The sequence below is a fragment of the Semicossyphus pulcher genome, unplaced genomic scaffold, assembly GCF_022749685.1.
Source record: "Semicossyphus pulcher isolate SPU_LCO1_2020_fin unplaced genomic scaffold, fSemPul1.0.p SCAF_12, whole genome shotgun sequence".
Taxonomy (NCBI): Eukaryota; Metazoa; Chordata; class Actinopteri; order Labriformes; family Labridae; genus Semicossyphus; species Semicossyphus pulcher.
In genome coordinates, this window is record NW_027211626.1 from 16,241,357 (window position 1) to 16,313,445 (window position 72,089).

Here is a 72,089-nt window from a genome sequence, read left to right on the forward strand (position 1 = left end):
ATATCAGTATGGTTAAATAGTTCCAGTTGTTTCCGGTTAAAAAGTTAAATTCTAGGCTAATTCAATAAATTCTAGGCTACATTATCAGATCAGAAAAAAAATATGTTTGGAGGATTTTCTAAGTTAGTAAATGTTGTTGATAGCCAGCATTAAAAACAGGCGAGTTTGTTGCGAGGGCTCACATAGCGCATCTCTCTCTCTCTCTATCCTCCCTCTCTCCTCACGCCTCTCGCGCTGTCTCTCTGTGCAGAGCCGGCTGTCCGGTCCGCCCTTCTCCCTGCTGCCATGGCCGCGGAGGCTGCCGGTCAGGATGATGCGACGACCGGTCCTGCAGACTGCACTGAGATGGAGGACAAGGTAAGACGCTTCTTTTTGTTACCACTCAATGGGCTCCCATAGCGTAAAATTCAGGTTTAAAACCGTGTCTTGACAGCAGGCCTGCATGAGACGCTGCTGCAGCAAGATGGAGCGAAACTCTGCAGCAGGACGCGCGACCGCGGCAGCAATATGAAAGGTTTCCGTCGTGTGTCTTTTTGCAATAGTCAGTTTGACAATTGTGGTTTGAGGAAGGTAGGATGAGCTTTTTCTTTGACGCAACAGAGGGAGAAGGTGGAGAGAGGCTCGTGCAGAGCTCACATCCTGTGTGACGCGCTGATGTGAAGGGGAGAAGTGAGAGTACAGCGGCAGCAGCTGGTCTCTCGGTAGATGTAGGCTACCATGCTCAGCTTATAAATAGCCCGACAGTGGCCGTTCTTTAACAGTTTGTGTCTCAATCACTCGACTCGGTCGCCGCTGAGAAGTTTGAACGCGCCTGTCGAGTCCGTTTTCTTCCACTTGGCGGTGACGCAAGTTGGCAACGACTTGGCAGGGAAAGGTAGGAGCTTTTTTTCCTGATCAACAGAGCCGAACCGGGAGTATGTGAATGAATGAAAAGAAAAGAAAGGCTTTGTTGTGCTGATTGAGGTCATTATCAGAGGAGAGTGTCCAGCAGGAGAGCATGCAGAGGCACAGTGTGCTGATTTGTTTAATGATAGGCCTGCTCATCAATGGGACTGCAGCTGAAGACTGTTATTTTGCTTAGAAACTAACAGTTCTGCATTGGGATTGAATAATTCGACCTAAATTCTTAATACAGAAGTTTCCAGAGCTCAAAGTGAGCTGGGTTTTATTTATTTGAAAATAAAGACAAAGAATCCAAAGCTTTTAATTTTATGCCTTTATGCGTAAAACTCACAAAACTATCATTTTTTTGTTGTTTTGTGCAGAAAACAGATTTCTTGTTAGATCTAAAAAAATCTCGACATTTCCTTTATAGTCCTGAGTTATGCACCTTACAGGCATGTGGAGAAGGGTGTGTGTGTGTGTGTGTGTGCGTGCGTGCATGCGTATTCTCTACCTGCCGGCTACTAAACTGAACCTGTTCTTCCACTTTCCATTAAGTTGGCCGAGCTGTTTGTGTCAGCTGATGTTCACATGCTTTTTTATTTTTTTTTATTTTTTAAGATTATTTTTTTGGCCTTTGGCTTTATTTATAGGACAGCTTGAAGATAGACAGGAAATGTAGGGAGTAGAGAGTGGGGGGTAACATGCACCAAATGATCGGCAGACCGGGAGTCGAACCTGCAACCAGTGCGATGAGGACTGTAGCCTCTGTACATGGGGCGCCTGCTCTATCAACTGAGCTAAACAGCGCCCCTTCACATGCTTTTTAACCGTTGTCCTCGGTCTGCAGACTCACTCATCTTCCGCTCTTCAACCTTTCCTCTTTTAACCTTACCTTCTCTCAGGGTGAGTGTTTGCTTAAATTGCTGCTTTATCTTCCATCAAGTTTACTGCCAGCGAGTTTGTCTCTTAGTGTTATCTCAGATCGTCACTGATAGTTCTTAACTGATCTTGAAATAAAATGATCACAACGTGCATTAACAGGTGCGTGGTTAACACAAATTGCTGGTGAGATCTGCCTCTGTGTATATTTTGCAAATGTAGGCTGTGGTGCCAAAGGTGAGGCCGACCAAATGTGTCAGATTACGCAATGCAGTCGCCCTAATCTCCTCGCTGGAAAATGAGAGATGCTGGATTAAAAGAGGGAGTTAGTTGGTGACCACGGGAGGGAAACCCATGAAAGAAGGCTGTTATAAGAGATTACAGGGCAAAGGATTGTTTTACGACCCAAATACTTCGTCTGCTGCAGCCTGACAAGATGTTGGAGTAAAACCAGGAATATCAGAGCATGAGAGAGAGACTTTCGGTCTGTGGTTGTTGCCAGAAGTGAGAGTCATTTTGAACTTTTGGGTTAAATGGCTAACTAGTTTCTGTTCCCACTCTTGCATTCTTGAAAAAGATTAATCTGGTTCCTCTTTGGTTTGCAGTGAGGCTTTTTTTTAAACCACCACCACTCCTACTACTTCTGCACAGGGATTAAATGTAGTCAGGAGGCACATGTTGCTGAGTTATTGTTTGATTTAGTGCTTAGAAAGATTAAACTTTTGTTATTGCAGAGTTCTCAGAGTGACACTAAATAAATGCGCTCAACATTTGTTTTGCTTCATCACTTTTTCGTTCATTTCCAACCAAGAAAAAAATATCTAAAATGCCTGAGAATGTATATGTTGAACATGGCGATAAGGTAGGATATGATTCAAGACCTTTATGTGCTTTGGTTGTTATCACAGTAACGTATTATAAAAAGGCCCTCTCTGGTATGAGATGTTGCGTAACTAAGCATTTGTTCATACTGCATTGAACATATAGGGCGAAGAAATTGCGGAAAAATACTCAGCAAATAAACCTGACTCTGCCTTTGTGTCAAACGTAGGAAAAGCACGTGTACAATTTGTGGTATTCTTGAAAAACAAAGAGGCTGAACTAGACGACCTTTGCCCTTTAGTAGTGGCTTTGTTACAATGAAACAACCTCAGAGACGAAAGCAAACAGTGAAGTGCACTTTAGGGAAGCTTTCTGTACAGCACCATAAAACCACATTGTTTTTTAAATAGCTGGTGCAAATGTATCTGCGATCTCTTATCAGGGAGGAACAGGTGTAGAAAATAACTATGGCCCCCTTCTTCATATTTGAGTTCCACAATGAAGCGCTTCAGTGACTTTAACTAATGCATGTGAAAAGATGTTAGTTGGAATTTAAAGATATAATCCCGAAGGTGTCAATGTGGTTCTCTTGGTACCTAATGGCGATAAACGGCAATTGTGGGAGCACACTTCCCAATTTAACCAGACGTCCACGGTTGGCTCCCTTAGTCACAGTTGTAACTCTTGATTTTCCTGGCTGACGGTCGCTTTCCTTTTTAGAGTGTTTGCTTCATCTGAGCGTCAAATTTGTTTCTTTTTCTTTAGATTTTCACTTATTTTTGAAGTTGTATCTGTAGTCATCGATCTTTTCTTTGTCTGTTCAGCCATAGTAGATTACTGTTTACTCGCAACACTTGCAGAGACCGGAAAAGCAGCCGCTTAGCTCCGCCTACCCTCTCTGGCAGACCAACCACTGCTGGGTGATGGAAACGCGTCACTAACTGGGCGCCGCTTGTGATTTTTTCCACGAAAGTCGCCACAAACAGACACCTAGTCTGTAATACTGCAAATTCAAAGGCTTTCATCAGTGGGCCATAGACTCAATCACCATTGTGTTACCTAATTCGGCGATAGATAGTGAAGCAACAGACATTTATTTAAATGAAAATCTTCAAGATTATTACTTTAAGGAAGCTTTCTGTTCCGCGCTACAAAACCACATCAGAAAGCAGAAGATACGAAGATGCCTGGCAGTGTTATCTTAATGTCCCTCAGTTGTCTTTGGTTTAATTTTGAATAGCACAGCAGATCAGTTGAGTAAAAAATGTATTAGAATTTTTCATCTTTGCAAATGCTAATTGTATAGGCATAACCACCAGAAAATTGAAGACAGACAGGAAATATTAGGCGAATGACATGCGTCAAAGGGCCGAGGGCGGGAGTCGAACCTGCAGCCGCTGCATCGAGGACTGTGGCCTCTGTGCATGAGCCGCCGTCTCCACCGACTCAGCTAAACCAGCGCCCTGACCAGTGACTTTTTTGATGGAGCTGATATTAATTAACTGAAATCTCCTCATATGAGAGCTTACTCCTTGGAGGAAGAGAGTAAACACATCCTTTTGTTCCCTGCAAACACATTTATGTTTATTGGCAGAGAGCTTTTAGCATCATATCTCAACAGACAGGAGCTCCTGCTGCAGAAGAGCTCCTCCCAAAGTGAATAGTAATATGTGCAGGACAGAGATTTTAGGGTGATGCTACAAAGCTTATGTTTTATCACAGGCCTTCATTGTGTATGTAAATATTATCCTAATTATGCTAACAAGTGCATCATCTCATGAGTTGTCCTTGTAGTCCTGTGCTGTGACATGATAAAGCGGGAGGTCTTATGACACAGTGGCTCATTTAATTTGGTCATGAAGACTGTTGCTGATGTTTAACGGAGTAATTGTCTTCTCTCTTCCAGCTGAAGGAGGGGAACATGAAGGCTGATCTGGAGGCTTCTCTGCCTGCTGGACAGGAGGATTTCGCGATCCAGTGTCGAGATGTGTGCCGGTCGTACGGCAAACTGAAGGTCCTAAGCAACCTCAACCTGACTGTGCCGCAGGGACACATGTGAGTGGAATGGACAGACTTAAATCTGTCATCATGGCTGTGATTTTGGACGGATTTTCTTGAGTAATAAGACATTTAGCTGTTTATTTATGGTCTAAACTATGCACGGCTTCAGAGGAGACAATAGTCAGATCGAAAAGCTTTAAATGAGATAAACTTAAAGTTGTATTTAAAAGCCTTAAATCTCCTCTTGCTCTAAACATGCTCACACAATGGACTTGTACTTCTCTTCGGTTAGCAGACATGCTCTCAACATGCTTATGCAGCTAGCATTTGTGCGAAATTTCCCAGACCTGGTTTGAACCAGTCTAATCACCTTTGTCATCTATCTACTGACCTTCATTTCCTGTAAGAGAGTAAATTCAACTTTCAGAAAATTACTAAAAAAGTTAGAGGTTGAAGATTTCTTGTTTAAGAAATTAGCAATGATAGTGTTGTTTCCTTTGTAGTCCAGCTCTAAACTTTAATGCTCACGTTTGGTTTTCATCTGTCTTCCATCTCCGTCGTTCTCAGCACGCTAGCTTCAGAAGAGAGGTTTAATGTGGGTTAACACATTTAAACAATTACATTTCTCACACATACCTGCATTCTTGAAGTGGCACACTAGAGGAAGAAGATTTGGGATAAACAACAACCTTGATTCAGAAATAGTATAGGCTCGTTTGAGATTTTTTTCTTCCTTCACTGAGCAGAGAGAGCTATGGGGAAGTGATAAATATGAGCCAGTGTGTCAGAGACAACAAGGTTTCCCAACAGGTTGAAAATGAGCGGAATGACAAAGTTGGCATCGTGACACTGAGTCATGGAAAGTAACAAAATACAAGAACTGTACTTACTTTACTTGAGAATGTCCTGTTTGAGCTACTCGTGGTTCATTTTACTTGGGCTAGTAAAAATGTACTTCTTACTTCTCTATGAAAAAGACATTTCCCTTCATAACTCTCTCAAAAACTTAACATGTAGTCTCTAAAGTTTCTGTTAATGTGGCCCGACACATTAACTAACAACATGTCAATAAGTGAGCTGTAAAGGTGCAGGTAAAGGCATTTTATTTATCTTTGGACAGAGACAGGCTTAGAGTCTTCCCTCCCTTCATACATTATTCTAGGCTAGGCTAATAGCCTCCTGGCTGGCTCAGGATCAGCAGACAAGCTGTAAAATGGACTTTTATTGTTGCCTATTTACCGACCATTAAGATTAGAATTAATTTGGAGTCATGTCTCGGGTCACCAGATGAAGTCCAATACTTAATCTCTTTCTGATTTTGGTCCATACCAATCCCTGTCCCTTTAGCAGGTAAATGCTACACTTTGTCAAACAACAACACCCGAACTGGGTGTGTCTGATGTTTGGAGTTGAGCAGGTACTGTGCAGTTGATTTCAGCATACAAATTTATACAAATGTCACATTGCTTCTTAAAAGGAAAGTTAGTATCTGAAGTTGAAATAGATCAGGCAGGTTGAAACTCTGAAAGCGGAACAACAGACTGATGATGATTTTTTCCTTCAGCTTAAACTGTAACGAGTAAAAAGTAAGAAGAACATTTTTGTGTGCTGGTAGACTTTCATAATTTCATGAAACCGCGGGGCCTTTAAAAGCACCTGTATGTACTGTAGCTGTGTTATGCAGCCAGCATAAGGTGGGTTTTATCTAATATAGCCATCTTGTTATCATCAGGTGCATATAAACAAACAGACAGTATCTACTTCCTTTGTTGAGGAACTCTTCAGCTCATTTCATACGTGACTGAGTGTGTACAGAAGTTACAGTTTCTCTAATATGGTCCCTTAGTTTCAGTTATAATCACATCTTAATGTCTGAACATGTCATTTAGAGTACGACCCAATATCTGCTATCACACAGTTTAGTCAAAATAACACATGACACTCAAACTCTCACAGCTTCACTAGTTGTATTTTTGTTCTGGTTTTATAAAACGCTCTTGATTCTGTGTTGCAGTTACGGCCTTTTGGGGCCCAGTGGATGTGGGAAGACGACGCTGCTGAAATGCATCGTGGGAACTCTGAAAATCTCGCGGGGTCGCATCACTGTGTTGGGGAAGCCGCCTGCGTTTCCCGGTCATGACGTGCCGGGGAGGATGGTTGGGTACATGCCACAGGTAAACATCTTTAAATGCATCCTTCACTCATTTGAAGTTGTTTTGTTTAGTATACGTGTGAAGCATTTAATAAGGATTTCCTGCTTCTATACTTGATCCCATCTTAACATGCTTGTGTGCCCACAAAGTCTTGCAAATTCACAACCCTTCAGGGAGCTGCTCCTTACAGCTGTATGTGTCTCGCTGTTGGCCATCTTTAATTTACCTCCTGTACCTGAGTGTCTCTCATTACTGTCCCTGGATATCTGATGAAGCTGATAACACATCTTCCTGTCTGTGACCTGTAGCATCACGTTCGTCCCTGTAGGAAGTGATCTGTGACCCGGAGAAGAAGAAATGTGACACCTCATCTGCTCTCCAGGGTGTAACTGTTGTACCGCTGTGGCGAACTTGGCTTGTGCCGTCTGTCGCCACAATGCTGCGAAATCCATTCACGTGTGACTTTTGTCTCACACAAAGAAGCTGGATATACAAATCATCATTTGTTCATACAGAAAAATGTACATATGTAACATTATTTAAGCTGTTAATCCTACAAGATTAGAATTTTCTTCAGATATCCGGCCAGTAATCCTTTCAGTAGTGTAGTTCTGTAAGACAACGTTAAGTGAAAGGTCTCATAAGGCAGCAATGCACATACACGTGTCCTTTTTAGATTGACATTGCTGTGCCGTTACACTCAATCAATCAATCTATCTATCAATCAGGGTCATGATGAAGTCCATGTAGGGTTCTAAAAGCTGCAGAAACTTCTATCAAATATGAGTTTCAAGTTATACATTTCACCGATGAATCTGTGACACGTGGGGAAAAAAAGCCGCATACAAAACCTTTTCAATACTTTGTGTTGTGCAGGAGCTGGCGTTGTACCACGAGTTCACCATCGGTGACACTCTGACCTTCTTTGGCCGAATCCACGGCCTGACGTGGAAGGAAACCCGGGCACGCATGGATTTCCTGGTTGACTTCTTGGATCTACCTCAGAAGAACAGTCTGGTCCGAAATCTCAGGTCAGAACCAACAAAGCAGCTGACTCTACAGACTGTTTAAAATGTAGTGATTTATAACAGAGCTTTTCCAGAGAGGAGCATTTTGTGCATGTATTGGGGTATGATGTTAGATTCAGGTGTGGTTCACAGTCTGGTTCATGAAGAGAAGTAAAGAGGTGCCTTTTTACAGCTGTCTACTGATGCCAGTGGACTTTGACAGCCAAATTACCTGAACACGCAAAGGCAAACACTCTTTCCTCTGCAGGCTGTAAACACAGGACCTATAAAACAATATAACCATGTCTGGTATAAGGAGACAAAGTCATATAAAGACAGAGCATCCCATTTTTTGCAGTGTAATTGCTGTCAGTTATGTATTATATGGCACTTAGTATCGTCTCCATTTAGGTGAAAGTGTTTATGTCCATCCAGCAATCATATTCACAATAGCAATGCTATGATACTTGTTTGTTTGCAGTAGGTTCTGTTTGACAGTTTTCTTAAAATAACACACGCAGTAAACATTAAAGCAGGAAATATACTTGTAACTTACACGTGTGTGCGCATGATGGCTGCCACGTGTTTCCTGCGTCTTTTTGGAGTGCCAGCTGTGCGCGTCCTCAAACATTAACGTTATGCGTACCCGAGATGCAGTATGCACAGGAACAGTAGGGGCAGTGAGGCAGAGGGGATGTGACAGGGTCAGCACAGCAGGAGGGACAACAATGGCAGAAAGTTGACAAGATGATAAACTAAGTCCACAATATCAACATCTGTACGATGTGTCATAACTAGTCACAGTAACAAACATGCCTGTCAAAAGAGCTGGAGACAGATAAGTTCGATTTTAGAAGTGTCTCCATGTCTGTTGTTTACATCCGGCACATACATAGGTAGTTGCATAGCTCTCCGGTGTGCCCTCTAGAGGTTTCCTCCATTAACACGCGTAGCACAAGTTTGTGAACAATTACATTCATGAAGCAGCCGGTTGTGTGCGCAAACGCAAGGTTGAAAGCAAGTAGCCTTGGACAGTCCGGTCTGTTAACACTGGTTTGCATGCTTAAGTTGATATTCTGTATACATGTACACAAGATATTAACTTGTACACCAAAGGAAAGCACTTAATTTTGTTTCCTAGTTTCCTTAAAGGCTTTGAGTGTCACTCTACAGTCATCCTCATCCTACTTGCATCAAAAAAGTCTGAGCTTTAACCTTTGACCTGAATGTCTGCTCAGTTTGCCATATTCATCATGTTTATTATCCTACTAAACAACTGATCATGTCTGCAGCCTTCTGCAGCTCTTCCAACATCCTGCTGATAAGATATACAACTTGTAGCTTTGTACTCTGTTTTAGGAAAGAAACTTTCCAGATAATTCTATTTGTATCCTGTTCACAGAGGAGGATCCGGCACACAGACTTCTCTTTTAACCATAAAAGGAAAAGGTCAAATTAGACATAGAGAGTTTGGCATTTTTCTGTTGGACTTCAACTCAAGACACCACCAATAAAAGTGGTCGAATACTCTACGGCTCTTTTATATTCTGCAGTTATTGAAAGATGAACCATCAGCATCTCTCGTTTCAGCTCTTGATTCACTACAAATATTTATGTCATCTTGGGTGTAACAGCCTGTCATGTTACTGAACAGGAAACTCCAGCTTAAATAGGAGATTCTCTTTAAATGTGTTTATTTTGTTACAGACAAAACACGTGTCTCACTTGTCGCCGTTGAAGCCGTACGTGACAACAAAGGTTGTTGAAACAGTTCCTGGTACATGAACACAATGTGGCGTGTAATTAATGCTCTGTTTCCTCTTCTTATCATCATTTTTGTCTTTAATACAAAGTAGTATCAGTCAGCTCATTTATGAAACATTACAAAATACAATTTTAATACAATTTTAACATATTATTTAATATATGTAAATGCCTCCCTTCCTCCCAACACAAGCTCCTGTTGTTTCCCTCTGTGTCGTCTGGCAGGTTTGTCTTGCCGGTTTTGTCGCTGCTACTTTCGAGGAGAGCTGCTTCAGTGACTAAACCACAATAATGAATGTCGGAGAAGATTCACCTTTGACCTGTTTCTGTAACCTCACATGTTTCTTTTCTCTGTGTGTTGTTACAGCGGCGGTCAGAGGCGCAGGGTGTCTCTCGGAGCGGCTCTGCTGCAGAATCCAGAGCTGCTCATCCTGGACGAACCCACAGTTGGAGTCGACCCTGTGCTCAGGGCCAAGTATGTAACACACACACAAGCACACACATATGTCACAAAGTACGACCCTGTTGTTAAACAGCTTCCCTAATAAAAACAGCAGAAGCTCATGAATACACTCAAGAGATTGTGACAATATCCAACATATTAGTAATGGCCTTTCTTTTTCCATGGCTTTTTTGGCACATATTTTAACTTTGCCAAAGGTTGACACCAGAAAGACAAGGACGGCATGTTAATAAGTTAATGAGCAGGATTTGTATGGTAATTATTTATGTTTCCTGGCTGGAGTAGCCGAGGAACTACCCTTTTCTGGTTGGCTGTTTGCTCTTAAATAGATTATCTTCTTTGTTTTGCTGCTGTTTTGGGTCCAATTTAAAAGTAGCTTTTATGAACAAAGGTCATTAATATCACACAAATAAAAATAACAGATCACCTGTTACCTTTCCTCCACCTTTCCAACATTATTGACAATGTTGCAATAACTTCAAAGGGTTAAGATAAGGTACCGTCCAATTTGGGACATTTTAAACTGACCTATGAGCTCTTCATCCTGGCAGAATGACCATTTATATACATGTTTTTTTTCTTTTATTCAACCTTTATTAAACCAGAAGTTTAATTGAGATTAAAACATTGTTAGAAACAGTTTTCAAAGAATAAAGACCCTTTTTACATTCTTTTACATCCATCCATTATCTATACCGCTTATCCTGTTCAGTGGAACAGGAGCCTATCTCAGCAGTCATTGGGCGAGAGACGGGTCGCACTCTGGACTGATCACCAGTCAATCACAGGGCTGACACAAAAGCCCCTTTTACACTGCCAGTTCAAGGCGGGATTATTACGCCTCTGTTATGTGTCGTCCTCTGTGTAAAATGCACGGAGGCGGAATGGTGGGGCGACAGCGCCATGTGTGTGTATTTGAAGCATGCGCTGTTTGTTTACACCTCGCGCACGTTTTGCCTTCACAACGCAAGACACACAAAAAAGACACACACAGAGGCAGCTTAATGCCAGCGTTGCTTGATCAAATGTGAAATGGCAACGGCTGCATGGCGGCGCAGCTTCGTCACGGCGCTGAGACGGAACCGCAGTGTAAAAAGGGGCTATCGAGACACACAACCTTTCAGCCTCACACTCACACCTACGGGCGATTTAAGAGTCACCAATTAACCTAACCAGTATGTCTTTGGACTGTGGGAGGAAGTCGGAGAACCCAGGCATGCAAGGGTAGAACATGCAAACTCCACACAGAAAGGCCGTACCGGGGTTCGAACTAGGAACCTTCTACTGGGAGGCAACAGTGCTAACCAGTGCACCACCGTGCAGCCCCTTTTTACATTAATTTCAAATTAAATGTACGTATATCTTGAACCTTTTATCTTGTAAAAGATTAATCACCCTGCAAATTCACGTTACAGCAAGAGAGCACAACTTCTCTATCCATCTACCAGTGCCCCCATGCACAGGGTGTTGACACTTGTTACAAACTCTACACAAACTTTTGTGCATATGTTTTCGAAAAGTCAGAAACCTTTTGAAAGCATGCTGCTCTCCCTCCGTCTGTTGTTGTAAAAGCACCACAAATCCTCGTCAGGTTAGACTGTTGGCAGGAAAACTGCTGCTAGCAAATCTGTGAACTTTTCTTTTTAACAAGCGGATGAACTTATTTTAATTTATTTTCTTTGGTCTCTTTCTAGAATCTGGCAGCATCTTGTGGAGATTGTGAAGACTGAGAAGGTTTCTGTCATTATCACCACACACTACATCGAGGAGGCCAGGCAAGCCAATGTGGTGAGATAATTCATGCATGCATGAGCACAAACACACACAGAAAAAATGTGCATGTACATTAACTCACAGGGACAAATTAAGCAGAAAAACACACAAACAAAAAGGCAGCTTCACAATCAATAGAACAAAGCTCAACATATGTTTCGCCCCTTCCTAGAAAAACAACGAGTCCATTGATATGTGCGCTGTGTCAACATGTGAGATGAAGTCTATTCTTGATTAGCTTTGACAGGACAGACAAAAGCTCACACTGAATGAGAGTTAATGGGGAAAAATCCTTTAGAAATGGCATAGAAGCTCACTTGTGTCTTTTTTACTGACAAAACATAAAGGTTGCTTATAGTCCACTTCTTGTGGCTCATAATTACTTCATTTGGTTCATGAAGCAGTTTGAAAGATAAGTCTGATGAGGAACAAAAACTAGACCCTTAAACAATTCCAGATACTTGTAACAAATATAAGCTGTGTCCCAATCCAGGGGCTGCAGCCTTCGAAGGTCGATTTGAAGACCGATTGCATCACAGTGGCGCGTCGAAGGCTGTGCCAATTCGAAGGCTCCTTAAGATGCGTCCGACATCTGCGTCCTCCTTTTCCCGGGCCACGAAGGATCCATCGGGTGCATCCTCTGCGGCCCAGCATATCCCGAGATTCATTGCGCGCCAATTCAAATGAGATGGCCGAAGAATAAACTTTGAGATGTAAAAGTTTTTGGTTTCATCTCAATCGAATAGCTAGCATTTCACATGTTTAAAAACAAAACAAATTATCTTTAAAATAATAGGTTAAGTTACATAACGTTAGTTATGCTAGCTAGTTAGCCCCCAACTACCTATTGCTAGGCGACAGGAGCGGCGTTTGGTGACGCAAGGGTAAGGGTGGGAACTACGAAATCCTTCGTAGACCAGACCGTCTCACTTCAGTTCGGCTTTAACGGTCTACGCAGGCTATGAATGGCACAGCCTTCAAAGACCACCTCCTTCGAAGGATGCAGCCCCTGAATTGAGACACAGCTTTTGGTCCCTGCTGGAAATACTTACTAGAGTTGCAAATGTTATAAATCCACAACAAATGCAGAATGTATTCCTGTTTAAGAAAAGTTTACAATCTACTGTGCCCGGCTGCTTAAGAAAATGATTATACTCTATATAATGTATTTGTGACTCATCTTCACAATTATCAAAGTGCCTCAAAGAGGGTAAAGATGTCAGAGTTAGAGTAAAGCAATGGTCTAATATGCTGTTGATTATGTATATAGTTACATCTGTGGATGAATTTGAGATGCAGAGGAAGGACCCAAACTTAGACAGTCTAGTTCCAGTCCACAAGATATAGGTTAACCGGCTTGAAAGCAGGACATGAGCAACATAGCAACTTAAATGAGCTAACAGAGGAACAAAGAATCTGGGCTGGTAAATGTAGTGGGTGACTGGGGAGGGAAGTGAAAGGACTAAGCAGGTGAAAAGGGAAGTCTTGAGGTCTGATCTCCACTCCTAGAAACAGTGTCAAAAAACAGAGAAAGAACAGGAAGTAATTCAGACAAAGTTAAAAACACAGTCTCCAAAGGGCCGGTAGAGACATTTTATCGCACATACAGTAACAAATTTCAGTCAAAATCATGTTAAAATATCACAGACAACTAGAAGTTAAATGGTTTATGGTCACACACAAGAACAACAGGGCTTCACTGAGTACAAAGAACATGGACTTACATGCAATAAGCCGGTAGCTCAACATTTTTACCGTACATTCAACACGTGTCACCTTCACTGCTGGTCAAACTAATGCTTGGCTCAGCATAAATCCAGTCACTCCATGAATGTAGTCAGTGTTTCACCAGTAATCTTCAGATGTAAAGTCCATGAAATCACGTGCTGTATGGGTGTAAATTTCTCATGTAGATTAAGCCGCTACAACAGGGAGTTGGAAAGCTTGACACCACTCAGCTCCCCCTCAGTTAGTCACCAAAAGAGGGGAAATGCAGCTAAAGTTGTCTAATTTGCTTCTTTGTATGTTTTGAGCTAGCTTGCTAACATTAGCCACTGACTAGCCTACAATAGTTTGATGATTTGCCTCAAATCTGTAGCACCTGGGCTATCGTTAGCTAACTGTTAGTCAGTAACATTGAGTGTTAGTTGGCTGCTTGTTGTAAATACAGAATGTGTGATGATGGATATCCAGGCTTATTAGAAGTAGGCCTACTGGAGTTGTGTTGAGCAAGTTAACAAAAGTATACAGGATGTTGACTTAATTCTATGTTCTTCATTTGGTTAATCCATATACAGACAGAAATGTAAAAATGACAATAAGTAGCTGAGAGTCAAGCTAGCTGTTTCAGACTGTAGGTATTGTAGTCTTTATGCTAAGCTAAGCTAAGCTAAGCTAACCAGCTCTTGGTTCTAGCTTCTTACTTAACGTAAAGACAACAGAGTGGTATCAATCTTCTCATCTAACTCTTGGCAAGAAGCAAACAAGAATATTTTTCTTAATTTAAATTTCACACATATCCACAACTATTGACTTGAGCTTCGGGGCTTTTATTTTTGTGCATTTGTGCATTGAAGGAAACATTAAGAAACTGAAGCTGATTAAACAAATACTTCTTTTCTCTTTCATTAGAGAAGTGATAAAGAGATTTGCATGTGAGCATATGTATCTAAGTGTGGTTTATCTGCAAATGATTTGGATAAAAGATTTGGGATATCAGCAGAACAAAATCTTACATGACAACATGAAAAAGTTAAAAAAAAAAAAATGGGATAGTGGTTCTGTTTTCACTTTAATTTTAATGTTTCAAATGTTTTGTGAATTAACAAATTTAAATGATAAAGCCCTATGCTCTGTTAACTTTATTTTTTAAACTTTTTTTTACTGGATTTGTGGTAGTGTTTAAAAGCTGTTTTAAGAAGATTTTCTAGCTCCCTAAAAGTCTTGAGAAAGGACTGAATACGTTTCCCTTTTTGTCACGTTGAGAGAAAATATAGGTGCTTGAGTGAAGATGTTGAGCCGTCAGAGCTGTTTCTAGATTTATGTACGACGTGAAACTCCCTCCTGTGAAACTGCATAACTCGACTTTTTTTCAATTTGCACAAACATGAGGTCCAAGGTCATTTTGGCTGCTCACTCATCATGCAGCTACATTCAAACTCCGAGTCAGAAATTCTCCCTAAAACCAGCCCGACCGCTCAGCCTGCTCAGTGATGTCTTTTCAAAGGGGTAAATTATGGGTGGGTGGGAGACGATCACACCGACTAAGGGAGAACAAAGTGGCTTTGCTGATGTATTTGTGTCTGTGTGTTCACAGAACTATGTCAGGATCAGTAGCACAATAATGCATCTCTCAACTGCCAAGAAATGAGCTTTTGCTAGGTCATGTCAACATGCTCTGTTGTTTCAGCACACTTTTACAACAGGTAGACTTTAATCACACAGCAAATGAGCATTTTGTTTGTGGCGAGTTTGAATCAACAGTTTGATTGGACTCTCACGCACAGCAGGAATAAGATAAGTCACAAGTTGTGAAGTGGCACTTTTTTTCCAAAGAGTTTAACACAAACAGGAAGTACTGAAATGAAATAAAAATTTCAACATTGTTTTGCAGATTGATGTTTGACCTTGACAAAAACTAAACTCTTGACAAAATAAATTGTATGTTTTTTACCTTCATGTTTTGGTTGTTATATAATTTCTCCAGGTCGGTCTCATGAGGAACGGCCGTTTGCTGGCTGAAGGTCCTCCAGAAGCAGTCATGAAGCAGCACAGTGCAACAGTGAGTTCTCGTTAAATCCCATATCCGTTAAATTCATAAACAATGGCAATTTAGGTCCTACATATTCGGTGTTACATTATAGGGTTTAAACAGAATTAGATACATTTTCATAGTAATTAAAAACATGAGAAACCACAGCGCAGACAATAAGCAAATACGTGACTGTATATTGATGGTCTGGTCCCTCGACTGCAGACGCTGGAGCGAGCTTTCCTGCAGCTGTGTGAGACGTTGGACCGAAATGGTTCTAAACGGGAATCCAGTCCGCAGGGGGGGGCTTTGGAAAACAGCCAATCATTCGAGAGCGGGCGGGACGAGAGTCGACCGATTCTCGGGCTCGGATCCGGAGCTGCAGAGGAAGTTCCCAAATATTCAGGTACTATTTTAACCAATACATCTCTTTAAAACATAACCAGTCCATATAAGTGCCATACTATTGCTGCTTCAGACTCCCCCAATTTTGAAATGGTTGCTTAGAGGGGTTTGTAAGGCCTTGACCTAATTGGTCAAAGATTCAAACCATAACTGCCATGTCCTCGCTTTAAATATGAGATTAAAGGAAAAAGATCCAACTCTGTCTCTGACCTTTTAGTTGTAGACTAGTTAGCTGTAGGCTTTGAAAACATGATTATGGAATCAACACACAGTTAATATTTTGGGACTTTTGCAGCTTTGATAAACTATTAGTAAAGTTAACAGTAAATGTAGTTTGTTTGGAGCATCTCCATCCATTGTGTGTTTGTTGTTTGTGTTCAGCGGACTGGAAGGTGCGAGCCCGACATGTGATGCCAAAGTGGAGAAACATTTCTGCCCTGATGATCAAAACAATGGTGCGGATGAAGAGAATGCCAGGGTACGTTATTATTAATAGTATTTAATAGTAAGATGTAGTAACTAACAGCAGAGGTGATGATGAGACACATGTTGGTGCAGATGTTGTAACTGTTCGACTTTCCCTCCTGTGCTCTGCAGCTCGCTGTGTTTCCAGTTCTTGCTGCCCGTCATCCAGGTCTCTCTGATCTGTTTGTGTGTCGGAGGAGACCCTAAAGGGATCCAGGTCGCTGTGGTGAACAATGAGACCTCCCCCTCTGGTTATAGCCACTCACTGCTCACCTTCCTGGACAACTCCAGCGTGCACCAGGTACTTTCATTCAGCTTCAGGAGATGTGTCACAAGCAAAAATGAACCATGTGGTCACTGATTGTGTGCACCAGTTGTTTTTCTCTGTAGCAGATACATTTAATTTAAAACTGTCAGTAGATTCTGATTTATTTTGTTTTTGATGTATTATGATGATTTAATGCTGCATTAGATTGTCACTCTTGATCAGCACAGAGGTGTGTTCTGACATCTGACATGGTACAGTCAAGAGTTTCACAGTTGGTATTTTTAATTTGACCTAAGCAAGCAACTTTCACTTCTGTTTTCTTCACAACAAACATGAAGACTTCCACTGTCTACTACATCAGTGAAAGTTGTTCATCTGTGAGACTGAACTTTATAAAAACAAACACAGATACTATTAAATTGGATTTCAGCAGCCTGCTGATATTAAAACAGATTATAACATAGCATCATTATATGTATTTTATGTCTGTATCCACAGGTGCCCTTGTCCCATACAGAAGCTTTTGAAGGCATCTATAACGGAGAGTACTGGGGTGTCATCGGCTTTGGCAAGAACTTCACCAGCTACTTGACAAAAAGGTAAGGTTAATCAGGTTGCGTTCGGGTGACGGTATAAATGAATCTGTTCATCAATTCTCTCCTCCACACTATTCATGTAGAGGGGTTCAGCCCGCTTTACTCTTTCTTCTGTAGATCACTGGTGGTATGGAAAAAAAGTGTTCCCTTTCAGACGCCACTATGGTTCATAAAACATGATCAACTGTTTCAACAGAAACGTGTTAAAGTGCTGATAATAGCTATAACCCATACTGCCCCATACGCATGTACTCTTTACATTGTTTGGCTCCCATGTGAAACAAAAATCAATGTTGACCTATTATTTCACAAAGTTAACCACATGTTAGAAATGTTTACAAACTGCAGTTTTATTCCGGGACCTGTAGTACTTTATTTGCTTCAGGTGGTTTGGCTTTAAATAAAACTTAAAAAGCATAAATTCAAAGCTAACTGTGTAACGTTAGCTAGCTAAAACCAATTTTAGCTAACCACAGTGCTAGCCAGGAATTGGTTGAATGTTACTTTATATAACAGCATAAGTTAGCATTCAACAGCTTCCCAGCTAACAATACCATTTGATATTTCTACACAATACAACAAGAAAGGCATACATTTCTGGCTAATGGTGATATAGGTCTGAAATGGTTGAATGCTAATGTTAGCTATTCTCTAACAGAAGCTAGTAGGCTATTGGATATGTTGTTTTAGCTTGTCATGTGACCCTGTGTCACCTGAAATTTGCCCTGTCAATTGTCTTTACAGTTACTTATCAATCAAGAAGCAGTAAAATGCTAACTGTCTGATTTAGCTATCTACTCTTTGCAAATCTGGAATGCAGCAGCACATTATAACAGCATTTGAGCTACCCGACCTAAGCATGATGTCAGAGCATGGCCAGTGTGTAAATTTGGTGAATGGCCTAAAATGCCTGATTTCGCGGCAGCTTTTAAAAAAAAGTTGCAATGCAAGTTGCAATGTTGTGAGGTTTTTATTTTTTCTATATAACACATGACACATCCACTGTGAGCGACTGGGACAAATGCTCCAATATAGCAATATATTGGCTGAGTGAGCCTCTTGTCTTTTGTCGATTTCAGTGTCAGGACTCCGAAAAAGATGTGTAAAAATTGAATGACACTAAAGTCAATAGCCATAAAATACTCATTTGATTGGTCAAATTTGTGGAAATTGTGTGGAAATTGTTGCGTTCCCGCAAATTCAACCAATTGCCACAAACTTTTCTCGATCTCACAATCTTGGCCAATTGCTGCAACTTTTCCGCAAACTTGACCAATCATCCTATTTCCCTGTGCTTGTGAAGAAACTCGTGTCACCAAACTCACTTCTTTGATATTCAAAATATTGATCCCCTGTGGCAATGTTGTATGAACATCAGAGGAACATCTCTGGAATGCTGCATGCCAGAGACCTACTTTTTTTTTTTTTTTTGCTGTGAGGCAGACAACTGTGCCGTTCTAACGAGGCTCCGATGTGACTCACTTTCATGAGCTTCCTTATTTGGACTCCAACTACAGTGTCCTTATGGAGACTTTATACAGTGAATCCATGATAATAAATCCAACATTCAACGTCTTCTTGTGATTATTTATCCATGTTTGTGTGCTTAAAACTGTGTATTCTCCTTTGTGCATATTGATAGCATTGTAAAGCGCACATGTAGTGCGGCTACTGACTTCAGTTCAGTTTTTACACATTTTATCTGGCATCTTGACACGGTAATCGAAAAGTGATGTCAGAAGACAAACAGCTTGCTCAGCCAATAGGTCCCAGTTGCTCACAGTGGATGTTTTAATGTGTTGAAGAGAAAAAAAAGACTCAAAACATCGCAACTTGCATTGCAACTTTTGAAAAAAAGAAGCTGCCAAGAAATCAGGCATTTTAGGCCTTGAAAGACTAGCTGTTAGATGGATAATCATGGATTTGGGGACAGATGTTCATGTTACCTTTAGGATGAAATGTATCAATTACCATATAGGTCAACCAATTTAAAATGTATCCAGTACTTTGGTATATGAACAAATACCTGCAAAATGTATGATATTGCCATCAGTCTCACCTGTAAGTTTTTTCACGCTAAACTAAGAAGGTGAATATGATCAACATTATACTCCATCAGTAGAAGCTAAAATCTTTTCTTACAAGCATAGAAAAACTAAAATTAGGTAAAAGGTGAAGAATTTTATTAGATTTCTTAAAACTGAAAGTAAAAAGTAAAGTAAGAAGTAAAAAGAACAAATGAACCCATTATTAATGTTTGAACTTATTGGTGACACTCAATCTCTGTTGCTCTCACTGCTTCCATCGCTCAGTCTTTGACGCACAATTACACACACACAAATCAAACCACACCAACACTCACTCATCATGTGAGGATGAGTCAATCCACGAGGCACGAGTTGTTTTTGACGTTTGAATAACAGTTGTTTATATGTGTGTGTGTGTGTGTGCGTGTGTGCGCCTGGGTAGACAGTCTGGTCGTTCCTGTCCCTTACACACCTGGGCAGGTCACAGCTTAGCGGACCAATCAAACGCTCACTCTTCCTGAATCATGTGCCGTTCATGTGACAGACCTGCCTGAGGGAGACAAAAGGTGTTTATGCTTCTACGCCTCCTCGTCGACTGAAAATAATTACTATTGTCATATTGAGTCCGATGCTTGGGTATGCTGATAGCCGCTGTGCTTGCATTCAGTTTTTTCGATGCTGTTATTTTTGGATCACAAGTTAATTTTCATATCCAAGAATGACAAAATTAGTTTCTTGAGACAACAAACAAAATTATTTCAAGCACGACTCATTGACATTCATAGTTGCTTTAGATTTCATAAAATGAAGGTTTGCCTCTGTTCTTTTTCTATTTAGAATTGTTGAACAAGGCATGATGACACAAAAACATAGAAGAGGACACTGTGTTATATTAAAATGTCATTTAATGGTGGTTTAACAAACTGGAGGCCTAGTTTTAACTCTGAAATATGTTTATATTTACTAAACTACAAGCTACAGAATATCCTCATTGTCTCAACAAGGCCACATGCATCGCTGTATTTGTCACCTCTAACATCTAAGTTTGATTTGAATTAGTGATACCAGCTTGTAGACACATGACGTTGCAGCAAAAAAAAAATCAATTTCTTCTCTAAGTCTGTGGATAACCCTAAATGCTGTTATTTCCTATCCCCATTCTTTAAATTACTATTGATTTATTCCAAACTAAATGTTCAATGTTCACAAAACTAAATGTTTAACAGACACTCCTTTTTTTCCTCATATTTTGGAGTTTAATTCCAAAAACAGCCAAAGTGTAAAGTTTAGTGTTTTGTACCTTTAAATATCACATTAATCTAATCTACCATATTTACAAAACCTGCATCTTCAGTATCTAATCCTTCTTGTTTTTGGCTGATTGCGGGGTCAGCCCTACACATGGGTCTGTATGTGACTGACTGACTGACTGAGTGATGTTACTTTCAGAGACATAGAGAGAGAGAACATTGCTATGACGGATCATAGAGCTCATTGGACCTCCATTGACGTGACACTCTGTCTATACCGCTCTGGATACTTTGTTTGGGGGAGTAGGCGGGGCTGCTCCTCCGCTGCTCCTCCGCTGTCCTCACCTACGTCCACAGCGTGCACCTGCTTTCAAACACATTGTAATCGGCCTCATAAGGACAGTCCTTGTGACACATTGCCCACAAAAGTGCACATTGACCTGATGCGGTCAGCCACATACTAGGTTTTGAGCTAGTCTTGTTTCTTGTTTAGCATCATTTGCATTCAAGTTTGACTGTTGCTGAATGTTAAGTAGATTTTCAAACTTTCAAAGGTGTTTTCTAGACTCTGATGATGTCTCTGGTTTTACAGGATGATGCAGCGGCAGGTTTCCAGAGAGGTGGTTGATGGAGGATCAGTACACGTCTGGCTGGACCTGACAAGTAAGCCGCAAATCCTTCTTGTAGTTTGTAGACATCTTGCTTAAATGGGTCTGTGTGATTAAAATAACATTAAATAATTGCCTTTACAATGCATGACAAAAAAAATCTTCTTCTTCACATCTGCTTTATATTTTATTAATTTGTGATGCTAACATAAACTGCACATCTACTCTTATATCCTCCAAAAAGTTTTGGACATATAAAGAGTCGCTGTGGAAACATAGTCACCTCAAACACATTACACACAGCTGTCATCTATTGTGAATCTGAGAAGAAGGATTTTCATTTTGCCGTTAATGTTTTATCTAGATCGACAAATAGCCATTATGCTGCAGAAGAAACTACACGAGGCCTTCCAGGTAAAAATTAATGTGTTTGTTTTCTGCTGTTTGTTTCTTCAGCTGGAGCCGTGCACATATATTCAGATGTTATCATATTTTAGGGAGAGATACAATCAGAAATCAATTAACACATCTAGAAACACAAAAGCATTTCAATGCTTTTTGTTTTTCTTTGTTACCATCATTTGTATTTTCTTCAATGTCTTTATCTTTTATCATGTATTTACTTTCTTATCTGGATTTGTTAAGTGTCCTCGGCTAATTTGAAAATCACATATTAATGTGTTTTTATATTATTTTTGTATTTCCATGCTGATTACACTGTGTACAGTAGACAGAAAACACTGAAACATACTGTAGCACAACACACTACAGAATATAGGCCTCATATGCATGAAATCTAACTTTATACTGAACATGTGACTTGTATAAACTTGTTGTGATTGTTGCTCTGTCTTCCATCCGCAGGCTTTTGTGGAGAATAAGTTGGGCAGCATGTCGTACCTGGTTGCTCTGCCAATAAAGGTAAAAAGAAAACCAAAATAATAATGAATGAGTTTAATAACGATATAGAAATGTATAAAACCTGTTTGCTTTGCATTCTTAAAAGAGATACTACTTTGAGAAGAAGTTGCAAAACAATACATTATATGTGTTGTTTTAATTATCACTGTGATGCTACATTTGAATCTCATTGTTGCTGTCATCTTGCAGTTCGAAGAGCCGATCTATGGCGACCTAAATACAGACTTCACCACGTTTGTGACACCTGGAGCTGTGCTCAGGTAAGGAGCATGTGGGTTGAACCAAACCTATAATTGACTTTTCATCCTCCTTTTGTTCATTCATGTACAGGTTGTTTTAAGACTGAATGTTTTAAAGTGAAACACATTTTGCTAAAGGTAAACGAACAAGTGTCTTTGCTCAGCAACCCTTCCCAGCAAGACACTGTTCTTTACCGACATGCCAAGTTGCAATTTGAATTCATGTTTGTTTCTCTCCTCCCCTCCTTCCTCTTCCCCTTCCTCCCCGACCCTCCAGTATCACCTTCTACCTGGCCGTGGGTCTGACAGCTCTTTCCTTTGTCCTGGAGAGGAAGGAGGGGCTTTTGGACAGATGCTGGGTCGCAGGTGAGAGGTCAAAGGTCACTCTGCTCCTGTAATCTGCCACACAAACATTAAAGCTGCTTCCCATTTTAATTACCTCTACTGTACAGCTGTTTACTTTGTAAATTAGGAAATGTTTGTTAAAAACACCCTTGATGGATTTAATTTTCCTACACTGAAATCTAAAAAGAACACAGGGCACAAAAAAAGCTTTAGTGTTTCAGCTCAAACACACAGACGAAAGTGTGTCTTTGAAAAAACTTTTAGGTTTCTCTTTGTTTTATTAGCAGAAGGAATTCAAGGTGGCAGTTTGATTGACGACTCTATGTGCATGTATTTCATTATTTCCTATTGATACAAAACAATGAAATACATAGAGGCCTTTAAAATGTAAACAAACAAACAGACAAAATGTGCACAATTAGTATGTAGTTTAGCATTGTTGTTATAAACTTGAGATACTGAAGTAAATGGTTTTGTAAGTGAATATAACCTTTGATCTTTTTGTCCTTAAAATGCTAATATTTTCCATGATTTTGGTGATGATTTATTACTGCTGCTGTCCACCTTCACGGGCAGAAATAAAAACTTGTCACTTATTCCTGATCAAATACATCTTCAAGAAGAAGATGCCAAATGACAGACTTTGACAATGACATCTTTGCTGAATAAATGCAGACATCTTTTTGAAGTGCATATTTTTTGTATTTACTATTGACAAGAATATAATTTGCATTTACGTGTAATGTGATATCTGACCAGTAGAGGGAGTAATATGATCAGAGCTGAATGTGAAGATGATGTGAACCAGCAAACAGACTCTCTGAGGGAGTTGTTTTGTTATTCGCTCAGTTTCTATTATTGATTTTATATTCTGTAATCACTAAGTATGTATTTAAATGTGGTTTGTATCCATTTAAATTCTGATGGGATAAAATGAACCTTGTTTAGTGGTGATTTACTTCTGATATCTTTTGGACAGAGAAAATAATAAAGCCTTATTTCTCTCTCTCTGTCTCTCACTGTGTTTCAGGTGTGAGCTCTCTGGAGACGATGCTGGCTCATCTCTTCTCTCAGCTGTTTGTCATCAGCGTTCAGATCATCCTGCTGCTCCTCTTCATACTGCTCGTCTTCAAGGTTCGTGCCCCCGATAGAGGAAATGAAACAGACACTGACAAACACAAGCACACACTCTTCAGATAAGATGACACTCTATTGATTGGGAAGCTGGGGGGGGGGGGTTTCAGCTGCAAAATGATAAGTAGACAAACAACTGATTAAAATAGTTTGATTACAAAACAAAAACAGAGTCATTTTTAATCATGGATTCATCCTGATAAACACAGTTAATTAATGTTAAAGTGAGTCTGAGGAAAAATATATTAGCTACCATTTAACTACCAGAGTTACTGTTAAAGGCCAGGCCAAAGAACCAGGCCAAAATGTGCAGTTCCTCGAATGGCCACAGGAGGCTCGCTCAAAAAGTGAGTCAATCCCTGTTAGGCCTCATGTTAAAATGAGCAGAAATCAAGATGTTTACTGCCTGCTCCCAAAGATCCTGCTACCTAGTTTTCTGCTCGTCCGACTGTTCCCGCCTCCAGACACCTCTCAGACATTACCTCTTTCAAACACAACTCACTGGTTTTAGTTTAATTAGGGTTTTAAGTTATGCATATAAGTGAGGTGTTGTGATGTCACTGAACTAGTTCGACGCACGCTATAGGCATCAGCTGTGTCACGTACTTCAGTCACACTCTTCAGACATTTCCGTTTGCTTCTTCAATTTATTGCTTACATATATTTGCTAGAGATAGACTGATGTGTTTTTTTCAGGGCAGATACCGATTATTAGTAGTCAAGGAGGCCGATAACCGATATTTGGAGCCGATATTCATTTGCAGTAAAAGTGAAAATATTGGCGTCAAAATTTTGAATAATACAAACTCCAACACTTAACTTTGTTTAAATGCCTTTAAGCATATGTTTATTAAACAAACAAACAAAAAGCGCAGGGAGTTCCCAGGATCAGCAGCATCTCTTATAAAGTTAACAGAACATTTAAATAAATAAATAAATAACTTCCTGAAGTTTTATAAAGTAAATAAAACAAAGTTAAATAACATTTGCAAAGAAATGAACTTTTTCTCCTCTCCGCCGTGTGTGTGAGCACTCTGCATGCACAGCTTTCACTGCTGATTGGCTGTTACCTGATCCATGGCTCTGCGTGTAACCAATCAGTGCTGTGGGTGGGACAATGCTGGAGACAGAGTAGTGACTGCAGACAGAGAGGCGCGGCTGCATCAGAGCCAAAATAACCCAGTTTTAAACTGATCTCTTATCGGCCGCCGGATTTTAAAAAAAGGCCGATGCCGATATGCGTCAAAATGCCGAATATCAGCGCTGATAATCGGCCCAGCTAGATATGGTCTTTTGTGGCTCCAAAAAACAAGATGGTGTCTGCAAAAATTTGAAACTCGAGGTTTTAAAACGTCTCAACAAACCCATGTGTGACCTCAGGGTAGCTACATCGATGTCTCATAAATAATCTGTGTTTATGCCACTTTTCTGACACTGAAAGGCAAATTAAAGCCCCCTAAAAGGTCACTGTATTTCTAATAGCAGGTCTATTAACCTGCTAATTACCATTTTTACCACATCGTCAAAAATCTAAATTCAACGACAGCACATTTAAGCCATAATTATGCTAATGTATGTCAAACAGAGTTTTATTTTTTGATGTCATGATGTTGTGTCGTTCAATTATTTTCTGTAAGGCGTGTGACACAGTGTGCGGGAGGGGAAATATGGTGTAAATATTCCTGTGTGGGTCGAGCACAGTCTGAAGGTCGGAGGGGTCAGGTTTACTGTGAGAACAACACACCTGCAGCAACATGGGAGATTCTGTTCATCATTGATTATCAATAAACATGTATATGAATCAATACAGGGAGAAGGCATCAGACATGAGAGGAGAGGTATCGTGTGAGTGTGTTTGTGTCTATACATGTGTGTGAATCCGTGCAGGCGCATGATTTCATGCGTGTGTGAGAGCATTCATGTGTGTGTTAATTAAGGCGCTGAAGTCCAAAGAGACCACCACTGCATAAATCACTTCCTGTATCCAGGGATCACTGTGGGATCGCCACCACAACAGCCCATGATTGCTGTGGCAACCAAGCAGTCATGTGGCCTCTCGGTGCAAGTCTATTTTTGCACGTTGTCAGGGGAGACGGATAGTGTCTTAGACACACACAGATACACACCAGTCTTACAAATGCCTGCAGATTCTCCTCAAGTTAAGAGAGTTATCGCCCTCGAATCCCCTGAGCCGAGACTTTTTTCATTACTTTTATTTGATTTTCAATAACTTGTCTGTGTCTGCTCTGTCTGTGTGATTTACAACCAAACTTAATCAGCTGGGACATTTCTTCTTATTCCTTGTTGTAGTTTTGGCTGAAGATCTGTGCAGAACATCACAAAGTGTTTCTGTTCCTGTACGTCTCTCTCTTTATCTCTTCCTCTGTTTGTCTCCATCTTATCTTCTCATCTGTTCTCATGTTCCTTAAAAGAGTTCTGCGCTGGTTTGGCATCGCACTCCTGATAACATTATCAGACTCATGATGGATAGTTTACAGGAAAAGCAACAGAACAAGAGATATTGTCTCCTATATTTCATGTGTTTTTCCTCCTTTTCAGTCACTGGGTAACCTCTCGTTCACAAGCAGCACCTTTAACGTCTAATGAAATACAATAGAGCACTTAATATTTGGGAAAGGGAGCCGATATGAACACATAAAGTCCATGTTGGTGATAAATTAAATATGCAAAGTTTTGATCATTTTAAACTTAAACTAACCATTTTTGACGGATCAGTGATGTAGTCATGAATGTTGTGTTTGTATGTTCTTGATGAGTTCTGATATCTATTTGTATTTAAAAGGCCCATCCGCAGAATTAGCTTACCCTATGTATGTTGTGGTGTGCAAATAAACGTCTGCCAAACATTACAGAAAATGCACTTCAACTGCCAACAGTTTGGTTGGACTTTTGGATGCATTATGCTAGTACCAGGTAAGGTAACATTGGCCATGTTAAGACTTAATACATCCATCCATCCATTATCTTTGCCGCTTATCCCGTTCAGGGTCGCGGAGGGACTGGAACCTATCCCAGCTCTCATTAGGCGAGAGGCGGGGTACACCCTGGACTGATAGCCAGTCAATCACACAGAGACAGACAACCTTTCACACTCACACCTATGGGCAATTTAGTCTTTGGACTTTAGGAGGAAGCTGGAGAACCTGGAGGGAACCCACACAGAACATGCAAACTCCACATAGAAAGGCCCCCTATGTCCGAACCAAGAACCTTCTAGCTTTAAGGCGACAGCGCTAACCACTGCACCACTGTACAGCCAGAAAAATATTCAGTTGCACTTCGTAACGTTACATTAAATTTGTGTAACTTGAGAACGCACAGAAAGTGAGGCGCAGACCAGTTTGAGCTACAATTCAAGTCCATGCAAATTTAAATAAGCTGTACACCTCTTCTTTGTGCAGAGGGCGTGCTGTATTACCAATAGTTTTGCTTTATTTTACGTTTGTCTGGGGGGTTTGAGGTTGAGGTTGTTTCTGGTTTACTTATACAACTTAAATGAATAATTTAAAATGTAAAATTGCATTTGCAAAGAATATTTGTTGTATAATTTTATGTTTTGGAATTATAGTCATTTATTATTTACTTTTTGTGCTTGTAAAATAAATGTATATGGACCTTGACTCTCCTTATCTCTCTCTTTTTTCTTCCCATTATTCCACTTTTCACTGCAGCTCTACGAGTGGTAACAGACTGGCTATGTTTTCTCACTCTTCTACCTCCGTCTCTCATTCTGCAGATACCAAACGAAGGCTCCTTGGTGCTTGTCATAATCCTGATCGTGCTGCAGGGCGTCACCGGCATCTCGTTCGGCCTCGTCATCTCCTCTGCCATCGATGACGAGCAGAGCGCCAACCAGGCCGCGCTGGGCGTCTTCTACCCCAACCTCATCATCAGCGGTAGGACTTTGTGTGTGTGCTTGTGCAGTGGTAACCAGTGTGCAGTTTTACAATTACAATAAAAGGTTAAAAAACCTTTTATTATGTTATTTTTTTGTTGCCACTACCTTGTTTAAATTCTTCACAGGGTAATTATCAGGATATATCACCCTAAATGACATCTTACCCAGCATCCTCTCTGTCCTGCAGGTATCATCTGGCCTGTGGAGTGTATCCCATATCCTCTCCGCTACATAAGCCTCGCTCTTCCTCAGACATACGCCTCAGAAGCCCTCCGCTGTATCATGTACAGAGGTAATGGACATGCACGTTACACAACACTCATCAGTTGCATAATACAAGCTGCTGTGGCCTTACTGCTGTGTTGTTAGCGTGCACATGGCTCACATTGTTACATACAACACATCAAGTGTGCCAGGCAGTCGTCTGAATCATTAAACAGCCCTGGATCCGGTGTATCTCAGCTTCCTGGAATGTTAGGTATCGTGGTTTCTCTCCGTCTCCCAATCTTTCTCCTTCTCTTGACCTCATGGTCTCCGAACAATGAGACCTGACGACAGCCCTAGCTCCTCCGTGTTATAAGATACACACTAAGCACAGGAAGTCCAAGGAGCTATTTCCTGTTTGAAAACCTTATCACAGAGTAGAACATGAGAAAAGGGCTGAGGTCACTGGTGTCAGAGTTCAATTTGGGAGATGAAGTGAAACTTTCATTGCAACTGCATCTTCCAACATTTACTGATTAGATTCACTTGCAACTTAGTGTCCTCTGTATCCACATCATGACATACGACATATGGTCTGAGATATATAAGCTGTTAGAGTTAGTGTGAGGTAGTTTGTGAGTAGTTTTTTAATCCTTATTGGCTATTAACTTCAGAATATGATTTTAGATATAAATCATTATTATAATATTTATACATTTACGTCTGTTAATGGAATATCTAAATTCCTACACAAAATATTGTGAAAATAAGGTAATACCAATACGTAACTCTGATCAAACCGGTAGTAATTTGTCTCCAGTATATGGTGCTGTTCTGTTAAACTAGTGTGGCATCACCATGACTTTGCAATAAGTTTGGCACCAAACTGAAACCTTTATCGATGTGATTGAGTATGCAAAATAATAACCCCAAATAATAATATTTCTCTTTGGCTGCTATTACGCTAACTGACACCTAGCCTAGTGTAATCTACTGTTGGTCTATAATATTTTATCATCATTAATCCACAGTAGATTATTTATTCAGACATGCAGGTGTGCAATGAGACACTAGCATGGTGCTGTTGGCAGCTGAGCAGCCTTGTCATGCTTGAGGCCTTTTAGACCAACAAAACCAGTTTCCTTAACGCCACATGTCATCTCTCTTATTGTTACAAAAGACATAACACTCTTTATTTGTCATTGTAGGCATACAAAGAAAGTATGTTTGGTCAGTAGACCAGCAACAGAAGAAAACAACATAAGAAAGAGAAGGATTAGTGTCAAACTGACATTGGATGAATCATTCTTTCTTTATTCTTTTGAAGAGATGGCGCCAAATTTAATTACGCAGATTTGAAGAAGTAGTTTGACACTGTGGTAAACACAGCTTGTTTACTGTCTTGCTGATATTTGGGAGAGAAGATTGATACCTCTCTTGCATGGGTTAGTTAGCTATGATGCTACTTTTAGCAATTGGTTGATTTAGCTTAGCATTAACTCAGTTTTTTTTTCTTCATTTTTTATACAGTTTTCTTACTGTTTCTAGTGTTTTGGCTGTGTTAAGCTAACTGTATTTTATTTTACCACATCTATTTTCATTTTTTAATACAACATATAGCATTTCCTGTGTCCAAACAGTGAATATAAATGTGACTCTCTCTGACAGGTTGGGGTCTGTCTCGGATGATGGTGTGGCGCGGCTTCGCGGTCACCCTGGGCTGGAACACTTTCTTCCTCATCCTAGCCACGGTCATCTTAAAGCTGAGGACGTGACAGCCTAACGTAGAAAAACTTTACTCCAGTGCGGAGATGGGGCCATCAGGTGAAGCCCAGTGGCCGACGACTCAACCGGGCCTCTAGTCAAATGGATGGACTTGGGACAGAGGAGAGAGAGAGAGGGGTCTCTGTGGTTTAATACACTGATGAGGTTGATTTCCTCCTCTAAATTATCAACACACACACACACTTCAATCAGCTGCTGATCCTGCAACAGTTTGTTTTGGCCTCTGCAAGAATGAGTGAGATTAAAAAAGCTGCACATTGAAGTGCACACGTCAGATAATACACACACTGGGAATAGAGTGTCTTGTCTTGTTTCCCTTCTATGTGCAGCTTTTTGAAACTTTTCAGCCAAGATCCAACTCAGGGTCCCTTTTTTTAACCTTCTGTTTGCCCTCGCTCTTAATGTTATATAGAGAGATTTGTGTTAATACTGATTATAGTTGTAGGACAATAGGTTTTGTCCTAACAGTATTTGTTGTCTACCTTTAAATTTGCACCATAGAAACACTGTGTACATGTCAACTGTAGGAGTGCTTCAGGTGGAGTCAGCACAACAATAAATGTGATAATTTTTTTTAATACATTATGATTTTGTTTGCTTTACTAGCAGAAAAATAGAAGAGAGGATTGTTGTTGCATCACGTGGTCATGTGAAAGGAAGGACTAACCGTCTCTCATCTTAATGGTGCTCTGCTGCAGTCCAGGTTGATTGTGTCCTCCATAGTTTTTGTTTTGTGCCTGCACCTCCTGTTTGAGAAACAAGTGGAGTTTGATGTGATGGGAGGTATTGTATTAGTACTGTATAATTTTTTGTTGTTGATTTCTCCACTTTGCTGGACAGAGTGGAGACTGTTGCATTAGATTTTTTTCACTGATCAGACGTGTCATGCTCTTCAAACTGTCTGTAAACATGCAAAACAAGCGATATTTTTTTTACACAAAAGTTTCAAACTGCTCGTATTTTATATTTTGTGAATCTTCCACCAACACTGACACAGAATAAAAGCACACAGCAGTGATGCTGTTTTGGATTCAACATGTCATCCTGGAGATGTGCCTTTGGGACGCTGTGGTGACTGAAGTGTTGGAATAAGGGAAGAAAAATCCTGAAACGAGGAATACCTATAAAATCTAGAGGAGCCATGTAGTTGGATTGTTGTCAGTGTAGAATCAGTGGGAAACAGACGACTGAGTTAGAGCTACATTTTAAAAGAACTCTTCTGGGTCCTTAAACTATTTAAAATACAACACAATACCATTATTTTGTAAGCAAGTGCTTCTTTTTGGGGGTATTTTTTACAGCTGTAAGTTATATTTAGAAAATGAACATAATATGTGAACAATATGAAATATTATTTTCTCCTATATTAAAAAATATGGATAATTATCGAAGAGGCCAATTACTTGTATCATTATAATTGTACTGATTGCTCTGGCTTGACCACAAGCAACCATCCCAAATTTTTGAAAATGTACATATTTGTACATAAAAGGTAGCTAAGAAGATTGATACCACCCACATGTCTGTATGCTATACATAAAACTACAGCCATTGGATTAGCTTAGCATAAAGACTGCAAATAGGGGGAAATAGCCAGCCTGGTTTTATCGGAAGGTAACAGATGTTTTTTTTGCAAGGCCAAAAAAATAAAATGTTAGCTTTGGAGGTGCTTGTAAGCTAGCTTATTCCCATGTTTCCCATCTTTATGCTAAGCTAAGATAATCAGTCCCTGGTTATAGCGTCATGTTTATCTTAATACAACACAAGTTTGGTATCAATCTTCTTGTCTAACTGTCGGCAGATACAGCAAATAAGCACATTTACCAAAATGTTAAGCTATGTCTATGTCTAAAATTGAATAATTGACCCAGTTTAGCCTCACATCTTTTGCCAATCTGATAAAATGGAAATGTTTACATCCATCTGGAAGCATGGCTTGTAAATCCAGATAGTTTTTATACGGCAGATGTTTTATCCAGTGACTAAGCACATATACCAGCATGTGTTGTGTTTGGGTGTGATGTGAATGCTCCCTCTGTCTCGTAGCCGACATGCTACATGTTGCAGATGGCATTTATGTTAATGTAATGAAAAATGTATGTGTCCATTAAACAGGATAAATAATTAATCTAAATGGCTGTAAATTCCTCTGGTTGTTTTTTTTATTGGACTATGTTTGAACAGTGTACTGTGTGTAATGTTGAGTATTGGATCTTTAGGAGAGACGTCCCTACATTGTAAATCTGATGTTTCTCTGCTGTACATTCAGCATTCATTCAGTGTTCCTGTCGTACATTTTAAGGGACATTTGGTTCTCGTTTGGTAAAAATAGGGGAGCGGGTCGGCTTTTGCTGTTATAGAAGCAGCATTTTATCATGTTCAAAAGACACAAACATGCTCCTAATGGAACTAATGGAAGTGTATTTTGGTTGGACTATCTCAGTGCCTCACTCAAGAGTAAAATGGTGCAACATTGGTAAAATTGATATTGCTTAAACATGAAAGTTTGGACTCTGTTTGGTTACATTGTGAGCTCACATTTTGGACAATTTCTGCACAATTTGGATATTATTACAGGAAATTAAACAGTAAAATCATCTACATCAAATTTCAAGGAATACCCTTAGGTTCACTATTAACGTTCAAATACCTCGTCTGGAACTGCGCCCACATGAGCAACTAATCATCATGTAACAGTAAGGACCTTGGTGTAAAAATCCTCATGAGTAAATATTTACATGAGCTGCAGTTATACTACTGAGGGCACATTAAATAATCTGATTACATAAATTCTTATTAAACTATTCCATCTGTTTGTTGCTCCTTTAATGCTCCTGAGCGAGTCTCATGAATGACTCAGGATGCTTTCTCTTGGGTGATTTACATCTGTGGTAAGACATGAGCAGGAAAGAAATGATGTAATAAAATTTTGGAATATTTGAAGTCAGTCGTGGAGATGTTTGCTTGGATTGAACTAGCAATCAATTAAATCTGATTATTCCATAAAGCCACACAGTCCTGATGAAGCTGGTTATTGGTGTTAGGTAGTAATTGATTGACACACTCTCTTCCTCATATCTGCTTTCACTGTCCTATCTAATTAAGGCAAAAAGACCCCATTCATTTTTCTCCCAATGCATGGGGTCTTATTCTACATTAAAGTAATCAGAACTACATATATTTCAGGTATGAACTATATTTATCCGGTTGATATAGTATAGGCTCTATAATGGGAAATTTATCTTATTATGTATCCTTTTGTCTGCACTGTGGTGCAGTGGTTAGCGCTGTCACCTCACAGCTAGAGGGTTCCTGGTTCAAATCCCAGTTTGGACATAGTGGGCCTTCATTATCTGACAGTATCTGGTTAAATTGGAATATTGTAGTTCATGTAAACTTGTAATCAAAGTTTGTGTTTCAAGGATTTTCCTTCTGCTCCAAACCTAAGACAACTACCCCTGCTGTTTCCTTCCTAAAGAGCACGTAGAGCATTCACTCCACTGTGTCATGACATGTCTGCACTGTGATTTCAGACCTGCTTTGGTAAAGTTTTATTCATGTATTTTTATAAAAACACAATAAACCTGGTTCAGAGATCCTCCCCTTTGTCTCGTGCTGCATCTCAGAGCTGTGCCAGATTTACTCAATGCCAAGAGTACATAAAAATCCCCACAATTCCTGAGGTTACAAAAACACCCGCGGGCCACCGACGACAGATTTATTTGATGACATCATGTTAGGTTGCAACACTGTGTTGCTTGTTACCATGGTGATGATGATGCGGATGACCTTGCTGCCTTCGGATTAAAGCTAGATCCTTGCCTGACTGGTTGAACGTGTGTGTTTGTTTGTTTGTGTGTATGTGTATTATTTTTGTTTTTCTGGTGTAGTTAGTCTCTTGTGTGCTCATTTAACCAGTGTGTGTGTGTGTGTGTGTGTGTGTGTGTGTGTTTGGACATACTCTTTGTCTATTAGTGAAATGTGTTTAAACTTATTTGTCAGTGAATTTGTTGTGCATTTTTGTGTTCGTATTTGTAATTGGCAGTAAAATTGTAAGGTCAGATGGCAGAACTTTGGCATTAATATAAAAGAGTGTTTCATCAAAGGAAGAAAAACATCTCCAACACAATCTAACTGGAGAGAAATATAATTTTCTAACAGTAAAATTATTTTAACTGCAAGCCAAAGGGTCAAAGGTCAGATATAAGTGAGAGGACATGGCTGTGATTGTTCTACATTATTAATCTATTCAACAAATCTCATGAGAAGTTTGAAACCAACAAAGACTCAATATTTTACAGTCTGTGTCACCCAGCCACGAGAGCAGAGTAGTAGTTTTAGCAACTGTTGCTTAAACAGCAGTATTATACATTTGTTTAGGACGAGAGTTTATTGACATAATATTTACAACAGAAGTACAAAAAAAATCGACAATCATCCATCATCAGAATGACTGTGTAAATCGCAAATGGACTGCACTTAAGTAGTGCTTTTCTTATCTTCCAACCGCTCAAAGCACTTTTACACCACATGTCACATTCACCCTATCACACACACATTCACACACTGATGACAAAGGCTGCCATGCCAATCGCCAGTCAACTAACTGTTCCCACACATTCCGATGGCTATGCCTTCCAGAGCAATTTGGGGTTCACGGTCTTGCCCAAGGACAACCTTTCGATTGAGAGACGACCCACTCTACCACAGCCACCCTTAAGCCACAGCCACTTAAAACATTAAAACATTGCAAAAATTTGACTATTGTGAAGGATATAAAATATTAATTGAAGAAACATTTTTATAAAGAAACATAACAGAATAACCACGAAAAAAGAGATCCTGTTTCCAACAGGTAAACTTTACTCCCTCCCACTCGCTCTACATGTACACTTCTGCCTTCTCATCTCCATCTATTAAACCCACTGTAAGCATTTAAATGAGCACACTCTTCAAATAGGACTCTCAGTTTCAGTCATCTGACCTGAAGGAAGAAAAAGTCTACAAGAAGCAAAATATTTCCCATAAGCAATGCTGCGTACTTATTTCAAAATGTGCATGTGTGTCCTTGACGTGAGCACAGTTGTGCGTGTAAAAAGAAACATTTTCTTTTGTGTACATGAACCATTGATCACTGCCTGCACACTGTCAAGCTCCTCAGAGTCTTTCATTTCCAATGGGGTCATACAACACCTCATAATGACACCACAGCCTTTCAGACAGGCCGCTTTTAAAATGCTCCTTTAGTTCAGTGTGAAATGAGAGTCTGCTTGTCTATCCACAGCCAATTATGACACTGTTTGGTGAGCTTAGTGACGACACCCTGCCTAATTACAGCCAATGACTCTGTAATTACATGCAATGACACCCAATAGGCCGACACCGTATGTTTCTGAGTCACAATCCACGGGACATGATATGGACAGAATGTACAAAACGCTCCATTAAAACGTAATCATGGGAATAAAAGGGCAAGATGATTATTCAAACATGGAAGAGAAGCATTCTGGGTAATTGAGGAAACTGATCCAGATGTTGGGATGATTCACAAAATATCAATTACAGGAAACTTCCAGTAAGGTTTACAACCATCTGTCCACATGTGGTTTACATTTCCTCTAATCATTTTGCAACACGTCATGTGATTATATTTACAAAATGTTCCATAATTTATCGTTCTGGAACGCATGCTGTATTTTACCAAAGCTGGAAATGAAATCTGGCTTTATAATTACTGCTGTCAGCTCACACAGAGGCAGGAAGCCAGAGGAGTTGTATTTACAGTATAGTGCTGAATGTGGCAGTAACACTTGCGATGCTCAGTATTTGGGGGATGATTTCATCGCTTACACTGGGACACAATCAACAAACCCTGACCAGGAGGACTGAATGGAAACGTTGACATTTATTGTGATCAATTACACCCAACATTAAAAGTTGTTTTATAGCAGCACATTTCTCATTCCTCTGTGATGCAGCCAAAGTTACATAAACATACTCTAGATAAGTAAATTAATAATAGCCACATAAGCCTTTTTATGGTTGATTATAAGCTTTATTGGGGGGATGTATCACTAGACCTGCCTGGTTGCAATTCACCATTAAAAATACTAAGAAGTAGGAGAAGCAGTCAAATATTTGGATAGTCAGTAAATGCAAAACGGCCATGTTTAATTTAAGACAACACAGAACACTATTGAAATTCACTCACCCAGCAAGTATACGCACATCCTTTACTATTACATGAGAGTGTCCTATGGAAGTATGAGCATTGAGACTGGTAAATATATATTTCCTTACCAACATTTGATAATGAGCAATAAATGCAGCTGAGGCTGACTATTGGGAATGCCAATAGTAACTAAGAGTATTTAGTTATACGGTGGCAGTCTGAGAGTTAAATTCATCCAATTGTTATGGAAAAATAACACTCAAAAAAATCCAGCAGGAGCCATGACTGTCCACAAAATTTGGTGCCAATTCATCAAGTAGACGTGGAAAAATTTCACCAAAAATGTATATAGGTTTACTTCCGGGTTTGGGAGAAGTGAACTAAAACGTTAAGCTGGTTCTTTTGTTACTTTTTGCAGTAATTTGCTTGTAGTAACATACATTTGTAGAGTACATCTTGTTAATTACTGTAACTACAAACCATTTTGGCCTTTAAAGGAAACCTTTATTTTACCATTGCTTCTCTACTGAAAGTGATCCTCCTTCCAGCCGCCTTCTTTCTTCCATGCTTCAGTGGTTAAGACATTTGATTTTACAAATTTTTAGAGAAGTCATTGCATGCTATGTTAGAAGTCACCTGATTATGTGAGTAATCCTGCTTGTTGCAGCGGGACCAACCTGACTCTAGTTTCTGGATAGATACAAGTGTCCAACTGATGTACACTGCAAACAAAACCACTGCTGACATAAGCTGACAGCAGTCTGAGCTACTATTTCAAAGAAGCTTCAGTTAACCAAACTAGATTTCTCCTCTGCTAGCTTTAGTGTAATTGAACTTTTTTCCAATGAGAAGTCATTGTTAGCTAGCAAAGCTTAATGTCTGTCAAGGTTCTCAGTCATCCAGGTCATGGTAATACAAAGGTTTCATCCAGAAGTTCTTAAAGACGTTTGACCTCTCATCTGAAAGGCTTCTTTAGTTCTGATCTAGCAAAGCCAAACCTTTAAAGTGACATTGGCAAACTTGCTAGCTGTGCTAGAGGGAAACTTAGGATACAAAATCAGTAGGATCTATCTCTTGAATCTTGAATTCTTTGTCTGTACAAAATGTTATGGAAATTCATTCAAGAGTTGAGATTTTTCAATCTAGACTATATAGCGGATAGCTGACACATACTGCGATTCCACAAAGCTATCATGCATGGCTAGCATGGCTAAAAAGTATAAACAAATTATATCCTGTGAGCCATCTTATTCACACAAACTACAAATTTACACTATCAGTAGTAAACGCAAAATAGAAATGACATTTGTATGAAGTATTTCCTTTTGTCTTATTTTGCAAAAACACTTTATTCGGCAGTTTTGGTGCATTCAGTCTCATCTTAGCTGCACAGCAGCTGGACTACCAACAGCTGAGATGGGAAAACATCTTGCCAGTTGTCTGCCTCTTGTCTCTGCATGTTTATCGTTGCTCATAACCAGTTTACAACCAAGATGTATTCAGGGTTGCCAAGTGTCAGTTGTAGCCTGCATTCGTATGTCCAATGATGCGTGCAGGCAGGTGCTGCTAATGTGAAAGATTAAGAAACGCTGTTACCATGAGAGGAGTCTCCTTATGTTTGGTTAACTGCAAAACAACATCTGCAGAATATTACAGGACAGTATACTGAAACATGTGGAACACAGTTATAATATTTGGTGTTTTTGTGGGAAAATAAAGCAGCGTTCAGCACAAAACATCCATTCACAATATGAGCTTTTGTGTGTTAATCAAATACAGACACGCACACATTAAGCAATGCAAAAGTCTGTCAGTTAGAAATGTGCACACACACACACACACACACACACACACACACACACACACACTTTCTGATATACTAAACACTCTGTAAACATTACCCAGTGCATGGTTACTGTCACCATGGCAGAATGACAACAGCGTTCGGCCCGGCCCCTCACACACGGGACAGTAGTGTTACTTAATATTTGGCTACACATGAGCACAGCATGTTTCTATCACATAATCCTGTCACAGCGGCGAAGATTTCTCCGCTGACTCTGAACGCAGCCCAGCTGTTGCTATGTTTTGGTCTTATCGCACAACAACAACAAAGGCTGAAACGCTTGCTGGGAACAGTCTGCCCTCAGTGCTGTCTCACACACTCTGTCCGCCGTCTGCGTCTCATGGGACAGCAGCAGAGACTTTTGGGGAAATTGAGGGGAACTTAGCTCATATTAGGGCAAAATACCAAGTAAGTCAGGACAAAAACAGATCTATTTATGTGTCCTCACTTTGATGCCAGAATAACACTTCAACTGCTGAGGAAATGAGGAAATGAGCTATGTTGACCAAGTTGCCAACAAACTGTTTCATAATTCTGAGGTCAAAGGTCAATCTCTGTCAAAACATTCAGTAGCAGACCTGCATCCTTCCAAACACAGAGGCTGCAGTTACCTGCTCACTAAGGGACATTTGCATTAGATAATATTCAATAAGCTTACACTTAAATTCAAATACTATGCAAAAAAAACCAAAACAATCATGGTATTGTATTTTTGAGATGACACTCTGGCCCTTAACACACCTGGTATATCTGCTGCAAAGACACATAACCCCCTGTTTAGTCACAATGCAGCAGCATTTTTCAACATCTCTGCTCACAGTAAGGATTTCTTCAGCTAGCTGCACTGCAGCCTACTCTCCTCTTTAGACCTTGACTCCCGGTTCGTTTTCGGATAGATTTTAAAATTCTTCTCTTTGTTTTTAAATGTTTTCATGGTCTTGCCCCTCAGTATCTGTCTGACCTGCTTCGACCGTACGCTCCCTCACGCTCCCTCAGGTCAGCAGATCAGTTATTGTTAGTCGTCCCAAAGACGAAGAGGAAGTCGAGAGGGGACCGAGCCTTTTCAGTTGCTGCCCCAAAACTCTGGAATGAGTTGCCCTTGCACATTAGGCAGGTTGACTCACTTCCTGTTTTTAAATCCTCTCTTAAAAACACATTTTTTCTCTTTGGCTTTTAACTCAGTTTGAGATGCTGGCTTGTATTGTTTTCTTCTATTGTTTTAACTGTTTTGTGTTTTTATGTATGTACAGCACTTTGGCCAATTCTGTTGTTTGTGCTCTATTAATAAAGTTGAGTTGAGTTGAGTTGAGTTGAGTTGAGTTGAGTTGAGTTGAGTTGAGTTGAGTTGAAGAAGGAATAAAAACTGGTGAAAAGATCCTTAATAATTTACCCACGTGTATCGTTGTTGTGTAACTACACGTTTCTGAGTATCTTCATTTAAATCCGACATTTTAGCTATTTACCAAGTCTTTTTTCTAGTTAGCAGTGAGAATACATTTCAAATACTGAAAAGAACAAAATGCTTTTTTTTTTGCAGGCATATCAAATCAAAGTTAACTTTTTTTTCCCTGCAAAGCAGCATGGTGGGAATTGATCCAGTGCATACAGAAATAAAGACCCAAAATGCATCAAAGCAGTGATAATTAAGGGGCAGCTGTGGCTCAGTGGTAGAGTTAGTCGTCTCCCAATCGGAAGGTTGGCTGCTCGATCCCTGACTGCTACAGTCCTTGGGCAAGACACTGAGCCCCAAAGTGCTCCCTAAGGCATAACCTTGTGTATGAATATAGTTAGTTCCTGATTGGAGATTGGCACTTTGCATAGCAGCCTCTGCCATCAGTGTGGATTTTACACAAGACTTTAAAATGCATGTTTATGTTGCTTCTTTCTTTTTTTTTTAGCTTTCCTTCTTTTCAATATTCTGTTTTATTTTCACACCCAAAAACTCAAATAACAAGGGTTTGCACTCAGGCAAGGGTTTGAACAGGAGTACCTGAGAGTTATAATCAGACCACACGCACCATGTCTGTGTCTCTCCACATTTTTCATAATTTCCTGATGCTTCACACAGATGTGCAGCCCCATTGGCTCTTGAAAAGAGAAGCACTTGTCAAAACATCCATCAGGAGAGAAGTGAGCTGGCTGCAGCGCCTCCACCCGCCGAGGAATCAAAGGAAGGTGTGTCTGCTGCAGACGTCCAGGAGAGGTGTTGGCCATGAAGCCATGGCAACATAAACAGGAGGGTTCAAACACAGATTAAAATGTGTGCACAGATTACGTAAGGTGTGCGCATGGACGTGTGTGTGTGTGTGTGTGTGTGTGTGTGTGTGTGTGTGTGTGTGTGTGCAGAAGGACAGGCACACGTGGTTTCTTATGTTTCTTAAAGTCAGAGTCTCCTTTCAGTGTCTGCAGCTCGTTCGAAAACACGTCAACATGCAACACGCACTTCTCACTTCTCACTTCTGGTGCTCAGCGTAGCAGCAGGCCTGTATTTTATTAGCAAACGTAAGTGTGTATTTTACAGCGTCTCAGCAGCACAGAAATAGGTCTGTCTCTATGTGCATATACTGTGTATACGTGTGTGTGTGACATTACCATGAGGAAATTGAATCTGTTCTTGGCTTCAGCTGATTTTTCCACTCAATTCACATAGAAGGAGTTGTCTCCCACTTACACACACACTCTCTCTCTCACACACACACACACACACACACACACACACACACACACACACACTTCCTCGCTTTCTAACAAACCAGAGTTTTTCTGGTGAAACTTACTTTCCAGGAATCATATACAAACAGCTGGAGTTGAATTGCAATGATGCTGTTTGCTCCACATCTGGGAATATGATTTAGTTTTGACACAATTTTCGGGTTTTGTTTCCCAGTTATTGATTAAAAAAAAGGTTTTTACTGCATGTTTATCATATGTCTAATTTTTTCCCAGTATCAGGTGCATAACATAATGAAAATACTTTTATATTAAATAAACTGTATTAAATACTACATTACTACATTACATAAATGTCATTGTGGAATATTTGCATGTGTCATTGTTGTGTCAGTATGTCTCGCTGTAACCTGTCAAACTCAGTGTTTATGGGCCACCAGACTGGTTTCTCCTCTGGAGATTAATAAAGTTATGTAATGCTATCTAACTAAATTAGCTTTCAGACAACAACCTTGAAATAGAATACAATGAGAGTAGTCATATAAATTTGAATACACAATCACATGATATCTTTTTTTTTTCTAGGAGGTAAATAAAAAACAATGTCCTTCTTGGAGAGTGACAGTGGAAGAGAGCCTCCAGTAGTATTTAATGGTGTTTCTAATAGTAATATGGGTTTAAATGGTTCATTATCACACTTCCTTTCTGTGTTGCACCTGTGCCACAAACAAGTTAAATGAAACAATCTGATTGTTGGATTTAAACAGAGTAAAGCTTTGGTGGTTTTATTTTGTTTTCTACTATCTCAAGGCTACTTCAAGAACCTGTAGTTATTTCTACAAGATACCATACAAAAGATGGCATTCAGCATTGTGCCGATAAATATAAAGATGGAGGTTTAGGAGCAACAGAAAGAACTGCATGATCCCTTTTCACCCAGCTGGGTCCATCCAGGCTGAAAATGTAAGCACTCATGGTATGTAAGGGGTTTTGCATGAAAGCCAGCATAAAAGGGAATATGAAGGGAGAGTTAGTCACGCATGTCTGAGGAGTCTGAATCTCACACATTCACATCAAAGTTCAGCTTGAAGCAGAGGCGCTGTTGAAGGTAGTGCTGGTGTTCAAGGTGAGTTCATGTTGCCATCTGTTGTGTGTCAAATATGAACTCTTCAAGGTTTTTCTCAAGTATATTTTATTCTGTAGCCTATTATAAAATAGTAGTTTTACTAGGCTAAATGTATTTTATAAAGCTGCATGATATGACAGATATTAATTTTTTTCAATTAGCTGTAAACTCAAATTGCTGCGATAGTACTTAAACTAGGTTTGTTAAAACACAGAGAAATGCTGTCAGAATTACCCAGAGTAATTAGAAAGTCATTATAAAGAGACACCTTTAACATACTTGTTTTATAAAACCAACTGTCCCAACCCCTAAAAAAAAATTTGAATTATCAAAAGAATTAAAGGGAACAGCAGCGAACCCATTTACTATACAGCTTTTCTTCTATGTACTGACAGGTAGTTTAATTTCACAACAAAACTCTCTTGATATTTTTTGTATTTAAAAAGTTAACTTGTCAAGTTAATGGTGTCTACAGCGTTTAACTGATAGCATTTCTCATTGTTTGAAAATAAATAACTGTGTTTGAGCGAGTAAGACTTCAAGTTCCAGAATCCTTTGCGGTGACGTCGGTCTCCTCCTACAGACGCACGCTCACAGCCACGGAACGGGCAGAACAGATCGGCTCTGTGTTTACGTTGAGATGCTTACAACAAAGGACAGCGCACCGCGGAGAGCCTGTCATTTAAAAGACAACACCGTGGATATCTTATCTTACGGTGAGCGTTTGTAACTCGCAACTCCGTGAAGAGGAGGACAAATAAACCCTTATTGCCTCATTTTTTTTAAGGGGTGCGGGTTTTACTTTTTCTCTTTAGGTAAACCTGTCCCGAAGGGAGAAATTAAGACGAAATGTCCTTTTTTTTAAGCCGGTGGAGCGTTAGCTAGCTTGCTAACCTAAGCAAGTTGGGAAAGCCAAGGACCAGCTGGTGGAGAAGCTAGCAGCTCTGTCAGCCACACCGAAGACAACAAAAGGACTTCATCATTCATATCGCAGTGAGTACTGTACATGTTCACGAGCCACCTGACTCTGCTATTAACGTTAATAACGCACCAACGGTTCACGGTTAGAACACTGATTTAACGGCTATTTATGGTCACTTGCTTTGTCCTGCAAACGGCTCTGCGATCATGACATGATTTATTATTTAATCTATTATTTGAATTTATAAATGTCCTCATTCAGTGTTAGCCATGCACACAGCAGTTAAGTCATCACAGGGCTATTATTGTGAGTGCTGCAGCTGCAAAGTCTTTGTCAAGTTGCCTGCACATACTCGTGCACCTGTTTTGACTGTCTCTTTATCTCGGTGGAAATCAGAAGCTCTGTAAAGATACAGCCTCTGCTGCTTAGTGACTGTGTGTTTGTGTTTGTGTGTTTGCGTGAGTGTGTGTGTGTGTGTGTGTGTGTGTGTAGGCTTCAGAGATGCAGGTATTAGTTTACATCACTTTCGGTCTGGATGCTGACCTGTCAAAGGGGGGGTCGAGCGAGAAAGGGAACATTGCCTGATAAGGAATTACGCAAATGCACGGACTCCAGCCATTACCAAAGCTTGATTGCCAGTTAATGACTTCCCTCCTCTCCCCTCTTTGTTTATCTCCCATCTCATCTTCCTCTGTGTCTATCACCCCCTTCTTCCACTTCTCTTTCTTTTCCTCTCCCTCCCTCCGTGCTGTCCTTCTCTATCTGCCTCCATCACCCTGTACTGGTAAGAGATGATCAGAAATATGTTGTTGCTGATAGGAATCTCGCTGACTTCCCTCATGTTTGAAATGTTAAGACAGACATGCATGATCTCAGTCGGCTCCAAAAGAATGCCTCCGGCCTTTTTTCCATTGTTTTCTTATCATTGAGTGATGATTAATCAGGAAGCTTAAGCTTTGCAAATGCTTGCCGATTGTTTTGGCAAGTTTATTTTTCCTTTCCTTGTTTTCAAAAACAACACAACAAGCTTTTTTATTGTTTTTTTCTTTACTTTATGGTGCGACTTGAGAGTTAAAGGCAGGAGAAAATTCTAAACAAGGTGTGGTTGGAGGGAACTATTATGTAAGTGTATGAGTAGTTTGAAAGGGTTCCAAACAGCTACACACAAAGTGCAGCAAACACACAGTAGAGGCTGCAACTCTTAAGAGAGAGTCATCAACTTTCTGCAAACATGAGTAGTGTAGCACAGAATTGTATGGGTCCATATCCATTATTTTACAGAGAACTCGAGGGTGTATTGTTGTAGAGAGCTAGCGATACAAGAGTCAAGTAGCTACACTGATCCCTGCTAAAACAGTACTGTCCTCTTATTAGGAAGCTTGAAGAATCTTTTTGTGCAGACTATTTAAAGTCTGCAGTCCCACAGTCCTATAAATGGTGATGGTGCGTAGGACACAGCGTTTGCCATGTAACTGGGGAGATTGTAAGTGCTGCATATATATGATTGTGTTTGCACATTTGCATTGGGTGTGTTTCCTGCAGGACTGTGTGCGTGTATGTGTGAGTGTGTTCTCTCCAGCGCAGTTTGGAGTTTCAGTTTCAGGGAGGAAACTGGAGCCGGCGGTGTCAGACGGGAGCGCAGAGAGAGCTCTGATGTCTTAATGGAGGCTCAGTGCTGCTGGTATCCGTAATAACCCGGTCTGTGGGGACACAGAGAGGCCTCCCAGTCTCGACCTCGGCTCGATGTTGTATCACTGCTGTCCAGGAAGAAAAAACCTCATAATCCCAGTTTCACCAATTATTTTTAAATGCTTTTATTTCAATTGAAAGTTTTGTATGGCCAGTAGGACCATGACACTTTAGTTTAAAATTATGTAATACAAACGTGGCTTCTATTATTCCATGCATTTGTAGCATTGTTATTGCATTTGAATCATTGCAAAAGGGATAGTTCAGATTTTTTAAAGTGGGTTTGTATGAGGTACTTATCAATAGTCATTGTATTACCTAGAAGGTGGTCAGCATGGGCCCTGTTTGCAAAAATCTGTCCCGATTACCAACACAGAAGTTAAGCTTTGTACTGCGGTTTGGAGCAAAACTTATATTAGCAACCAAAAAAGTCACATCTATAAAACAAATCAATGTTTAGTTTCAGTGTACGCTATATCTGAAACATTTTGACAGCTTCACCTTCCTTTGGCACTACATTTCCCAACTGCACAACTTACATATTAATTTGCATGCAGCGCACTGTATCAGATCAGCTGTGCTGGTCAACCCTTTATTGACAAGACAAATACAAGGAAATTAAAAGGAAGGATTATGCCATTCGCGCTGGAGACAACAGGATGCTTTTATCAAACGGAGTACACAGAGGAAAAACTTTCGCAGAGGTAGACAGGCTGACAGACAGCGTTAAAACCTCTGTGGTTAAGTGGTAAGTCGTTTTATTTATTTAGCGCTCGTTTTCCTAATAGGAAAGTACAGTAGTGCTCTTTGGCGAGTGTCTATCTGGCTCATTTGGCAATGGTATTGCGTAATCTTCAGAAAAATGCTCACAGCAAATGTGGAGTTGTGTAGCCACAGCTAGAAGGAACGCTGTAAAATCTATGTGGTGAAGGAAACCTCTGTCCTGGAACATCCCGGAAAAACACAAGCATACACCATCTTGAAGTGTCAGTCTGAGCTCACAACAGACCTAAACAGTTGATCAACAATTGTTTCTCATACAACCCACAAAAAATCCAAACTATACCTTTAAAGGTAATCGCTGTAGCAAGCATGCCAGCAGTTTGGGGTTAAGTTTGAGATTCAAACCAACAAATCAGCAACATGCCAAACGGCTGTGTGTTTGCACCCATTTAAACATTGATAGCATGCTCGTCATGTGAGGAGACTTTTGTTTTGGGTATGTTTCCACATTTATATTTATGCGTGAACGTGCCTGTGGTGTTGTTTCATCAGCGAGAGTCTCTCAACTCAGCGGGGATCCGATGGTGCAATCATGAGCACAGCTGAGCAGCAGCTTTCCCCCCGCTGCGTGTGGAGAGCTTGGTACTCTCCTCTCTGCCGGGCTGGTAAACAGACTGAAGTTCGTGGATGGAGATTATGTCTGTCATGGAAAGTGGGTCAGACAGTGGGCACGTTTTTATGGCCTTGTTTCTGCAAGGTAGGAAAGGAAAGAGGAGAGGGGAGGGGACATTAAACCACCAGCGTTTTTCCATAGTGTTGCTTGAGGCAGTCATGCTTGGTTTTTTCTTACGCTCTCCCTCTTGTCAGAATCGTTATCAATCAGTTCCCATGTTTCGGCTAACGAGACATTCTTCTTGGCTCCTGTGTTGAGTTAACATCAGGTATATTCAGCACATGGCATTTTTTGTTTCAATACGTCCTACTTACCTTTCCGAACCCGCATTTTTTTAATGGTATTTTCCCTTCAAACAGCTAATGTACCTGCTGTGAAGATTTTAGGGTGTAGCTAAGCCGAGGCTGTCGGTGTGGAGTGTGGCTGGTGCTCAGAATCTGATTGATCTCACCAGGAGCTCCAGTTTTTTCATCTTTTCTTCATGTCCCAAAATGCGCATGAATTTGAATCTTCTGAAATAAGTGGGTAGCTTATTTGTTGCTTTAGTTACTCAGTAGCTCAGTTACTTCCTTGCCCCAAATCCCACTGCAATAGGCAAACTCATGGCCATTAGTGACCACACGTTTTTGCATTAGGACTGCATAACACATTATTTTGACAGATATTACGATAACATTGATGGTTGATGGGAATGATCAGTTTTTCATCATAGTTTTTGAACAAACACTACAAGTGCGAGCATAACGGTCTGTTGTTTTATGCTAATATAAAAGTGCTTCCTGTAAGTCACTACAGATAAACATTACCACATGAATTATGTAAACAAAGGTTATGGAAAAAATCTGCATAATATTAATCCTATAAATTATGTAAGTCTTTTCAGAGTAAAAGCATTTGGGCATAGTCGAGAAGGACAATAAAAGGCACATGGGCGGAAAAAGTACACCTGCACAAAGCCTGAATGCAAATTGTGCATCGTCCTTTCTTTTTCTGTGAGTGCCTCATCATCACGCCATCTGTCTTAATCCAAGACTATTTTTATCATCCTAAGGAACTATTTTGTGTTGTATATTTGTGCTCAGGCGTGAGTATGGTCACATGTGATGTTCCATAAAAATAAATAACACATTTCTCCTTATGCCTCTCCTATTTATCTTCCTCGCTTAACCAGTTTGTATTTGCGTCCGTCCTCCTCTCTTACTTCTCAGTTATTGAAAGTAACACTAATGTGCTGCCAATACCTGACTCAGAAAAGTCAGGGAGGGAGGAAACCGAACCATGGTGAGGCTGTTCAGCAGCTTTTTAAAAAAAGCTGTTGGGGAGTTCACAGTCATATTTGGCAACTTTTACTTCTTTAACGGTAAGCCAGCTGAATTTATGAATAGAATCCTTATTTGCAAATGTTGGTGCAGTTCAGGGAAAAAATTAATGACGGGGATTAATGTCAGGGATGTGCTGACACGTGGAGGAAAAACACGCTAGGTCAACATAAATATCCCACAATGCAATACAGTTATGACAATGAAAACAAAAGCATGGATTAAGATTAAGGAATCATAGCTCAGCTCCCCCTTTAACAAATATAAGATGCAAATGTTCACAAAAGAAGCTTGTGATGCTCTCATTAAGAATTTACACACTTACTTACTTACTTAAATATTGACGTGTGGATGTAAGCTATTACTTACAATTCCTGTGTCTTTCTGCTGTTTGTATGGTTTACTTTGCGATGGGATAATCTGAACATGATATAATTGCAACCCTAGTACTAAAGTGGCTGGTAGAGCACTGGAACTTACCACCTCTCAATAATGTTCACTTCTTTGAATTATGACGGCTGTTGGTACCTGAGAAAAGCAAACTGCTTTCTTGATTTCTCACCTTTCTGTTCGGGGTGCGTTCAACACCTCTATCAGACTCTAACCACAGCCTGCTGCTGTGTCAACTCATTTCCCTTTATATCACCAGAATCCTTCACTTTTACAAGCAGAAACTGAAAGCCCCGTTGAGGTTATACGAAATAAAGTTTTGTGAGGGTGTCTGTATGATTCTCAAGACACCACCTCTGTGGTTTCCCTGCTGTGTAGTCCATCCAGCTGAAACTACCGACATGATTTGGCACCTTCTCTTTTCCTCAGGCACATTTACACACAGACAGAGCTGTAATTATCAACTCCCCTCTGATCGTGCATGATTGCCATTTCCTGCTTCACTTTCCAACCTTCCTGTCTCAAATGAGCTTGTGTGCACATCCTCATACACACACAAACGGTTGAGTGTGCAAGTTATTGAGAATTTCAAAGGGAGCTGTGCTGTTTCTGTGAATGTATAGACAGAGCGGGCAGTGGAAGGGTCCTTGTAATCAACACAGCGAACGGAAGACAGCTGCTGCGATGCGAACCACAATAAGAACTAGTCATTGTTAAATGTAATGGATTACATAAGACATTAAACTGTTGTTTAGACCAAAGGTAAACATAAAGTCCCACTTATTTCCAGAAATCCAGAAGTCTGTGTTATATTAAAAAAGTCCTGAAGGCAGAGCCAGAAGTCTGAGGTGGGAGCAGCGCCAACACCCAAACTAACCCTGCAGCCTGAATGCAGCACTATGCACTCTTGTCCCTTTCCTCTGGACGAGAGGCTAATGATTACAAACTATGACCAGGTGCAACACAATTACATCTACACACCGGGAGAAATGCACCCCTCACACTGGTGAGTGGAAGCATGAAGTAGCCTCAAGCACGCAACTAAACATTTTCTAGGTACTGTACAGTAGTACTGACTTTCAATCAGTGTTTCTATAGCATGTATATTTCTGGTTTTGGGTTAATTTGTTAGTCCCCCATCCTAGCATATTGTCCATTAGTTTGTGGATAACAGTCACCACATGGGACCAACAGGCTTTGGGTCTTAGGCTATGTTGGAACCAAACTGTTTGATACCTCTCCCCTCCTGACTGTTTGACTTCCAACAATCTGTTATTTAGCTCCAATATTTCAGTTTAGACAATTTCTACAAACCATTCATTTTGGGAACTAAATTCACAATAGTTTGAAAGCATCCTTCTCCTTTGTTTGCAGTCACCTGCTCTACTAAAGGCACTTAGTGCTTTACTATTCAACACTGTAAAACCCAGAGGTTAAAAGGTTAAATCTGTTCTTAGAGTTTTGTCATCAGTATTATGTGAAATATAAACCAGCAGCGGAAAAAACGTTCTCATTTTATGCGCATAGACGTTTTCCCCTTGTTAACAGAGGCTTAACCATAAAAGAAAATTTTGTAAACTCCAATTTATTTCAAGGAGAATTGTCCACATGACATCATGATAACTGTGAAACCAAAGAAGAAAATATCCCCATAAAAGCGATTTATCAAAAAGCTGGAATTAGTCATAGAATGTATTTATTCTCCTGATTAAAAAGATTGTTTATTTTCACGTAGTTTTACAGACGGCTCAGAAACAATGTGGTTGAGCTTTTATAACACACTGCAACACGTGTTGTCATTCATTTGTCAAACAGACATAAACTGGCAAAAGGCTGAAGTGACAGAGAGCAGAGCAGTGAAGTCAGAGAGAGAATACACACACGCTGATCCCTACACACTCTTTTTCTGCTGCACCATGCTTCCAGGAAGGTCACATTGTATGCATTGTACAATCAAGAGATGGTTGTATGAGCACTCTGTGTGTGTATGTACAGTATGTATGACCATGCACCTATGTGATGCACAGTCCGTGCACAGTATGTCCTTGTGCGTGACTGCACACATGTCACAGTTAGCATGTGAACCTCCACATGCAGCAGTAGGTGATTACGTTTGCCACACAGACGTTCACATGATTACATGTCTGCTTCTCTGTTGATTTCCGTGTGCAGGACTTTGCATGGGTTTGTCTCTTGTTGCACGTCCACCGGCAGGGCTGTTTGTTGTTTGTGTGCATACTCCGGTCTGTGTTCCTCGCACTGAATCATTGATGAGACTGTAATTCGAACGCCTGCCCTCCTATTTCTTCCCCTACCGTCTGTCATCAGTTAGCCTCCTCCCAGCGCAGCTTACAGGAAAACCAGTAGGCTGCTGTGACAAAGCACAGGCAGCAGACCCGCTCTAAAACTGAAAGAAGTGACTGTTATATACAAAGTGGACAAAGCGCCACAGAAAAAAAAACCTCTCTGACTTTTCCAGGTACATTTTTGGATGACATGACACATAATTGTGATTCAGATTCCCCTCTTTCCACAGTGAAATTCGTACCTGACATGACACAAGTCCACAGACTGGATCCACCTATACCCATACAGCACCTCAGGCTCAAACCGAGGGCCATGTTTTGGTGGGGCCAGCCCTGAATCCGGGATTCTTTGGAAATGCCAGTCTCTTAGCGGCTCCAGAGCAACCGGTAGTTTGTTTTGATGAGTCAATTTAATACTCAGCAGGAGTTTGGCGCCGAAGGGTCCGGCTCCAGTCTGCTTTTTTAAGGAGTGGATGTCAGAGGTGTGACCAGTGCTGTCGTGCTCTAGGAACTATCAGGTCCGGCATGCACTTATGCATACTTTTGAAGTTAAAAGTGTGTATTTTTCTTAAGGGGATTGGTGCCGTGCTTGACGAGTGAAATAGGTCAGAGAGGAGTGATGTGTTAGTTCAGCAGCCTAGACGTTTCAGCATGTGTCCTCATGTGTTGGTTTTGTTAAGCATGAGGCCCAGTGGCTTTTAATGCTGCCTTCACTATGTCCACATCTGCTTTCAACAACACAGCCAAGGTTTACATTCCTCACCTTGTTTCTAATGTTCAAGTCCTTTTCCTGACCCGCTCCACATATTTCATGCCTTGCTGTTTATAGCCGATGAGTGTGAGTATTGTTGTGGCAACGCTTCCTCAGGTCAAGTGCTTGGCACCCGGCCCAAGTGGATTATTCTAATCTGCCTTGTTACCCACTACTCTTTTTTTCCGACATAGTCACAGCTATGAAAGTAGCTCAGCACGGCTTAATGTTGCCCACTTGAGTGTCTGTGTCGACTCAGTGTGTTAGTAAAAGCACATGGGGGAAGCGGTCTGCTTTGTGCACCAGTTTATAAGCCCTCGGTTTAGGCTAATGGTTACCCCAGAGAGCCCAGACACTGCAGAGTGTGCATGTCCTGTAATATGTTTCTGTAAAAAGCCTGATAAAAAAAAAAAGGACAGATGGCTGTAGCTAATTAATTTTTTATTCGCCATGTTAGAAAGCATGTGCGCACCATCCTGAGTTAGCAGGTTGTTCATCGCACAGTAAGTCTAGTGTTTGTTATGGCATTTGTGGAGTTTCTCACTCGGTGTGAATAACAGCGCTGCTTAGACCATCGTAGTGATAAGGTGGCAATACGGTGCAGCAGGGAGGAAACATGATGAATGGACTTATGAGCTTCAAATTCTATGTTCTTTATGAATAAGCCTTTCTTATTGTAGAATTCATGTTAGCTGCCTTTGGTTCTAGAGCGGAAACTAGACAGAAAATGTGTGTTCTTTAAGACCCACATGGAGTTTTCTAGTTCTGTTCACAGTTTGCCATAAACATTCATGTTTATGAAGTATGATATTTTCCCCCTTTTTTTTATTATCTGAAAGTGTTTAATGATTTGTGTATGCTCTCTGGTGTGTGTTTTGTGAGGCGTTGTCTCAGTGCGGGCTCATCATGACAAGTTAAATCTGGACTACCTTCTGTCTCCAGTGTCCTCTAACATGTACGTGTCTGTCTGTCTGCCTGTGAGCACCCACTGTAATTTCTTTCTTTAGAGCAATGTGTCATGGGACTCGTGTGATTCTGCCATATATGTTTCCATCCATCCTATTGTAAATATTGGACTACACACACACACACACATACACACATTGGAAAGGCCCCCAGGGACGATTGAACATGAGAAGTGTGCGCGTGTCTGAGAGTGGGCAGGGAATTGGGACTCTGTATGTGCATCGACACGCTGACTCTGTATGAATCACTTTGGAGCAGACGGGCTGCAGGCTCTTATAGTGTCCTGCTCCTGATCCAGTTTGTGTTTAGCTGTAAAAAAAATAATCTGTTTTTATTGTGTCTGTAACTCACGTCAGGAGCTCACACTCTGGTTAGTATTGATAATGCAGTCTTATCTGTGTGTGTACACACAGCTGAGCTTCAGGAAATGTAATTCATGCTACATTAATTTTCTAAAACGTTGCATCAGCAGTGATTTCGCCCATCATAAGGCCCTCTGTTGATTTTATAGTTCCTCTGGATGGAAATGGTTTATGTGGTGCCAGTGCACTCTGTGGGTTTATTTTCAGACAGTGTATTGGAGGTTTTGTATGGTCTGGCGGTGTGTGAATGGAAATGAGTCTGATCATTTACTGCTGGAGTCAGGAAGAACAGTCGCCAGCTACTGAGAGACGCAGAGATCATTATAAAGGCACAGTTATCATCTGAGCGCACATCCAATCAAACGTTGTTTGAGCTTTATTTCTGAAATCCCTGGCAAAATTCTGAAAAGGCCAAGGTGTGGCAGATGTTTTGATTTTGTCTCAGTGTGTTACTTAGTTTGGCAGGTAACCAACCATGCTCTGGCAGGTCTGTCTGTTCTGTAAATCTATTGGCTGCTGTGGTGATGAATGAAAAATTAAGTTCCATCATGAATATAATCAGGGGTCAACGGCCAACTATTCGGGGCTTACGGTGTCGTCTTTTTCAGTGTGCTGCATTGTTTACTGACAGACCAGCAACTTGACAAAGCAAAATGGAGTTGGAGTTGAGATACGGCGTCTAAGAGCAGATTGTTTGTGCACTTGCATGCAGATATCTCTTTATAGAGATTAATAAAAAGCTAAATCGTTGTCACATCCGGGATGGTATTACGGCAGATTGCGTTTTGATTGCATTTTGATGGCTCTCCACATGGACTGTTTTTTCCTACATGCAACCAAAGCCTGTTGTGACATGATTGCTTACACTACTCAGACTTAAAAAACGGAAACCAAATACCAAAGTCCGGTTAGCATCTACAGATAGACAACCCTGTGAATAGGGATTATCCTGAATATGATGAATGTCCCTTTCATATTGTGGGATTTCCTGCTGTACTTTGTGCCAGTGATTCATTTAACAGACAGGATCCTACCAGACCTGTAGATCTGTAGAATATTTTGATGCCAATATGTACGTTCTAGATAGGGGACCATTAAGTTAGTTTTTGGATTGATTATATCAAGTTAAGTTAATTGTTAATAAGTTAATTGTCACTGATTTGACTCTGGGTAATACAGATGAGTTGAGTGTCTTCACAAGAACCTCTTTCTAAAGTGTTGCGGGCATGTGATCTGCAGAGTTACACCAGCAGTTATGACAGGTGCAATCCACACTTTCACCATGTATCAGCCATTGCTAATAATAATGCTGCTTTGGTATAAAACGCTTTCCCTTATATTTTAGCAACACGTTACAGATGCACTACTGTTAGAGCAGAAATCAGAGCATATCTGTTTTTAGTTAGTTAGTTTTTAGATGTTTTCTCATGCACTCTGTACAATGTCTTAAGAATCTAGTTCAGACATTGTGCAAAGTTGCCCTGTCCGACACAAAAGAGTGGAAAGCAAGTACAGTCAAGCAGAAATAAAGAGTAGGAAGCAGCTCCACTCTGTGTAACGTCATCAATACGCCCACTAGCTTGCGGTGAATTCAGTGACCCTCCTGTTGAGGACAAACACACAGCACAATATATATTTAAAAACACTGCCAAAAAACCCCAAAACAAATTTCCTCCTGGGTCCCAGAAGAATGTGATCCTTCTCATCCTTCCACTTCCTTTTCATGTTCTGCAATCCTGATGCCATCTGTTCACGTTCATTGATCAGGCCAGTTTGATGAAGGATAAGAGACTGAATCAAAGATGGAAGAGGAAAAAGAGAATCTGGCGTCAGGTTTGCCAGCCCCCCATCCTCTCTGCAGATCAGTTTCCGAGTCATCGAGCGTCTAATCCTCACAGTGTGCAAACCAATCCCTCTCCTCTGACCCCACCATGAAACTTTACACACTGGAGACCAGACCCAGGGCATCTGAAAACCAGCACCACTTACAAGGATGAGGTTTATGGTCAGACTCAGCCGTCCTCCCTTTTCCCCGCAGCTGTAAAACCTCCTGCATGATGTGCTGCATAATGCTCCAGTTTAGTCACCATTTGGAAAAAACAATAAAAGACATTCCAAGAAACTGTAGGAAGCCTTTAATCTCGGGCTCTTCTTTTTAAGCCCATAAACAGATGACTAATGAACTGATCCATAAAGCCTTTTTATCCCCTTATTTTCCTTTTTCTACCTATAAAAGTAAGAAAAACAGAACACATTTGTATGAAACAAATAACCAAAATATGTTTTATTTATTTTCACACTGAGATAAACCCCATGTCAGCTGTTATCACGGCTGAAGAGGTAACAATTAGTCCCATCCACTCATTCAATGTTGGCACATTCAGCTCTGGCTGACTAAGCTGTGTTACTCCATCCTGAATGAGGAATCTTTTATCTGGCAGAGAGCAGTTATTTTATCGTTCTGAGCCGAGGACTGTGCGGTCTTTGTGAGCTGCCTTGTTGGCTCTCCCAAAACAGCAGCTGGTGTTTGTCACAGGTTTAAAGTTCCTGATTTGAAGCATCAATGTGACTCTGCCAAACAAACTCTAACAAACTCTGTTTTCGTCAAGCTAAATGTTTTTCTTTTGCACTGTTTGACGAAATTGAGGCTAATTTTAGATCTATAACTCCACCCTAAAGTTAATGTTAAAGCCTTTAACTGAGGTTGTTCGGTTGTCGTTCAGGAACCTACACTGTAATACTCGCTTGATTGTGTTCTCATGCGAAGATGACATCATCACGTCTTGTTTTGTCCACAACCCAAAGATATTCAGTTTAGAGAAAAGAAGCCAGAAAATATTCACTTAAAAATGACTCCAAAGGATAAAATTGATCATGAAAATAGTTGCAGATGTATTTAATGGTTGAAAAACTAGTTGATTAATTGATTAACCACTGCAGCTCTAATTAAAACTATTTAATATTTCCATGTTATAGTGTATTTTTCTCACTATTAGGACCCACAAGAAACTTTCCCGAAAACAACATTTCCACTTCATTTTGAGAGGAAATCTAATCAAACAAGAAGAAACAACCTGTGTTTGTGTTTTAGAGAAGGTTTTATAATACTTTTTTGACTGTTTATTGTCAGGGTTCAATGTTCCCAAAAAGGTGAGGACCCAGATGCAGATTTAAATGATTAAATAAAACAAAAATCCAACTGAAGAGTCAACAAAAACAGGCAAAACCACAAGGAGCCGGGTAATCCAAAGACAATGTACCAGCACAGAGACAGGGGAGCACAAAGACTAAATTAACTTAGGAGGTGAGGCTAATCAGACACAGGTGAGACAATCAAGGGCAGGTGAAAACAATCAGGGCAGGGCACACAATCAAACAAGCGGGAAACACAATGGCAGGAAGTGGATCAACACGAGAGACAAGGTGACAAAGTAAAACGGGAAATGATCTAATCAAAGAGACACAAGTGAAATACTTAACTAAACAAGACTAAATACTGACAAGAACGCAGAATAAACTAAATACAAAACTAAACGATGAAAACTCATGACAAGGGACAAAGTGACAAGGTAAAACAAGAAATAATAACTGAACACTGAAATACAAGACAAAACCAGAACTAAACTAGAAACTCATGACAGTTTATCACATTAACTGAGTAATAAATGGTTCTTTTGAGGTGTGCCTGGAGGCACATTTGTCATGTGATTACTGTACAGGAGACAACTCCTATTGTCAAAATTCCATACTAACATTTTTATTTCACTTGAATATTGTTGTAAAGGGAATGTGCCATTAAAATCCTAAAAAAAACCCTCAATTTTGTGCCTCACAAGAGACCATTTCATTGCATTTCAATGGGGGTTTGACTGTAGCAGCAACCACCTGTTTTCCTTGAGGGCCACGAGTTTAAGCACATGGACATGACTTTTCTCCTCCACTGAGCTGAAAGACTTAGACCTCTTTCCAAACAGGACACGGCTTAAGTGGGTTGGAGTTCCTCTTGGAGTGGCAATTTGGCAAAGAAAGCTTATGAGGTAGATCAGCTGAGATTGCTCACTCACATGGTTTACTTTGCACTTCACATTTTAGCATCTTCAAATCAAATAGAATGCTTTTGGAAAGTAGACACTGACTGTCTCTGAAGTAGCTACTTTTATTTCCCAGAGCCCAAAGTGACAACTTGTATGTCTTGTCCCTCCAAACGTTCTGATTATGTGATATTAAAGAGAGAAAAGCAGCAAAATCTTTGGCATTCTTCCTTGATAAATAACTGTAACAACTACTATTACTGCTATTATATTAATACCCTAACCCACAGACCATTCATCTATTTTAAATGCGCAACAGTAATGAGCAACAACATTGCCCTTTAATAGTTAGTGTAGGAGACAGAGATGTGTCAGAAAGATTTATTTGTGTTATTTTTCCATCTCTATTAAACACCTTAATTGCCTCAGCTACTGCTGCTACAGCAACTGTGTATCATGTTGGTGACTGAGCCAAACTACAATAGTTAACTTCCTGCCAAGTCATCTGCCTGATTTCTTCTCACGCAATATTACGCCCTTACAGTTTGAAACCCTCTGTTTTAGATTATCACACAGGTGGTATCTTGCTTTGCCAGTTGAATATTAGTAATCCCTTTCGAATCCGGCTCTGCCCATGTTTTATTTGACAGCAGACATTACTCAGCATTCTGTGAAAATGCCTGTTTGGTTTCAGACTTGGCTTTCCGTAACTTTATCTGATCTGGACTGTTACCCAGAACTGAGCACCGCTCTGTAAAGTGAGCTGTCGGCTTGTGACAGGAAAATGACATTCATACTATAGTGCTGCAATATCCATGTACAGGTTTTATGAACACATAACAACGTCACGTTAAAACTCCTCCTCGTCTCATAAAAGGATGCAAAAATCTCAATATTGCAGAGGAGGGAAAAGCAGAGAGAGACTTTCTGTTTTTGGAACAATTGTTGCTGTAATCATTTGAAGTGAACATGTGATCCTTCTGCCCAGCATGGAACATCCGTGGAGCTCACAAGCCGCTCATAGGGGAACATGAAAGGTGTGAAAACGCGGAAAAGCCTCAGAGTGTTTGAGGATGTGGTGAGAGCCAGTAATACTGGTATGATACGGTATCTGATGACCTTCTTGATGAAGGGCTTTGACAAAGATCACAGCAGCCACAAGTAAGACACATCTCTCATCTCTCTTTGACACATACTCGCATTAACACTCCGACTGTCATCCATTTTTAGCCTACGTTGCAGTGAAACCTAGTTTTAGCCCAGCAGGCGAAATATTCAAAGCTCTTTGATTGGAACAAAACACAGAAGAAGTAAACACATTACCTGCAGGTTTCTAAACACATTCATACTTGCAGTTATTTCAATGTAAGTTTCTAAATCAAATGAATTATGTGCCATGTGACTGTGAAAATTAAATTAAGTTTATTGTCTTTTCACACCGCAGCAGGTGTGCTTTATATTACACAGCTTCACGTGTGCAGACACCCAGATACATGTCATCCTCTCGGAGTGTGCGCCAGGCTGCTGTTATTATTTATTGATCTGATGACCCACTTTACCAGAAGGATATCATTACCACTTTCCAGTAATGAAGATGTTAAACTGTGTGTGTAGGAGGTCCCAGCTTTCCTTTCTATCATATTGAACTCTTTAACCTGGTTGCCTGATGTGGGTGATGATTTCTTTGCTTGCTAAAGTTTTTGTTGTTTATATTTTTCTGTCCTCTGTTACGTGTGTTCCTAGGAAAGCAGATCATTTTCGACAATCCAGCACAATCAAAAAGTCCCTGTTACATGTTAATGTAGATACATTTTATTTCTTTAGTTAAGTCCAGATGGTTTCTATGCTTATAATCTTAGCTGAAACAGTTAGTTGAGTAAAGAATTAGTCTAGAGAAAGTTTAATCAGCAATTATATTCATAAATTAATAATCGTTTTAGTCATTTTTTCAAGCAAAAATGCCAAATATTCTCTTTATGAATTTGAAATTAACTGCTTTTCTTTTTCTTACATGATTTAAACTTGATATAAATGTGTGTGAATGTATGATAAGCCGTACATGGCACCAACATTAGTTTTTGTATGTGTATGTCATAGGGTAAATGCTGATATGTAGTGTTAAGCGCCTTGAGTTGCCAGAAGACAGTCCATTCACTCATTCAGTAAATATATAGGCTTAGCAAATAGATATTTAACTGCAGATCATTGAGATGTAGTGCCAGTGGTTCCTATCATGACCTACCTGTTACCCTTTGCCATGCAGTAGAAGCAGCAGATTACTCAACACTATATTGTAACTGTGGGTGACCCTGTCACAGTATCTCATGACCCACTTTTGGTTCCTGACCTACCAGTATAGAAACACTGCTTCTGGTTAAGTTGTTTGTTTCCACAGAGTCATGCTTTGTGATTCTGAAAGTGTATCACCCTTTGTCTTACCACAGTATCTACCCCTGTTAAGCATTACTCACCTTTCACCAACTCGGTATGAAAGCAGTGTGAGGAGAACTCCCTGGAGACGGCTTTGTGATGCCCTTTGGCATATATGTCTGCTAAACAGGACAGTTTGACATGTCGCACTGTGGCTCAGCTAGTTGCATTTAAAAGAAGTAGTGCAGCTGTTCGCCTGCTTCCGCGTGAACATGAAAACACATGTGTGTCTGTGTGTGTGTGTGTTTTCCGCTGCCTGTGTGCATGTACGTTTGTTTGTCATGTGTTGTGCTCTGTTGGCAGCCAGTGGGATTGGCAGGTGTCATCCATGCGTGCCTCCTTGCAGTTAAGTTTTACGAGGGCTTTTGAAAGTGTGAGGTTGCTGTTCCCGCTGTCAGCAGCACGTTGTTACCATCCCTGACCCCGGCCAGCAGAGTCAGTCTCACTGAGCTCCACATCTATTGTTTTACAACTGTGTGTCTCGGTAGCTAAGCAGCAGTTGGCGCACAGCCACACCGAGCTCTTTGTCATGCAGGGTTGCAGAGAACGAGAACTAAGTCACACAAAAACACCCGTATACTTCACACGTATATCTAGGGATTCCAATTTGAGCATATCCAGAGCAACTTCAGTGATCAGTAAGTTGATACAAATTCCTCTTTTAGACAGTTCACATGGGTTGTTTCCCAGCGTGAGTAAAGAAATTGAAGGTTGAATTAAAGAAAAAAAAATCTGTCACCCATAATTGTTCCTGTTCCTACTCCACTGTCATTACTTAAAATAAATAACATCGATAAGGGGAACTCAAAAATGCATTGTATGTAACTTCTGCTTCTTTGGGTCTCTAAATCAAAACAGTAACAAAACACGTAATTTGATGATGTTGGGAAGTAGCAAAGGATCATGGGATTTGTTGTTCTAAGAGTTAAACAACCTGCATTGGTCATGAAAATCAGTAAGACGCGAGTCGGGCAGAAATTATGTTCATGGTCGAGGTAAATTAAGTTTTATTCACATTTGTTGAGTCACGTTTGTTCCAGTTTATTCCCTTAATGTCATTTCATTCTTGTGAAGTAGCAAAACAAACTTCCAGCAACTTCCTTCCTTACTAATCTGCTGTTTCCCGAAAGACAAGGAAGTTAAGGTTACCTTGAATAGTGTTGGAAACATTTGCTAATGTTAGTACGCAACTCAGAAACATGTATAACATAGGCTTAGTAGTAAGTAATGTGTTACATGTTTGAATAATACATGAAATGGTAAATGGTTTGCACTTACAAAGCACTTTTCTAGTCGTCTAGCCCAAGGACACTTTGACACTGGAGCAGTCAGAGATCGAACTGTCAACTTCCAATTGAGTAATGACCAACTCTACCACTGAGCTACAGCCGCCCATACATCATTAGTTAGATGGAAATGTGGGTCTTGGATATTTACTCTAATGCACATCTCTGTGCACCATCCCAAACCCTTTCACCATTCTTCTGGCTGCTTTACATACACAAGACTGCATTAATGGCCCAATGGTAATAACTTTATTTCCAGGGAGACTGGGCTGGGTGAGCTGATGTCCTTGAGCTCAACACAGCAGAAACGAAGAGGGAGGCATGTTTGTGATCTAGGAACTCGTACGACATGTGCTCTGCAGAGGCAGATTGTGTTTTTGTTAACTTATTGATAACAGTAGAGTTGAGACAAAAAGAGAATTCAGCAACATGGACATACGTTCAATAACAAGACCCATAGTCCTATCTCTGTGTTGGATGTGAGTGTCTGGATCCATAGGTAAAATCAATTCCTGGCAACTCAGCCAACAGCTCCCTCGACGCTGCTGACTGTGTGCACACGTGAGCGTGCGTGCACAGAGGATTTTACATGCACACAGTTTATAGCAGTGTTTTAGTATGCACTGGCGATGCTGCATGCGTGTAAGTATGTGGGATTAACCCCTTGTGTCAGGGGAGCAGGTGGAGCTCAGGCTTACATCCAGTTTTGCGGTTCGAACACACCCATCTTCACCTCCCCCTTGTTGCTGCACACTCTCCTCTCCACAGCTCCTCCATTTTAAATGTATTGCTTCCATTCAGATGAAAACGTCTTTCCTTTACCCTGACCTAACTGTCCTCCATAGAGAAAAATCTTTAAAAGGTTCACATCCATTCATACCACCTACTGAACTCCAAAAGAGGTTTCTCTATCACCTACAGGAATTGCTTGTGTAAACTTTAATGTGTTTAATCCCCCACCGTTTTTTCACCTCCCTCGCTGTATGTGTGATGAAGCTGTGTATATGCCACAGCTGTATTGATGTTGTGTGGTGTGATATGCTGAATATAGATCTATTGTTAACACAATGTTAACACCTTTGGAGCGAGATATTGGGGGTGAGATATACAGTAAAACAAAGTCGCTACCTCTTTAAGTGTGAAGCTGTTGAACGCTGTGGGATTGTAAGGATGCACAAGCGGTTAGGTTTTCAGTTAGCAGGTGGGGCACTTTAACCCTGTAAAACAGACCAAACATTCAAACATGATTAAATACAAAACATTATTGCATTCATTGGGACATTTTATGGCAGTTACCATCCAGCCCTTCATTGTGTAAACACCCTTTTTCTTTCTGAGTGGGAATTGTATCCTTGAGGTGTGATTGACCGACTGTTCAGAGAGATTTGTGCTCAGCGTTGTCGGAGTAAAAGAAAGACATTGTACTGGATTAGCATTTTGGAAATAAGTTTAATCATTTTGCGGAAGAGAGTCTGATGAGTCGATCAATACTTACCTCATGTCGGTCCATGGCAAAGTGAAAGCAGAACTGTTCCAGAAGTAAGAAAATCTCATTCAAAATCCCATTTACTTTTTTATTTTAAGAATACAACGTGCCAGGACACTTTGTAAATTCTCAATGGGAGTTTTCCTGGCTAAATACAGGTCAAATGCATGATGATAAGTGATATTGACAATGCAACTCATAGGTCTTGTTGAAACACAGGGTATACTGTTACTTCTCGTTGCTTGTACAAACACTGCTTTCATCCATACTGAATAAAGCTTCTGTCTGACATAACGTCTGAAATATTTACTTGGAAGGCCCCTGTATGAACTTCTCCCACTCAGTCTGATGGGACTTTTTCTCTATCTGCTCCTCAGTACTCACTGAGAGCATCCAGGAACAAAGCCCCTCCATTCCCACTCATCAAAACACTTTACTTCCTATGCTTTATTCATGTGCGGCTTTGCGTTCTCTTAGCAGAAAGGCACTGTGGGAATCGTAGGAGATATGTTCAGCTCCATATAAGAGATGACTTCCTGGAAGTGGTCTGATGTTATTGTTTGTATTCTGCTCTTGTTTTGAAAGACAGCTAAGCATATTTATGTCGTGCTTTTTTCATCAAGTGAGTGGGAGGAGAAGGAAGGTCATAAGTTTAACTTCAACCCAAAATGTTCACAAGGGATCTTCCTTAGCCTATTCTAACAGGAAGTCCATCCTCTTCTTTTTCTCATACATTATTTCTTCTGTCATGTCCCCGATGTTCTGATGAAAGCCTTTTTTTTGGGTGTGTGGGTGTATTTTGCACATGTACCTGCTGAGCAATTCAAATAGTCTCTAAATATCTTTGTTAAGGTCTAGCTTAAAGAGAGTTTTGTTTTCATGGTTGTACTATTCGTCAGGCCCATCTCTAACTGGCATCCTTGTCACTGCAAACTCAATTGGCCTTATTATCTTATTATTAGTGTAACTTCACTAAGATGATGTAGGTTTTTAAGGACATAAGACATTAATTGAAATATGTATAAATCTAAATCTAGAAAACGCACGAGATTAAATATGCTTTGAATGCTGCTTTTTCTAGTTTGACCAACTTAAATAAACACACTAATCTTTGTGTAAATCCTCTCTTTGTCGCTCTGCAGGGCAGGACAAGTGGCGCTGCTGCGAGAGACGGACTCATGAAGCATGAGAGGGTGGAGCTGAGGCTCAGCTGACCCTTCCCCTTCCTTCTCCTCCTTTCCCCCCCGTGCTCCATTCGATCAGCACCTTCCCCCTCCCTTCCCCTCCTCTCTCCCCTTCCTGTCTCCCTCACCCTGTTTGGATCTCGCCTCCCCTCCTCTTTGCAAGCCTGAATCAGCCCTGCCCAATGTACTCCCCAGAGCAGGAAAACATCTCCACCACCGCCTCCACCAAAGTGCCAGTGAAGTACGGAGAGCTCATTGTGCTGGGGTAAGCAAAAAGCGAGTGAACTGCAGAACTTGAATAAGCATAAATGTACTGATTTGTACAATTCCAAATCGTGGAATATAAGCTCTAAAAGCAACATACCTGCTCAGCCCCAAACAAAAGATGAACTCTCTTACGTTCATCAGGTTGTCAGAGAAACAGGAATCTCACTTAATCATCATCTTGCTAAACTGCTGAATGTGTTCTATGTATTGGCTGTGATTGATTGTTCTGGTCGTTATTGGATCAATGAGTCATGGCTGATAATGGCTGGATGCACTGGTCACGGGTGTTTACTGTTCTAGCTCAGTCCGATGAGTGTTTCCAACACTCCCAGTGTCACACCACATGAATTCCCTCTGCTCATGGACCTGAAAATGGGACCCACCCTTGTGTATTTTCTGGTTTGAATTCTTTTGGTGTTTAGCCTGAGGACGGTCAACCAAATTTAACTCCTAGCCATAATTGTGACAATTTGCAATTTTGCAGTTTTTTGCTGTTTTAGCAATCTCCCAAAGGAATTTTTGTAAGAAACATTTAAGGGACTTTTTCCCCATGTTTTATGTGGATTTAAGCAATAGAATCCACCGTTTGTGCACAGTTAACGGAGAAAGCTGGGTTCTCCTGATCACAGAGTTGTACCGGCACAGGCCAAATAGTCTCGCTTGAATAAATACGGCTGATTATCTGTGAAGCCAAAACACTGAAAAAAGTTACCTCCATAACCTTCTCTGAACTTTTATTTTTGGGATGCTATTTTTACTGTTCTTGGCGTAGTACTGTACGTAGATAGCTTGCAATACAAATGAATGGGAGACAACAAATCCATGCTAATATAGCCTCTAGTTCTTCTGCGCCACCAACTACGTCAAACAACTGATTTTACAGCTCTGTCAAGCTGTCCTGCAGAAACACAGGGAAGACTGGCAAAAGGCAGGCATTATTTCACACTATGTATCTAACATTGTTAGATTTAAATTAACTTGATAATCAGCAGAAATTCCATTTAGCTATAAACCTAATTGTTTGTTTACAGAAAACCTCTACAGGGTTCATTTAAGGCGAAGAGTAAAAAATAAATTACTGCGATTCAGATGCAACTGAACATATTGCACCACACAATGTTTTGCATATTTGATGTGTCTATGTATTGTTCTTTTGTTAATGCTAAATACCAATGATGGACCATTATAATTAAAGTAATAACTTAAGAACAATGGAAACAGCGGAAGGAGAAAGAGGGTTATTGTTTTGGTTAAAGGCCGAAGTCTTGAGGGAATCCACCGGAAGGTTACACAAGTACTTTGATTGATCACTTAGCGAGTGTCTAATGCTCTTCCAGATAACAACATAAAAAAATGTTATGTATTTGTCCAGTGTCACAGAAGAGGACAAACTGATAGATTATTTAGCTAAGAGTTAGAATTTAGTATGTTTGGAACATGAAATTAACCCTGTTATTTGATTTATTACAAGATGAGATCAGTTTTTACCGGATACTCATCATTAACACTTTGGCAGTGTCTCCCTTCTCAAAACTACATACTCAGCTGTAGGAAAAACCCTCCACCCCTCCCCGCATCTTAAGCATAGAAGACAAATAACTGCACACACACACACACACACACACACACACACACACACACACACACAATCACGCAAACTTTCTCCAATAACAACTGACACTGAAGTACTTCCTTTATCCTTCTGCCTCCTGTTTATTCCCCAAAGGGCTATTCTGATCCACTCCCTGTCCCAGCCCACTCCACAGAGGAATGCAGATGTCGGAAAGACTCCTTACATGCACGCATACACACATACTTTTTCGTGCACGTACAACAAATTCACGCACGCGCGTACACACACGTTTTTCATGTCTCACTCAGACACACACACAGTTGGTTTCACAGCTGACTCACAGTTTGTTGTTCTGGGTTGTGTTGGAGCAGCATTGTCAGGGAGATGACCGTGGAAATTTTCCTCAGTGGAAAACTGCAGCGAGCAGTAAACTCAGTTTCATGCCTTTACAAGGGAGAACACCAGTTTTCCGTTTTGCTCGTCTTTTTCCGCTCCGAGTTCTTTAATTTAGGTCAGGCCATCCCTTTTTTTAAAGGCCAACAGGGGCACTTATTGCTGGAAGGCGTGAGTAGACACACTCTCTGCTGCAAGTAAGGTGGCTCTTAGTGTGGTTTACTTTGTGTTTAACCTCTAACCCTGACATTAGCACCATGCTACATCCTCTAACCTACTCTAGTGAAGTGACACCTTCACTGTATCACTTTGGAGTGTTAAGACTCAATATCCTATACAATATAAAAATATTTTTTTAGAGGGAGAACAGCTCAAGATTAGGAAAAAGGCAAACTTGTTGCAGTCGTTGTAGGCCGTTGACAGATTTTCCCTGAGCATTGCAATCCTTGATAATCCAACAGATTTCGGTTTCCCCCCAGATCATGATGTGTATATATATGTGGACGATAGTTCAGAAGTCCGAGTCAAAGCTAAACCTGGAAAACATGTAGCACAGTGTTGTGTCTGCCCCCCCCATACCTAACCCCAGTCAAATATCACCACGTTTAAAGCCCAGTAATGCTAATGGCCTAATCCAGAGGAATGCTGCAGTGTCTCTGGGGATGCTCAGGCGTTCTGGACATCCTCATGGCATTTTAAACAAGTGTGGGATTCCTTATTAACATAGCAATTGTGTGTCTCTGTGAATGTTTATGCTAATGCATTTTTCACATGTGTGGGTAGATTGTTCAGCCAGTGACCGATGCATAACAAGCTATGTTGCATTGGCAGAATATATTAATTAACAGTATACATACTGTGTATATTTGAAGAATGTCAACATCTATTTTGTCATTTAATATCACGCTGTAACTTCTACTATTTGTTTTCAGAATTGCATGTTAAAAAAAACAACTTCTGCCTGACTTTTTCCTACTTTAATAACCTTGTAATGTTAACACGTGTAAACAGACATCAGTAATCACACACACAACCTGCCTTTATGTCTCTGTAGGTGTATGATTGGTAGCTTGTTGCTGCACAAAGAGCATTACTTTAGTAGTGTTTTGAGGGGAAAAACACACGCATGTTGCTAATGTTGGGAAGTGAAGAATACAGTGTGTGTGTGTCTGTAATTTTTTCCTGACTCTGGACCCTGCGCCAATGTTTGAGCAACCTGTATATACAAACACATACTAACAGATGCTAACTGGTTGCTAACCTTTGGCCTTTTATTGTTTAGAGAATACTTGGATACACATTTGTAAACTCACACATTGCTGCTACCCATGGGGACTGCCAGCAGCATGTTGAGCTCTCTGCAGCAGACCGCCCTGCCCTCTCTCAGGATACGGGATAAACTTCACCATGGTTACTCTCTTGCCATGGTTACTCTTCCCAAAACGTTGCTGTGGCTCTGTTCCCTCACCATGGTTACACATAAACCCTCGCAGCGTCCTTTGATCCCGGCAGATCTCTCAGAGGAACATTTCGCTGCAGGCCGGGCGCGCTTACAACCTGTCTGCGCTGTCATTACTGGACTTCATGTTCACTACTTTAGAGACAACTTTTCAGACATTACACATGCGTCTGCATCCTGGTTTAATACAATGAACCCTTGTTTAGTGAGTTTTTATTTAATTGTGTTGTCCAGTAGAAGTTTATTCCTTCATTCCTGCTGTTGTGGAAATCTTTAAAAAGTTGGCTTTGAAAGGTTTGAGTAAAGAAACATGCGCTGAAAGTTTAAGAGAAGAAAATAAATCTTTTATTTTGTGCTTTTTTAAATTCAATTTGCTCATTTTCCCTCAAAGTGTTTAATTGTTTGTTGACACTTTTTAAAGAACAAGGATTTTACCTTGGATGGTTACAATGGAATGTATCGGATGAAACTAGATCTCCGATCATGTCCGTGCAGTGTGTTTCTCAGTTATCACATTGCATTTTCCTGCAGTCCAGTATAGTTGCAGTGTATCAGCATAGCGAGAGGAATCCATAACTTATGTGGCTTCTGGATGTCATAACAATGTTGAAGCAGCGAGCTGTGTTTATGCATGTGGTAGTGTTTATAAAGCTGTGGTTCTGTTAGCAGGGATATCACTTCACACTGGAACTGGCTTACTGTATCCAAAACATGTGTGTGCAATGAGGAACAAACACTTGTATGACCGCTGCATATTCAGAGGAAATCAGTGTTCTTGCATTTATACCCTGAAACACAAAGAACAGCTACAGTGTTTAACATATTGGCTTCTGTAGAAAATGTGCACAAACACACTGTTGATATACTGAACTGTATGATGATGAAGATCGTACTTTATATTAAGCAACACACACACACACGCGAACACACACATTCAGACACAGTCTCAGTGTTGTCTGGAGTCACAGAGACTCCATTCTGTACGAGGGAACGCCTCTGTTTATTCTCCTCTCCTCTACCATGCATCAGCCTAAATGAGACTCTTTGTGTGTTTATTTTCTCAGCCTTTCTGGGGTTGTGTTTGGAGGGCTTTGTTGTTTATGGGACATGATGTCCTTTGTGTTAAAGCATGTATGAAAAGTATAGGCTGCTGTTGTGTGTTCATGCGGGTGTGCGTGCTTGTATGTAGTCTAAGGGGCAAGGAGGGAGTGCACCAGAATGCCTCAAGCATTTTCTACAATGACTGTTTTTTTCCAGTGTGTTATACTGCTCCCCAGACAATAATGCCCCATTGTGTTCTTTATGTATGTGTGTGTTTATGTTTGTGTGTGTGTGTATGTATGTGTATGTGCAGGTACAATGGCTCTCTGCCCAACGGGGACCGCGGCCGACGTAAAAGCCGCTTTGCACTTTGTAAGAGACCGAAGGCAAACGGGGTGAAACCCAGCACAGTACACGTCGCCTGCTCTCCACAGGCAGCCAAGGTGAATCACACACACACACACACACACACACACACACAGAAACACACTGTACAGTATCATTTAGTCATCCCGGGGATCAGAAAAACACAGTCATCGAAACTCCTCACATCAGCAGTTTCAGCCCTTGAACTTGAACTGAAAGTTTATGTTGTAATTTATGTTTCAAGTGGGTTTCGCGGTTTTAGGATTCATAAAGCATATTGCAAACCCGAAGAATGACGAAGAAATACAAGCGTATCAGTAGGAGAGTACCACTTGTTTCTCTCCCTCCTAAAAATGGTTGTCTTAGTAGGTGTGTGATTGAGTTTGACTTGACAGCATCAAATAAAACACACCCAACTGATTGGATTTGGCCTGCGCTGCTCCGCCAAAAAGCTTTTGTGAAATTCTGTTTGCTTTATGTGCTGTAATATTAAAGTATTACAAGTAACACACACCCCATCAGGAGGACAGGGTTCAGCAGAGCCTCCCTGTGTTAGCAGAAAGCAGATACAAGCCTCTGTCGACATTTAAAAGCTATTTGAACGATGGTTTTTACGCAGCTTTTAACTGAAACATGCTGAGGGTTTATTGGAGCAACAAATGGGAATGGCCCAGCGGAAGGTAACTGAGCGACTCCTTGCAAAGACCAGGGAAGCACATGTGCATGTGTTTCCGTCGTCAGTTATAAAGCTGAGTAGAAATCCTGCAAAATCTGTTAAATGAAAAGTGGATGTAAGGGGCGTGTGTGTGTGTGAGAGAGGACCTTTGCTTTTTCAGTTTAACATCTGCACTTTATGGATTCTCTGTGGACACACACATTTGTACTCTAGCTTTCCCTCACTCTCACACACCCACACACACATACACACACAGGCCAGACTTTTAACTGCAGTAATTTAAAAAACCTGGAAGAGCGTTTGTCCTTTGGGTGGTCTTGACTGACCAACAACATGTTGAGGCTGTGCGGCGTCCAGCTAGTGACTACATAACTGGACCCCCCGCCCCCATGTGTGTCTATTCTTCTCTGTTGTCCCTCCTTTAGGATCAGTGAGCAGATGTCAGAGGTGTTTCTGCTATAAAGCATGCTCAGCTTCAGTCTTTGTATATATTCTACATGAAGGGTTTGATCTTCCTCCCTCTGTTTATCTTCTCTGTATTCACCCATATCATTCTTCTTTCCGTCCCCTCAGGCCATAAGCAACAAAGACCAGCACAGCATCTCTTACACTCTGTCTCGAGCCCAGACGGTGGTGGTGGAGTACACCCACGACAGCAATACAGACATGTTCCAGGTAACAGTCCTCTGCTTTTACCACCACGAGTGGAGTTTTACAACCAGTTACAGGCCTTCATTTTTTCCACTTCACTGCTGCACCCGCCCATACAGTGAAACAGGGGTTAGTTATAGAGCTGAACTTTAACAGGTTTTAGAGCAGAGTATTCAAACTGTGAGGTGCTGTTTTGTGAGTTAAAGGGGGAACACTGTTGATTGGCTGGTTATTTTAGTTGACTGTTTCCCAAAGTTATTCATATTTCTGTAGATGAAAAGTTAATTCTCATGAATTTTCTCAAACACAACCTTCTTTGTGGCTTGTTTACATCCCTTCTGTGAAATGTTATTTTACACCTTCTCTTTTGTTTGATGCATATTTCTCATAAATGGGAGAAACGCATCTTATTGACACATGCTTTACAGTCTGCATCAAATTTCATACTCTTCTGAGTCATAGCTGAAAAAATCAATACCAATTTGCAATATCCATTTTAAATCCACTTTCAAAAGAAATCCAGGAAATCTATGGTTAAGCTGCAAGAATTTCCTGCTAAAAGCTAATCAGGACACTTTTGATAATGTCAGTTCGCTAAGATGTAAACAAATATAGCTAACTGACCCATTGGTAATAATACATTTCTTGTTGTTAGTATCAATCAAAGCTCCACAACTTGGGGACTTTGGTTTCAAAACTTGTGTTGGAAGGCATGTTGCAGTCCTCTCAAAGTGTCAGACTGGGGAAACCCTCTGTAATCTAATTAGTATCAACAATGTAAGGATTATACCTCTTATAGTATGCTTGATTAACTTTGTGACAATGTTGATGTTCAGCATTTCTTTCTGAGGTGAAAACATGAACCTTGTAGTATTCATGTGAATATTTAGCAATATAGTTGTGTAGTTGTGTTCAAAGGGTAATATAACATGTTATTCATTCATTTTAAATGTTGTTCACACAGCATTTTTCACAATGTTTATCCAAAGTCATTTTGTTCTTTACTTGATTATAGCACTAACACTGAGGGAGCCTGTCCTATACTGTGATTACTGTGTATCAGAGGGGCGGTTAGCTGTCAGGGGCTGCAAAGTACCATCATATTGTCCTCAAGGTTATTATGGGTTTTGTGCAAGTAGCACTAGACGTGAAGCAGCTAAAAAGTTGTCCCCAAGGTTGTTTACCTACATGCATCCAAAATGCATCATTCTCGATATATTTCCGCTTTTAAAAAATTCCATATTGTTCATTTGCTGCATTCATTATTTTTATGACTTTGTCTTGTTGTTCTTGTTATTTAGTTGCTTTGTTGTTGCTTGAATTCATTTGTAATCTTATCTGAACGTTATTAGACACATTTCCATCTCTCTTCACCAGATCGGTCGATCGACAGAGAGTCCCATAGACTTTGTAGTGACGGACACGGTCGCCGGCAGCCAGAGCAACGCAGACACCCAGTCGGTCCAGAGCACCATCTCCCGCTTTGCCTGCCGCATCAAGTGCCAGCGCACGCCGCCTTACACTGCTCGAATCTATGCCGCAGGTTTCGACTCCTCCAAAAACATCTTCCTAGGGGTGAGCTGTGTTTCCTTTGGTGTTAGAGACCCATACAGTAACATAAAAAACAAACATCATGTTATTGTCGTGACAACTGAGGGGCAATGAAGATGATGTTCAAATAGCCCCTGTCCTGATCGAACCTTCCCATGTGTGTGGTATCCTCAGGAGAAAGCTGCTAAATGGAAGACGTCTGATGGTCAAATGGACGGGCTGACCACGAACGGCGTGCTTGTGATGCACCCTCGAAACGGCTTCACCCAAGATTCCAAACCGGGCGTCTGGAGGGAGATCTCGGTCTGCGGCAATGTCTTCACCCTGCGAGAGACCCGCTCAGCACAGCAGCGTGGAAAGATGGTGAGAAAAGATGCAAAGCACATAGCACAGCATTCGCTGAAGATGGTGCGTTCAGTGTGCTCTGAACATTCAAAGCAGAGATGCAACTTCTGAGGGCATTTATCTTTCACAGTCAGGGGGTTTTCACAGAACATTCTGAGATGAACTTTGCTGCTTTTGAAAGGAAACGTGCTTGTGAGACTTCAAAAGGGGAGAGCAGTTCAACATTTTTAAGAAAACAACATGAAAAAGAGGCAGGATGTGTTGGCAGAAACTGTCAACATTAAACCTGCAATAACTGATTTTTGACACAATTTTGACATAAGATCACTTTTTAAATTGATATGGAGTACCTGCTAGTAAACAGCTACTTTTTATAGGGGACCAGCAGTTATGGAGAAATATTATGATTGATTTGGAGTCCGTTAATGGCCACCATGCCGATGTAACTCTGTTTTTGGTCTCCACCAACACCTTAGGGAAAATGTTTCCCCTTTGCTCCTCCACCTTGTCACCTGATAGTTGCTATGTTTTTTTTAAACAGCTGCCTGCTGTGGCTTTAAGGGCCAGTTCACCAATTTTCAACCTCAGTCCTATCATGCCATTATGGGGAGCTAATGCCATTATGGTAGGAAAAAAATGCTATTTGGCTCTGTGCCTTTGGAGAACGCTATCCGCTTCTCCAATGGTCCCTGGAAACCCTCCGCCAGACATGTGTTACGTAGTCTAGCAGAGGCCAGGGAGCTCGCTAAACTCCACTTCCTCAATCTAGGACGCCCGCCTCCCATGTCATGTCTCGTTCAAAACCATCAGGTTTGAAATGTAGACAAGATTTTTTAGACAATCCACCGCTATATTCTCATCTTATTTCAGATCCTGTACCTCTCTGAGCCGTTGCCTGCAGCGATAGTGGTAGTATTTCACTCCAGCGTCTCTCTCTGGGCTGTTCCTTTTAGAGGGAGGGGCGCAATGCACATTGGGTATTGTTGGAATGTAGAATGGGCGAAACCACGAGCTGTTTGTACAACTTTATCCACAGCTATGGCACCAGTTTCAAATATTATTGCTCATATCGATTACAGAGAACACCAGCTCTGACTGACAGGGGCAAATTGCTCCTTTAAAACAACACTATGAGAGCTGTCACAGTGAGTCAAAACTGTAAAGAAAGCTCGACAGTGACATTAAACTAGCTATAGATTTGGGTAATAATTCTCTGTCGTCTCATCACTACAATCCAACCATCCGCTTCCTCACTCTCACACTCTCTCAGAATCTCTACTGACCCTGTCTCTCCGGCAGTGGGAGGTCAGTCTGAGCTTAACATCACCAGGAGGTTATCCGGATGCCGTCTCCATGGAAACAGGGCTGGCTGTTAGAGCGGTGTGTAACAGGACCTTGAAAGGGGATCCTCTAGCTGACATCAGAGCCTCTCAGCCAATCACAACACTCCCTCTGTCACATCAGCGTGGCCACCTGTGGCATTTGTCTTACTGGATTCATGTTGTTAATGTGTTTAATTAGGTCCCTGTTTTTCTTACCTCCCACATTGTACACATCATCAACCCAAGCACACAGCCAACGTGTCCTCAGTAACAATAAGCCGTCTCTTTATCTAGTGTCCCACCTGTTTTAAAGTCTCTCCAGTGCAGCACAAATTAACAGCTCTCTTATCTCCACCTGCCCTTTACCATCCCGAGAGTTAACAGCGTGTGCATTATCCACCTCTACAGAACCCACTCATTATTTCACAGTTGATTGACAATTTAGATAG

The 72,089-nt window shown here is 40.6% G+C and overlaps 2 protein-coding genes across 2 annotated transcripts in view; both read left to right on the plus strand.

The window, feature by feature from the left end:
- The first annotated feature begins 285 nt into the window (after positions 1 to 285).
- On the plus strand, positions 286 to 33,215 carry abch1 (ATP-binding cassette, sub-family H, member 1). Its single transcript, XM_069658574.1, has 20 exons — positions 286 to 357; positions 4,493 to 4,641; positions 6,602 to 6,761; positions 7,617 to 7,771; positions 9,879 to 9,986; positions 11,669 to 11,762; positions 15,454 to 15,528; positions 15,724 to 15,904; positions 16,285 to 16,381; positions 16,501 to 16,669; positions 17,135 to 17,235; positions 21,102 to 21,172; positions 21,482 to 21,531; positions 21,982 to 22,038; positions 22,228 to 22,298; positions 22,555 to 22,643; positions 23,653 to 23,756; positions 27,514 to 27,673; positions 27,863 to 27,967; positions 29,548 to 33,215. The coding sequence occupies exons 1-20, from the start codon at positions 286 to 288 to the stop codon at positions 29,652 to 29,654; spliced, it is 2,175 nt and encodes a 724-aa protein (XP_069514675.1). The 3' UTR covers positions 29,655 to 33,215.
- Positions 33,216 to 62,013: 28,798 nt separating this feature from the next.
- Positions 62,014 to 72,089, plus strand: part of peli1b (pellino E3 ubiquitin protein ligase 1b) — a 15,479-nt gene continuing 5,403 nt past the window's right edge. Inside the window, exons 1-5 of the mRNA XM_069659000.1 lie at positions 62,014 to 62,261; positions 67,043 to 67,172; positions 68,345 to 68,446; positions 69,800 to 69,997; positions 70,148 to 70,336. Coding sequence (XP_069515101.1) covers positions 62,179 to 62,261; positions 67,043 to 67,172; positions 68,345 to 68,446; positions 69,800 to 69,997; positions 70,148 to 70,336 — 702 coding nt within the window. The 5' untranslated portion in view covers positions 62,014 to 62,178. The remainder of the gene's footprint in view (positions 62,262 to 67,042; positions 67,173 to 68,344; positions 68,447 to 69,799; positions 69,998 to 70,147; positions 70,337 to 72,089) is intronic.

Bases quoted from the DNA above. Each gene is read 5' to 3' on its own strand.
- abch1 (XM_069658574.1), top strand. From the start codon at position 286: ATGGCCGCGGAGGCTGCCGGTCAGGATGATGCGACGACCGGTCCTGCA. The intron at 11,763-15,453 runs GTGAGATAATTC...TAATTTCTCCAG, and splicing joins AGGCCAGGCAAGCCAATGTG to GTCGGTCTCATGAGGAACGG. The intron at 17,236-21,101 runs GTAAGGTTAATC...CTGGTTTTACAG, and splicing joins ACCAGCTACTTGACAAAAAG to GATGATGCAGCGGCAGGTTT.